Raw genomic sequence first — 56584 nt, 5'->3', positions numbered from 1 at the left:
CTTGGAAAGAGTGAGATAGGAGTGACGTAGAGAAGCTGCCCAAGCCTGTGGGCACTGGTGGTGGTGCTGCCTCTTTAAAAAGAGTTCTGGCTTCTGATCCAGGCTGCTCCAGTGCCTTTCCCAGTGTATTTTGAAATTGCACTGGCATCCCTGGATTCAGGGCTCCTCCCTCTGTGCTCAGAGAACAGACAGAGCTTAGAAGCCACTCTCCAAAATGATTGTTAGTGGAAAAAGGAGACAGGTAGGAGACTCGGGAGCTCTGGAAGAAGCTGCTTTAGGTGAATCACATCCAGCAAATCCTCCCGCAGGAGTGTTGTCAGAGAACAGGAACGCCAGTGTGCAGTGGCAGCGTTTGGCTTGCTGGGGGCTGGATGTGGGCAGGACGTGCTGGGGCTCGGTGCTGGTGAGGGATTAGGGAAGAATCTCACCAAGCTGCTGCTGCCGAGCCCCTGCAGCTCCAGCAGGTGAAACCGGGTCAGACCCACTCCTGGGAACGGGCTGTGAATTCCCTGCAGGAAAGGCAGTTGCTGGTGAGTCACAGCCCAGGCTATGATGGGAAATGGATAATAGGGTGAGTGATGGGTTTTCTCACACAACAGGACCCCAAGGAGTTTCTGACCTCATGGGGCAGCTGAAAGCTGGTTTTTGTCTGGGTTCTGAGTGGCCAAACCCTGCGTTCCTGTAGATGTGAGCACAGCAGGCTCTCCTTCCCAGGGTCTGCCTTGCACCCCTGGACTCGGAGTGCCCACTCTGCTGAGGCAAGTGGGGGCTGTGAAAGCAAGGAGAGGAGAAGGGACAGCTCTTGTCATGATGGGAAACCAGTAAGAGATTGAAAACACCTGTGAAAGCCTTGCCCTGTTCATCCTTGGGCATGGACACGTGGGTGGGGAGCTCCTCTGAAGGGTGGAGACTTGCACAAAGGTTATGTCTCTGGGAGGCTGGTGGTGTGCTCAGCACGAGGCTGGTGGCAGTGCCTTGTGAGGGGTATCGTGATGCTGGTGGACTCTGCTCTGTCTGAAGCTGATCTGATGTGACTCACTCCTTACCTCAGTGCTCCTGTTTTAACTTGCACGCTGCCTGATCTCTGCAGAGTGTCCTGTTGCTTGGCTCCCCAGAATGCACTGGGGTTGAGCCCTCACTTCTGCCCCTTTCAAGCTCTGCAGTTGTTACCTGAGCTCAAGAAGCAAAGGCAGAGAGGAGAGTGCCTTGTAGGCCTCCCCTGCCCACATCGTGCTGTGCTGGGAGACATCTCAGCCTGTCTATTTTCAAGGTTGTCCTCCCTGGCCAACCCAAGGCATCAGCGTGGCCGTACTTGCAGCAGACCTGGGTCTGTTAACCAGTCCTGTTGCACCCTGTAGGATATGTGTGTCCCTTCCACAGGAGGTAAATGTGAACCTCACTCTGCTGTGGCTTTTCCTTTGTGATCTGAAGCTGCCATATTCACACAGGTGTGGAAGGAGCAGATGGCTCCTGCTTCAGAGTGATGGTGGTGACTTTGACATTGAAATGGCACTGCTTTCTCCAAGGTGCCTCAGCAGAGATCTGTGTGTGACCAGAGCCTGCAAATCAGAGCAGGGGGGTGGCCTGAGGGAAGGAGGGGTGTTATTTGGCCCCCTCTCTCCCCTCCATGTGCTTTGTTTTGTGCTGGGGAGGTGGTGTCTTACTGTGGGGCTGGGGGCTCAACCCTAGCCTATGGATGCCTCAGGGGCTCTTGAAGTAGTCCAGGGAATGACAGCTTGGTGTGGATGTGGGGAAGAGAAGCCTCTCTTTGGGGCATCTCCCAAACTAGCTGCTCCAAGACTGCTTTGGGATGCAAGTGTCTTCTGTACACTTCTGTGTCCAGAATAGGGGAATAAATCACCGTGTGCACAAGACGTTCCTCCTGCACCCTGCACTGCAGCAGAGACCTCCTGGGGCAGGGACGGGGAATGGTGGAGCAGCCTGGGGCTCTGAGGACGTCAGCACTGGCCTTCCATGTCTGGCCCTGAAGGGCTCTAAAATACCCAGCACCAAATACCTTGGGGGAGGAGGGGGAGTTTTTCCCTTTCCCTGCTTTTTCTTTTTTTTGGCCATTTTTTTGCCTTTTTTTTTTTTTTTCTTAAATCTAAAGTGAAGTGCCCCTGCAGCACCACATGCCTCTGGCAGATCCCAGGGAAACTGGTTCAGCCAGCACCAGTCTGGGCAGGGAGGGCACTGTCAGCGCTGGGTGCTCTGCCTGGCAGCGAGGGTTCCACTGGGATATGAACTGGGAATAAAGAGCCACATCTGTCTGTGTGGGGGCCTGTGGGTTCCCCAGGACCATTGGCATAGGATGAGCCACTGGTTTGATAATCAAAATGTCACCTTTTAATTTATTTTCCCCCCCCCCCTCCCTTCCTATTAAAATGGCCTGGGAAGCCATGACACTGCACAGCCTGGGCTCCTGCCAAGGAGCCCTGGGGCTCGTGTTCCTGCTTGAGCTGCCAGGCTCCGGCTGCATCGCTGCTCCGTGAACTCCCCTTTCTTGGCTGGAAAAAGGATTAAGTTAGCAGGACAGGAAAATTAATTAGCTGCCATTTTAAGGATGTAGCTTTCATTGCAGTCTGAAGTGTTTTGAAATGACATTGTGTCACTGAGACCAACCTGGGGCTGATTAAAAGGCTTTTACCTGCCGGAATACCAGATTTATTTCCGCTGGGGTTCTGGCCCTGGTGATTATGGCTTCAAGGTGAACCTCAAGGCCAAATCCAAGGAGTGTTTTGCCTTTGCTGTTAGTGCCAGCCGTGGAAAGCTGGTACCAAAGTTTTTTCTGCTTGTTTAACATTCAAAATAGCCTTGCTTTGCCCTTCCCCTCCACAGGCAGGGTGCCAGCTCTGCACAGCAGTGCCTGGGACAGCAGGGAACTGCAGAGTGAGCTGCAGCTTCCCTGCCCAGCTGGGCGACTTCCCACAGGGAGCTCGGGGGCAGCGCTGTGGCCCCGGATGCTGCGGGATGAAGCTCAGCCTTCCTGAATCGTCTGGTGGGAAATGGCTGCCTTTTGGTGCAGGTGACCCCAAAAGGGAGCAGAAATAGTGCCACCCTTGGTGGGAAAGGGGGAGCTGTATCCAGATGGAGGATGTCCATACAGCTAATGTCCTCACTGAAGGTGTCAGAGACACTGAAGGGCAGCTCTGCTGCAGTGTGGTGACGGGCGAGGGAACCTGGAGCATGGGAACCGAGTGATAAGGAAGCCAAAAACAGTCAGAAAGTCATCACCATTCCCTGCTTTCTCCAGGGTGGGTGGGTGCTCCAGAGCAGTGGGAATGGGATGTTATCCAGTAGCTTTCTAGAGGAAAGCTTTGACCCAGCTCTGGGCAGCAGGGGGGAGAGGGCACGGGGGCAGGGCTGGGTCTCAGGGAGCAGCGGTGGCTCCAGCGCTCCATCTCTGCTGATGTGTGGAGGGGCTGCACGAAGCTCCTCCACAGCTGTCAGATGTGTGACCAGGAGTGATTTCCACACACAGTGCTGCAGTTCAGCCCTCACTGACTCTCTAGGAAAACAGCTTTCTGCCAGCTGCACTTCCAGCCTGGCCTCTCCGACACAAACCATGGGCCTTGTCCCCTTGTCTGCAAGGGCCTAAACAACTCCCTCCCTCCTCAGCTTTAAACAAACAAAAATGCTCCACTGAGATCTCGCTGGAGTAGTAGAAAAATCCAGCAAAATTAATGCAGATTAAACCTGCTACTTCAGCTACGAATGGAAATTACCAGCACATATTTTTTTTTAGTATTTAATGTAGTAGAAATATCATGGCCTGTAGCCAAAGCCATCACGTGGTGGCTGTAAGTGTGCTCTGGGTGAGGCTGAAACTCTTCTGTCTAATCCAAGAAGCTCTTGGCTGAACTTTTGCTTTGCTTTTGAAGAAGAGAAGCTCTTCTGTGAAGAACCACACACTGCAAGGTAAGCATGAGATGGCTTTGGGAGCTGGTTAAGGTGCCCCTTTTTGAAACATGGATTGTTGGTGTTTTACACCCTCATATTCTGTGCTGAATGTGGAGCTGCAGCAGTGTAGAAAGGAGATGAAGGGTGAGTCTGCTGCTCTCTCTGGTGCAATCCTGGTGGATGCTGTGGTTAAGCAAACTCCTCTAGTTCTTTGGTAACTTTTCAACCCCCTCCCTCCTCCTTCTCCCCTCCCCCCTCCAACGGAAAAGCAGAGCAAGGAGTGAAAAGTGATCTTGCTCATGTCCAGGATTTTAACTATCACCAACCCTGGGAGCAGCCTGAATGTTTCCCTCAGTGACTGTTGTAATACCAGACCTTGCAGGAGCCTGTCCTGTGGGCTGGCAGGGGATTAGCACATGGTGGAAAAGCCTTTACTGTGGTTAAATTGAAGACAGAAAATATGTCAGCTCTGCCAGTTAGGATGATGGGGAGCCTCCAAGGCAGGCAGATCCTCAGGCTGGTAGCATTTCCCTCCTAAATGTTTTACTCAGCTACTTGCAGCTATTTTGATCCCCCCTACTGATCCTATCTCCCAGTAATGAACACCAGGCCAGGCAGCACTTTCACACAGAGCTGCCGTAATTAAGGCAATCACTTCATGTCAGTGCTAGGCAGTTACTTTTAAATAGTCAGGCACCAGGGATTTGTGGCAGCAGGCTCCAGAATGCTCAGAAATAAACAAATAAACACTTTAAGGATATCAATTTTTATTTGACATTGTGAGATCAATAAGAAAAAATAATTTGTACAGCTTTGTGATGCAACCATTGCTGCTGCAGAGTGAGGCTACTCATCATGAGCAGGGCTCTGATGCAGCGCACAGGGCGTTCCCAGCAGGACCTGCTCCGAGCAGCAGGTGATGTTCTCCACCCCCTTGTCCCACAGCAGCACCTCCTGCCTCAGGCAGGTCCTCCTAGCCTTACAGCAGCAGAAATGGGGCTTCTTGGATGTTCTGGGTGAACAGCTCTGCTCTAAGACCCTCTGCGAACCCTCACTGCCAACCACGGCTGCAGGACCCATCTGGCACAGTGGTTACTGACCTCCTGCTGTGCTTCTCCCTCCCTCTGCTAATTCTGTCTCTCCTCTGCCCCACAAGGTCACCTAGCCAATGTTCAGCTCTTCCCTCTGTGCAAGCAGCTGCTGCACAGCAGCCCTGTTCCCCAAGGAAAGAGCTCTGTCCACAATGGAGAGATGACCTGACACCTATTATTTCTGAGGCCTTTGGTGACGGCAGCTGGCAGGAGCTGATTTGTGACACCAGCCAGGGGGGAATCAGGACACTTTAGGAAGTAATCCTGCAGCTCAGACACTTTCAGCTGGCAGAGTAACCCTTTGCAACCACACCCAGATGCTTAGGAGTGATTGTAGAGCAGCAGCTATGGGTATTGCTCGAGCACTGGGGCACCCACTCCATAGGACGGGCAGAGCTAGAAAAAGAGGCTTCGGTTTACACAGTACTTTTGCCAAGCTTTTTGCCTTTGACAGTTCTTAGCAGTTTAAAAAAAAAACCAACCCCCCCCCCCAAAAAAAAACCAAAACAAAAAACAACAAAAACCACCAAACAAAGAACCTAACAGATGCCAAGATAAAAGGCTGAGTTTCCACTGTGGCAGTGAGACATCCTCAGACCAGGCAAAATTCTTGTTGGCCCCACCAGTATCTCAACCCACCCTCCCTTCGCTACATCAGGGAGGAGAAATGCCAGACCAAGATACATTTTAGCATTGATTCAGCCCCTGAGGGGAGATGAGAATTTAGATGTGAGTAAGAGTTAAGGACTGTATAATCTGTTCTAATACATGAAATCAAGACAGTAATCTTAAATCAAGGGCTCAGCTGGAGAAATCAAAGTGAAAGGCTCTGTTGGCAGAGAAAGGGGGAGTTGTCCCATGACCTGGACTAGTGCCAGCAAACAGAGCAAAGTGCTGGACCACTGACAGAAGGGATAGTTCTTACTGATACTTAAGCACTTCTCAGAGAAGATGACTTGGATCTTGTTCCTGGTGCCAACACACAGTCCAGCATGTTCACAATGTTCAACATTTCCGTGTTCACAACCGGGGAACACGGATAAAGTGGGTGAAGACAGAGTGTGGTGGATTATCTATGTGAGCTGCCTCCCCAGCACAGGCACCAAAGCCCAGCCACAGCCCAGGCACCTGGGGACATCATCAGACACTTACATAAAACAAAGGAGGGCAACAAGGAAATTACGTGATAATGAAAAACCAAGGGAAAAAAAAACCCAATCTTCACACAACTGTGTTTTAGCATTGTAAAAAATATAAAACCAAAAGCAATCTTTCTGACTTCCCCTGCCACACCGTGCAGGTCTCCCACAGGCATTCTAGGGACAGGAGATGCTGCCCCTTTTCCTGCTGTTCAGTGAAGCAGTGCACACAGCATTTCCGAGGGGCTCCACAGACTGTAGCGCAAGCAAACCGAGAAAATAAATACACTCAAACATTCCCTCCTGTCAAAGGACACCAACTGCAGGAAAAACTAGCTTGCTTTTTGTTTTAACTGAAGTTAAGTCAGCTGCAACTCATTTTAATATCTGAAACTTTTGGAGATGTGTTTCACAGCATAACTGTAGAATTTACACTGCATTGCCAATCCATAATTCGGTCATTCTCATTAACAGTGTACAAAGAAGGTCATTAGTTTATATATATATATTTATATATATATATACTTTATAAAGTCTGGAAGATCAATATAAATACTGCTCCAGAAATTAAAAAAGTGTTTACATCCCCGACTTGAATATTACATCTCAGTGTCCTGGGTTATTGGTAGGATCTGTAAAAGTCTTAGCGGCGCAGAGGTTCAAGTTTTCGAAATTTCAGTGCCGAGCTGGATGACAAAGCATCTTGGTTTGAAGAAGAATTCACTGTGTCTGGGGACTGGAACAATACTCTACCACGATGATTAAATACATAAAAAGACGGATGGTTCCTTAATGTGTCAAATGTCCTTCAAAATAAATGTAAAAAGCCAAGGTTAGTACTCTTTTGGAGCAGGGAGTTTATAAGAGTCAGTCTGGGGTTTATTGACTTGAGACACAGAAATACAAGCTTTCAACCCAATTCTCCTGCTTGTTTTCTAAGTTTCCTAAACTAAAACAGAGGAAATACAAAGCCAATTGTGAAAAATACCACAAAATGTCCACATCACACTTTCCCTTCCTTTCCTCAAGCTCAGGGGCAGCCTGTGGAGTGCTGCATGTGCACACCCCATACCAGCCTTTGTTCAGTTGTCACTTGTGTTAACACCTTGTCAGCTTTCCATCCCTTTGGGTGCCTCAAGCTGAAGTCATTCACCTCAAGGTGAATGCTGTGAAATACACCCATGTCAACTTGTTTACTTTCCACACACTCCTGTGTCTTTGGAAACAGCCAGAGAGGCCACATCTGCCCATCCAATTTCATATCCTTTTCAAAATCTCTTATTCTCTCAAAGCCTTTCAGATGTTTTGCCTTGAATAGTTCAGGCTCTTGTGAAGGAACAGACACAAACAGAGGGTGGGCCGGGCCCTGCAGTCTGTGAGACCATGTCACGACAGCAGTTTGTGATTCCTCAGCTCTACTTCCCATGTACACATTTCATTCCTCCACCAACTCTGCACAGCAGGATTTTGGATTAGGAAAAGCACAAAGTTTCTTTAATTTGTTCCTGTTAGCTAACTCTCTCACTGTTGGCTTTCCCAGCTGTTCCTCTCAGTGCTCCTGACTACAACATACATTCAAAAACTGAGCTAAACCCAAGCTATTTCAGTGTGCAGTTTGTACAGTGAGTAGCAGACACCAGTGTTTACAAAACGGAGATATAAAACATACTTATTTTTTAGTTCTGAAGTGGCATCCATGTCTTTGAACTCTCCTGCAATATGTGCTATCCCATAGCAGGTGACTGCAAAGGCCAGCAGGGTCTGCAGGACTATCTGCAACAGAGGGAGCACAGAGCAGCACACACATCACTGGGGGCTCTTCACGTTCACCCAAACATCTCAGCTCCCACACACTGTGTCTCTCGTGCTTTTCACCCCATGACAGCACATGCAGGGGTGGGCAACCCAGCAGTGGGGAAACTGAGGCACAGGAGGATTAAACACTCCCCTGTGAGCACAGCAAAGCCCTGGCAGAGCCCCAGCTGCCCAAGCTTGGGTCCGAGCTGCACCAGCTGAATCGACCCACACGGCTCCTCGGTAACGTCCCGAGCCCAAACACCCTGTTTCTGTGCCAGGATCCCAACTCCCCCGAGGAACGTGCCAGCTGCACAGGCTGTGCCAGGCTGCCCCAGGCACCTGATCTCCCTGCCCTTCTGATTAAGCAAAAAGGGAACAGATAACTGAAGTGGAATTAAAAAACTGAGCAAATAAAGTAACTAAGAACCCCCCTTCTTGAAGGAGGCTGTGCTGGGATCAAACAGGCACATGGTCACAATGGCTAAACACAAGCCAGAGGGAGGAGGGCATTTGTGCTACAAAGGAGGAGATGGATGCAAAAGCTCCCTGAGCTACGTTCAGGGAATCCTGGACAAGGTGCCCCAGGGTAATTCTGAAGAAAGAGAGGGAGGTTTGAACCTTGGGCTTCTTCTCTCTGATAGGTAAAACACACCCAGGGAGCTGGGATGGAAAATGTGGTTCTTTTTGAGAGAGGGAGCTTGAATGAAAGTGCAATTTAAAAACTATTTTGATCTTGTCTACCACACTAAAAAAAAAAAAAAGAGAGAGAGACCAAACCATCCCCACAGCTACACCTTTCAAACACTACAAAAACTTACATCTATGGGCAACGTTTCATCTTCCTTCTCTGTCAACCTCATGTACGAACGATCTACAAAACAGAAACACACACATGCACCAATCACTCTGTACGCGCAAACACACAGCCCAGCAGCACAAACCCCCTCAGGAGAACCGGCCGTGGCTCTGAGACACGTGTCAGCCCGATCTGGGCTGCCCCCGGCCCCGCTGTGACCCCGCTGCTCCGGAGCACGACTGGCCCCGGCCCCGGGCAGGCAGCAGGGAGGCGGGCTGTGGGGCCGGGAGGCAGCCACCCCTTCCCTCCCTCTTCCCCTCTCCCATTCCCTCCTCGGCTGCCGTGACGCCCGCAGGGGACGATCCCCGCGCTGCCCCCGGTGAGTCCGTAGCCCCGCTCTCCCCGCAGCCCGTCCCGCACGGGCAGAGCCGCCCCTGCCGCCGGGGCTGAGGATGATCATGATGAGAATGAGGATGATCATGGTGAGGATGAGCATGATGGTGCTGCCGGGCCTGGCCACCGCCCCGGGAGCTCCCCGGCGGCCGTGTGGCGGTGCGGGTGCCCCGGTTGCCCCCGCCCCGCGGCCCCGGCGGTGACTCACGCTGCGCCGCCGAGAAGGCCGCGTGTGCGAGCGCGAACAGGCCGAGCCCCACCAGCCCCTTCCACACCGACCCCGCCGCCATCGCCGCCGACAGCGCGCCCCCGGCGCGCACTGATGGCGTCACCGAGGGCGGGGCCGTGTGAAAGGGGGCGTGGTTTCCTCCAGGAAAGGGCGTGGCCACCCCGCTCCTTTCCCACGCGTGTCCATTGCGAAAATCCGAGGGGTTGCGATGGACCCCGGGGCGGTCCCAGGGGGCGGTGGAGGGAGAAGGGAACTGTAGGGCCCGGGACCGGGCCCGCTCCCTCCACCGGATCCCTTCCGGGGCCATGGAGGTCTGGGGGAATTCCCGTTTTCCGCGTTTGACCTCAAAGCTTGAGGAACCGGTGCAAGGAAAAAAACGGTGTCAAGGGATGCACAGCGCGAGCAGGGACACGCTCCTGGCAGAGCCAGGCTTGGGGCAAAGCAAGGAAGTCCGAGGGTCCCACGCAGCCAAGCATCCTGGTTCCTCCATGCCCCCAAGGCACAAAGATAAGAGACACAGAAGCAATTCTTTGAGGGCGATTCCTAGAAATCACCTTTAAGCTGACCACTGTGGCATTTATTGCAGCCTTTGCCCCACCGGCTGCACGAATACTCTCTATTTCTTGGTAAACAAAGTGGGAAGTTTACCCTGATCCCACCTGGAGGCTGATGGCGGTTCCTGGCACCATCCACATGCCTCGGCACTGTGTGAATGCACCATCACCCTCCAGCGTCCCCCGGGGTCCCGTCGGCCCGGGCCGGGGGTATCCCCCAAGACACCCCTCGAGCATCCCACACAACACCCTCGAGCAGCCACACAACAGTTTGGCTGCGCAAAACTTCCTTCTTGCACGGTCTCGGGGATTTTTTTTTTTTCCCTCTTGGAAACCTCCTTGAGCCCCCAGCACCTCTCCTCTTCCTGCACCCTCGTCCCAGCCTCCCCTCGCAGCCCCAGTCACACCCAGGCGCCCCTTCCCTTCCCGAACCTCTCCTTGTCCCCGCTTCCCCCTCTCTCCCCTCAGCCCCGCTCGCTCCCGGCCCGTCCCTATCCGGGCTCCCCGCGCTGTTCCCGCCCCCGGCGCCTGCGCCCAGCGCCGCTTCCTGGTGTCGGCGGGGCCGGGCCGGTGCCGGGGCGATGGCGGGGCCGGGGCCGGGGCTGGCGGCGGCCGCGGGGCTGTGGGCGCTGGGAGCGGCGGCCGCCGAGGTGCCGGCGCGCCCCGGGGCGCTGGAGGAGGAGATCGTGTCGGAGAAGGCGGCGGAGGAGAGCCACCGGCAGGACAGCGCCAACCTGCTCGTCTTCATCCTGCTGCTCACCCTCACCATCCTCACCATATGGCTCTTCAAGCACCGCCGCGCCCGCTTCCTGCACGAGACCGGGCTGGCCATGATCTACGGTGAGCGCCTCCCCGCGGACCCCCGTCCCTGGGAACCCCCGGCAGCTGCCCGAGCACTGGGAGCCCCGTCCGGACCAGTCCCGGCTCCGCGCTGGGCCAGCTGGAGGGGCTGGGTGGGCGCCCGGCCGCCCCCTCCCATGGCACCGCCCGTGCGGACCGGCAGCTCGCCCTTCCCTTCAGTTCCCTTCAGTTCCCTTCAGTTCCCTTCAGCCGAGGGGCTGCGGCACGGCGGGTTTGGTGGGCGAAGGGGTGCAGGGGTCCAGGGTGGTCCCGGGGGACACATCCCGGGTGCCGCTGGGTGCTGCCGTGTCGCCGGGACCAGCCGGGCTGTCGTGCTCAGCCGTATCTGGGTGTTGCTGGAGGGGAGGGTTGGTTGTTTTCCAAACCCGAGATACCAGAGGGCTCTCGAGGGCAGAGTTACTCCCAAGTCTCCAGGACAGTGAGGAGCTGGTTGGGTTTCCACAGGTGGCCTCAAAACCTCATCACTGAGCACTGGCAAGTCCCACTTACCTGCTCCAGGACTTGAGGCAGCACAGACCAATTCTTGCACTGGTCAGAGGCTTTGCACTGGTCGAGTGTCTTCCATCCCAGGTTGGATGGGGTTCTGAGCAACATGGTCTAGTTGAAGGTGTCCCTGCCTGTGGCAGGGGGCTTGGAAGTAGATGATCTTCAAGGTCCCCTTCCAGTTGAAAACCACTCTGTGATCCTGCTTGCTGGGGCCAGAGGCTTTGTTTCCACCCTGTGTTTAGGGCATCCAAATTTCCAGAAGCTGTCCAAGAAGAGTGGAGAGGCCATTTGGGGGATGCTTCTACCCTTTGTCACACAGAGCCAGCAGCCTTGCATTCTGCTTCTTGGGGACCTGTGTACACCAGCTTTTACTTTTGGGTTTCCTCTTCCTGCTGTGACAGGACCTCTTGGTGAGGAAGCCTATGTGTGTTCTCACAAGAAGTGGAGCAAGGCTGTGGGTCAGGGGAGTGGGTCTGTAGCCATTTGGGTTTTAACAGTGGCCTGTGATTTAGTGAGGTGACATGGCCTCGTGAAGTGGCCTGAATCACTGTATGGAGGTGCCATATGTGGCTCTGCCTGGGTTATCTGGAGTTCAACCAAAGTAGGACTGGGACTTGTGGGGAAGTGATTAACATGGTCAGGGATCCTTATCTAGACAAGATTTGTTGAGTCCAGGATTGAGAAGGTGTGTTTTATTGCATGCTGTGCTTAGTGTCTCTCCTTTGTGCTGCTGCCCTTGCCCTTGCTGGTTGTGGGTGATGTGTGACCACACTTGGTCAGAGCAGAATCTCCCGCCCAGCAGAAAGCTTTGTTCTGAAGGCTGTAACTTAACCTATTCTGGCTGTTGGCTTTTGGCTTTTGTGATCCTGAATTTCAGTTAATTTGAAGTGTCCTTCCAGATGAAGGGGTGGAGACATTTGCATCAGCCTAGAGGCACAAAATCCTGCTCAGCCTTTTCAGATTCCTGTGAGCCACGGCTGAGGTGGGTGCAGGTGTTGATGGCCTCCTGCCCAGGGCAGGGGTGGTCACCTCCCAGGACAGGAGCTGTGCTGTGGGGAAGGTCTTCCTTCTGCTGCCCCAGAGCTCCTGACATGCAACTTTCTATTCCTTTCATGCTTTCAAACTTGCCCTTAACCTTGTTCTTCTTCTCCTGGAGTTTTCTTCCTCTTGATCCTCCATTCTCTCTGACCTACCTGAGTGCTCTCCGTGTTCTCAGAGCACAATCCGGGTTGTTTCAGTCTCCTGCTGATCCATGAAATGCATCTTTTCTGTCTGCTGTTCTGCAGACTGTGCTCAGAGAATTGCTGGCAAAATCAGTAATGTCACCTGTCTGATCATGCAGAAAATCCCAAGTTTTTCCCTGGTATCAAGGCTTTTGGCTTCTCAAGTAGTGGCAGCTGCCATGGAAAAAGGGATGTGTAATTTCCCAAGGAGTGGTGAGATGCTGTTGTTTTACAATGACAACTTAAAATCTGCAGGGAAGAAGGCAGGTATTGCTGTCCTGGCTCCCTGTGTTGCTTTCAGCCCCAGGGAAGTTCACTGAAAACGTGGAAGGGCTGCAAAACAGACTCTGAAATCTGGGCAAGAGAAGCAATTTGCAAAAGCTTGTCTTTTTCTGTTTAAGAAAACTGACAGCAACTAAGTCAAATTAAACTCTTGCATACAACTCTTCTGGTGAAACACATCAGTTTCCTTGGTGTCTGTGTTTTTACTCAAAGTTATAATCTCTTGCTCTGGGTGGACTTCTGTTTCACAAATCACACTGTCAGTTCAAAGTTGATGTTCAAGAGCCGGACACAGGCTGGAGTCATTTCACAGTGATAGAAAACAGTTTAGTACCCTTCAGCTTCATTCCAGTGTTTAAAATGAGGTTCCTACATCTGAGGTGCTCAGCGTTTAGGATGATTAATTGAATAATTTCGTTTCAGTTCTTCTCAGGGTCTGATGAGGCAGGATCTTCTCTAGAAGTTTAGTTTCCTTGTGCTTGTTTCCACTTGGCAGCTGGACTGTGTGTGTCTAAACTGCTTGTTGTCAGGATGCCTTCAGTTGCTCGCTGCATTTTTCTTTCCTTTCGGTGTCCAGACTAATGCTCGCCTGGGGATCCTGTCTGCTTCCATTGTTGTTAAGTGCTGGGTTGGTAATATATTAGTCTTCATTTAAAACCTTACTTCGGAAATGTTCAACAGCACCTTAAAAAAAAAAGCCCATGGGCTTTTGTTCTTTTTAATGAAGTTGGGAGAAATGCAATGAAAATAATCTCTTGCACTTCTCATAAAAGAACTCAATTAATTTACCGGTTTTGCCTTCAGCTTCTCTACTCCTTGCAGGTTTTGGCTGGCAGCTTCCTTGGTGTCAAGTTCCCTTTGCTCAGCTCCCTCTCAGGGCTCAGTTTTGTAAAGCTTTTGGCTGCAAAAGCATGTTGATACTGGTGGACTGGCTTACGGGCTGTTGCTTGGGCAGCCCTGTGAATGCCAGGAGAGTCTGAGCCTTTTCCTAAGAGGCTGTCAGAGCCAGGAGCACCTACACAGGCCCCTGGGCTTGGTCCAGGTACCCTGAGCTTAGGGCTGGGTTCAGTGTCAGAAAAACCTTGGCAGGTTTGTCCCAAGTGCCACCAGCGAGCATCGTTAGTTGGGGAGGGTTGTTTTGAGATCCACTGTTGGGCAGGAGGGGCTGCTGGTGGGTCATTTGATGTTGATAGAATGCTTGGTTTTCAGTGGAGCAGCAGGATGCTTTCCCTGCAGGGAACTCCGGTGGTGTCTCTGAGTCAGGAGCTGCTGGGCAGTGCTGGGTCACACTCGGTGCCTGGGAGATATTTGTGCACATGTGTGTTTGCACATGCTGTCCTTTCCCGCCCGGTCTGGAGAGCCCTGGGAGCCTCCCAGGCAGCCTGTTACTGGGCAAGATAAAATCCTGATTTTGGGAGCCTCAAGCACAGTGGTCTTGGCAGGTATTGTAGGTTTATCTGTCCCTTTTCCCTTGCCCCATTCCTGGCCAGAGTGGGAATTTGGCTGTGTCTGGAGCATGGCTGGCACGCAGGGCCAGAACAGCTGCCTGGATAAGTGAGACAGTGAGGAGGAGCAGGGATGCTATCAGATGTAGGGCTGCTTTGGGACAGGGATTAAGAGTGGAGAGGTGGGTGAGTCAGGATCCCTTCTGAATTTCCAGCAGCAATGTCCTTCTGTCTGTCCCTCCTTCCTCCTATATGACCTCTCCTGTCACAGTGCTGAGCCCAGGCATTGAAGAGGTTGCTAGATGGGTTTCTGTCTCAGCAAGTGCAGGCAACTGCTGCTGCAGGGTTCTGATTCCTGCATGAAGCTCTAAAATCAACTATTTTTTTCAAGGAAAGACTTTTTAAAGGCCATTTCAGGAGGACTACAAAACATGGTGTATTCTAACAGCCATAAGCAGATGTAACTAACCCTTTGAAGCTCTTTATCCCGTTGAAGAGTTTTGGTTGTTTCCCATGGTACCTCGGGGATCATCATCTGGGTGAAAGGAGGACAGGGTGTTTTGTGTTGCTGCTGTGGTGCCGTGCACCCCCCTGCCACATGCTCGTGTAAATACTGTGCTGTCCTGATGTGCTCGACATCCTTGCCTGCATTCTATACTTTTATTTCTGGATCACAGGAAGATCACAGGAACAAAGAGGATAGCAGAAAAGTAAGCAATAGAATTCCTCTTTGGTGTCCCTGTAAGTGATGCTGATTCAAAAGCAGTTCTCACAGTGTGATGTGCCCTGAAGCAGCTCTCCTTGCTGGAGCTGACCATGCCTGGTGTGCTGAGAGGGACCTGTTCTGCTGCTGTTGGAGTGATTCAGTGCAGGATAAAGCATGTGTTGAGCACCTGGTTCATGGTGCATGGCTTAAAAGCATCGGTAGCCTTTTAGCTCACCTGTGCTGCAGAAGTGCTGTGTTAGAGCAGGGGTTTGGGTGAAGCTCCCCAGTCTCAGTGCAGTCCCTGGGCAGAGCTGACTGTGTCACTGGGGTGGTGGGTCAGCAGTGGTGAGTCTTGTCTGCAGACAGCTCCTCTGCCCCTGCTCATGGCCTGGATGTGTGCTCAGGTGGCCCTGGAGTGTGTGGCATCCCTTGGGATGGGAGGCGGGGGCTTTTCTTCTGGCAAAGGAAAAGGAGCAAATCTTGTCCTGGAAAACTTCTGTCAAGGGAAGAGAAAGCAAAAAGTGGGTGTCAGATCAGGAACTGGCTGCAGGAGATGCTGAATGCCCTGGGACCCCATGGTGTCCTGCCCGGCCACAACTCCTTCCCAGGCTCTGCTCCCGTGAGATGGTGGCACAGAAAGAGTTGGGTGTTCCTTTCAGTCAGGGTTGTGCCCTGCCTGTAGGAAAGCACAGAGCAAGGTCTTAATTAAGGCAACAGCAAGGAAGCGAGAACGTCCTTGGAGGCAAATGGAGAAGCCTTCAGAGTGTTGCGGTCTCTGTTTACTTCTCACGTGTCTGAAAGCTTTTCATAAATGTGTGGTTCAGAAATGGGGTTAAGATCCAGGATTTCTGTGGCGGCTTGGGGCTGCCTTAATCAAGGAGTTTCCAAACCCCTTTGTGCTGAAGGCTATACAGAAAGGTGTCTTGTGGGACACTTCTCCTCAGCCTGCAGATGTCAAAAATCTCTGCCAGAAGAGCACTCAACACACTGTGGGTGAGAATCTGGATGTGAGACCTCAGAGCACAAAAGAAAAATGCTGTATAAATTGCTGACTTGCAGATTAACCCCATGATGCTCCTTTGAAGCAGCTGAGCCTGGAGGCAGAGTTGGCTCTTGGGGCTGCCCTGGGGCTGCTGCTCGTGGTGCAGAACTGAAGGTTGCAGAAGTGAGGAGTGAGGGTGGTCAGCCTGGATTGGAAAACTCTCATGGTTTTATAAAAAAGGGGAGAGCTGGTGTGGGAGGAGGCTGTATGGTGCTGCAGCACCAGAGAAGGGATTTTTGCCACCCTCAAAGTGTTGTTGGCAGTTGCTGGGTATCATTTTTAATCCCCTACCAAAATGAAGAGTTTAATGTATTAGTGTCAGGTTTTGGGGTGCAATGTGCATAGTTTGGGCACACATGAGCAGCACCTGGCCCAGGTGCCCAGCCATGTGCTCACCCCAAGAGACCCAGTGTGCCCTCAATGTCAGCTGTTTGCTGCACTGGAGTGAGGGTCTGACTGATTGCTGGGTAATTAAAAGCCTCCAGGACCCATCCATGGCTGTGTTAGGAAGTCCACATGAGCATGGAATGTTTGCATGGCTGACGGGGGATGAAGATGGTTTGATTTCACATGGGCAATTATTTGGGTGGTGGTTGTGCTCAGGAGCAGAACAGAGTGTCAGGATCCCAGCATACCTGATGCTGCATCCACGCCCAAAGAGATCATCCCAGGAGTTTGCTGTGGCTTGTCTCACCAACCTGTGTCCCTGCCCAGGTGTCCTGGTCGGAGTGGTCCTGCGCTATGGCATCCACGTCCCCAGCGACGTCAACAACGTGACACTGAGCTGCCAAGTGCAGACCAGCCCTGCCACCCTGCTGGTCAATGTCAGTGGGAAGTACTACGAGTACACCCTGAAAGGGGAAATCAGTGCCCAGGAGCTCAACAACGTCCAGGATAATGAGATGCTGAGAAAGGTAAGGGAGTTGGTGAGCGGTGCTTCCCACTCGCTCCATGGGGTCGGTCTTGGCTCTGCTGGATTAAGTGATTTTATTTTTGTTTTTTAAACTTGTGATTGTGATCAGCTATAAATTATAAGTTGAACACAATCTAATGAAACTCTAGTTTCAGCTGATCTTAATTTAAGCTGTATAGACTCTGGGATGTGTTGACCCAACAGCATTTCACCTGAGGGGGGTTCAGGGTTTCCTCCATTTATTACTTTCTTATTTGTGTTTTGTCTTGCAAAATTTTAACAAATCATTTTACTGGTTTCTTTTTTTCATCTTTCTTAACAGGTGACTTTTGATCCTGAAGTATTTTTCAACATTTTGCTTCCTCCAATTATATTTTATGCAGGCTACAGCTTGAAAAGGGTACGTGCCTTTACAGTGCCGATGTTTTTAGTTCCTCTGCCTCCAGAGAATTTTTAATACTTGCAAGTGCTTTAATGCTTGCTCAGCAGGCCAGGGTGGTGGAGGTGGGTATGGTTTTCCCAAGCACATGCAGGATTGAGGGAAGCAGAACTGAGTGCCCCAGTCATTCTCATCTGTCCCTTTGCCCTGGAAGGGGTCAGTTACTTCAACGGTTTCCAGCATGGGTTTGCACAGGGATTTTTGAGGTCAGCCAGGCCATTTCAACCATCTCTGCTTTCCAAACACATAGGAGTGTGGGAAGCTTTTAGAAAGCAGCAGCTCTTTGAAATGCTGACTTGGAATGAGAGGAAAATGATGCTGTTTAGCTTGCGGGAGAAGGAAGGAGGAATGCTGCTGGGTTAGGAAGTCAGTTCCCAGGACTTGAAACAGCATCTTATTAAATACACAGGTGCAAGAAAATGGTATATTCATGTTTATTAATGCTGCTTTAACTGCTGGTCTGGCAGTGTGCTGTGCTGGTCACCTCCTGCATGTCCAGCTCATGATGCCTGAGCTGGGTCCAAGTTGCTGCTGACACTGTAGGTGCCTGTGCAGGCTTGAAATAAATTGTTAGCAAAATATAATTCAGTTTTGGTGGTTTTTTTCTACTTCTAGAGGCACTTCTTCAGAAACTTGGGATCCATCCTGGCATACGCCTTTCTCGGCACTGCCATTTCATGCCTGGTGATCGGGTGAGTAAAAGGAGCTTGTCAGGTTCTTCCACAGGGGTTTGAGCTGTGCTTGGAGGCAGTGCCTGAGCCTGGTGCTGCAGATGCTAATCCCAGCCCTGAAAGGTCTCACAGGCTCTGCTACTACTGCTCTGCAGCAGCAAATAATACTATTTACTGTCCAGACTGCTGCTGTGTGGACAGAGTGGTTGCTGTCTAATTGCAGAGTGCTCTCTCAGCATCCCATGGTAATAGTCATTCATGGCAAGGAAGGTTTCACAGTTCTCTGAAGATTATCTTGAAAAACCAGCAGCTTCACATTCTTGAAAGCATAGCCCTAATGAGCTTGAGACACAAGAGTAGAAAGGCAGGATCATAAACACAGGTGCCTGGTGAGCACAGATGTGTTTCAAATTATTTATCCCTCTGTGCAGAGGGAGCTTGATGATTCCTGCTCTGAGTGCACAGGCTGGGAAAACATAGCGTGTTTGCTGTTGGAGTTCAGTGGATTCAGGCAAGCTCAGCATCTGCATTATCTGTTCCTTGCTGAAAGTTTTGGCCATTTCGAAGTCAGGCCGAGGTCATCCCATGGAATGGTGTTCATGTGAGCACTGCAAAGTGATGGTGGGATCCCACAAGCCTGGCTCCTGCTTTTCTTTAGCTGTGTTATGCTCATTGAGGAGTTCTGGTCCCAGTTCCTCTCTGGCACTGTGTGGTCGAGTGCAGCAGGTGCTTTGGTGTGTATGGTCCTGCACTCACCTCCAAGATCATGGCTCTGGGGTTTCACCAGGCTCAGCTGATCCTGTTCCTTGATCTTCTGGCATTTGGATAACTTTTGAGGTTATCTGGCAAATTCAGGGGAATTGAGCCCATTTTAATGTTGTTTTAATGCACTGCAGAGATGAGTAATTGCCTCTTCTAATCACCAGTTCTGTTGTGTATGGCTGTGTGGCGCTGATGAAAGTCACTGGGCAGCTCGGGGGAGACTTCTACTTCACTGACTGCCTCCTGTTCGGTGCCATTGTGTCAGCCACTGACCCAGGTATGTTAAATTGTTATGTTTCCCCTCATATTACCTGTATTTTGATCTGGTTTGAGTTGTGGTAAAGAGGAGAAGAAAGTCTGAAACTTCTGCAAGTTCCCTCCTTCTGAATTTTGGAGTTTAATTTATTTGTGGGATTCTTAGAGATCCAGTTTGTCTCTGTGCTTTTTTATTTCCTTCCAGTTTTGTGTAACATAGCTTTCAAACCTCTGATTTCCTGAATCCTTGTTTGCAGTGAAATCTCTCTTGACTTTGCTGGGTTTTGGGACAGGTCCACCATGTTGCTGCCATCGTGTCCCAGCAGCTGATGCAGAACAAGATGTCTAATGTGGGGAGGGTTCAGTTTGTAGTTTTAGTTAGTTGAGCTATTTTCTCCTGCTTCCATTGTGATGGGATTTTGGCAGGGTCTAAACTAATTGAGATTAGATTAATGAAACACCTTAATGAGCAGTACTGAGGACAGTAGTAACATCTTGGTCTACTGATGCACTTTATAAATCAAAGCTATGAAAAACATGCCTTATCTAAGTGAATTGTACTTAGTTCATGATTGCTTTTGTGTGGCAGCTGTTTATTTGTATGCTCCGACTTCATGTAAAAATACAAGATCGCAAAAAGGCCTCTCTTTGCTCCTGCCCTTTGATGATCAGGGCTTGAATTCCTTCCTTTGGCTATTACTTTGAGAGCAGCATGGGGTGGCAGCATCACCCCCTTCCTAATGCTACAGCAGTTTTGTTGGATATTTTTAAATGCAGATATTGGTCAGTTTTACTTGGAACGGAGAGATTACACACCTGGATAAGCCAAGTCTTCTGCCCTTTTGAAACAAGTGTCATTTCCAGATGAATTGGGACTTTTACCTGTTCATTTTGACAATCAGTCATTTTTATTTTCAAAAGCAAATTGAGGAGCACCGTATGTATAAGCATATATGCAAGAATAACACTGCAGAGCACAACCCACAGCACAACGTGGCAGTAGCCATGTCTGTCTGCCAGGAGGAGGTGTGAGATGTGCATTCCCCATGAGCTTGTAATAATTTATTTTTTATGTTTCCCTAAGATTTGGCAGGTATTGGTGTGTGACTATTACTGCTGCTATTTTTATTTTTTAAAAAGTGATTTCCCAGCTTTTTCAAACATGCCTGTGTTGGGTGTTCAGTTGTTCAGGTTGGATCAGGCTTTCATTTCCCTGAGCAGGGAGCTGTTCCCATGTGGCTGCAAGATGGATTTTCGTCCCTGGAACTTAGCTGGGGAGTCAACACTGAAATGGGGGCACATTCCTAAAGTGGGGATCACCCCACAGAAGTGGTGGTGTAGAAGGTCTGATGGCAAGTGGGCAGAGGCCAGGACTGTAGGTAGAAGTAATGCTTAGAAATGCTGCAGGCGAACTGTCAGCATCGTGTCCCTCCTTCAGGCTTTGAAATAGGAGCAAGAAGATTTCACAGGTTAAAATGGAGCATCTCCCAGGGCATAAAGGGGTTAAACCCTCCCAGTGTGCCCCAGTGAGTCTCTGAGTGCTGTTTGAAAGGACTTTCACAGAAGTTGATTGGAATTATCTCAGCCCTCCGCAGCAGCCTGGCCTGTGCCTGATTGATGACCATCTCTGTCTTGCTTTAGATGGTTTTGCAAGGCTCATACACAAAGCCTTCTGCTTTTCATTATCTTCATGGAGCCTCTGGATCACGGAAGGGCTTGAGGGTACTCCAATATCTGCCATGTGGCCGTAAATCACAGAAACTCCCACATGGGGTCTGAGCCAATGCCTGATTTTTTTCCAGTCATGTCTGAAATGTTACACATCTGTGCTGGCACTTCCAGTGTGTCACCCTGTGTTGAATCTGCGGATTTATCTCGAAGTATTAGGAATGGAAGGAAAAGGCAGTCATTGTTCTGGACAAGCCTGATCCTCCTGGTCTTCTGCAGGTGGAGGAAGACTCTCCCTGATGCTCCGAGCTAACGGCATCCCAACAGCTGGATGGCCCTTGCCAGCATGGTACTGGGGTACTGGCACCATGAGCTCAGACCCCCAGGAAGGTCAGAGCAGAGCTTTTATGTCTGCCTGCAAAAGATTCAATAGACCAGGATGTGTTTTAGTAAAAGGAGGAGGAGGGAAATGATGAAGCAAATCCAAATGTGAACTAGCAGGAGGAGGACTGTCAAAGGGAGCACGGGGGGCAGCTGGCACCGTCACAGCAGAGTGGCACAGATGTGCAGCGAGGCAGCTTTCTAATAAGGGACGTTTTGTCTTTGATTACACCAAAATAACAGCACCTTTTGAACATCTCTCTATTTTTCTATTTGTCAGTGACTGTCCTTGCCATATTCCATGAGCTCCAGGTTGATGTTGAGCTGTATGCCCTTCTCTTTGGCGAAAGCGTCCTCAATGATGCCGTTGCCATAGTGCTGTCTTCGTAAGTGTCTTCTGGTCTTATTTTTAATTGTTATGTATGTTACATGTCAGGTGTTGAGGGGGGAGCCACCTGGGCTTGCTCCTGTAAAATAGGAGCAAGGGTGTTTGCAGGAGCATATTAAGTGTCCCAAAAAGCTGTAGTGACCTTCTGATGCATGTCCTCACTGCAGACTTGGGATTACAGGTTGTCCTTACAACTCCCCCCTGCATGATGGACAGTTCTGTTTTGCTTTTATGGCCAGTTGACCCATCCATAAGAAAGTTTTTATGTCCCTCTGAAACAGGAAAAGCACCATGTCTGCATTTCAGCCACAGGACCCCACTGAAACCCCTTGCCGATGGCTTCTCTCTTGCCTGCCTTCATTCCCATCCACAAATATCTGCTTTTGTTTAGGTGGAAATAGCTGGTAAAGCAGCTGTTTCCTTTCTCTCCCCACTTTCTGTGCATTGAGAAGGTGGTGCTTCTTTCAGCTGGAGTTAATGCCCTGGACTAAACACAGGGGAAACTCACTGCCTTTCTAAAGGATGTTTTATATTCTTTAATATTTTATGTCCTCTGCATGCAGGACGTATTTTATCTGCTTCTTCACTGTGTTGTCATTGCGGGCATTTGTTTGGAAATATATAATATCTGCAATGGTGACAGCTTAACATATAGCTCAGACTAATGCAGAAAATATTTCTGGAATACTTGTCACTCCAGCGTGCTGGTTGTGTGGGTTTTACTGGAGGCAGCAAGTAACTTACTGTGAGCTGTGAATTGCCACCCGCGTAAGCTGTGTTTACTGAAGTGAGTGTTTCTGTTGGGGTTTCTGGAACTGTTTGTATTGCTCACTCTGGCTCTTGTGCTGGATGTGTCACCACTGGTGCGAGGGGAAACGCTGCACAGCCACATCGTGTTCCAGAAGTGATCCTGAGCGAGGAAGGGATGGGGTCTCACAGCCTGTGCTGGGAGGTTCTGGGTGGGAGTGGGTGGATTCAGCATCAGAGTAATGGAATTTGTGGTGGATCACACGTAGGTGATGGCACCATGTGCAGTGATTGATCTGTTGCACTGTTTTAGTACCAGCTTTGTAGCTGTTGCTCTGATTTCCTGCCTTCCTCTCTCCACAAGCTGAGCTCAGTCCACCCCCTCTACAAAACAGGATAATTTGCACCAAGGCAGCAGCTCTGAGCTCAGTCAGCAGTTATTTAATTTTGCTGCAGAGTTTTTGGGCAGAGGGGCCTGGCAGCATGAGATGCTTCTCAAGGGGATCTCAGCAGTTGTCCTCTCTCTGATTTAAAGCTTGCCCTGGTCTGTCTTCACTGTCAACCATAAGCAGTGTAAGGCAGCCCCAGGCTGCACCACAGGTATCTCACATTCAGTGCAGGTAGTTCAAGTCACCTGCACATAACCATGTCTTGGATGCAAGGAGGAGGTGAGGGTCTCTTGTGCCAAGGAGGAAAGCTCCTCCAGGAGCAGTCCATAGCTCCTACTTATGGTTCCCCATTTTTAAATTTAGTTTGGCATTTGCCTGTTTCACAGCAGTGGCGTAAGTGGGTGAACCACACGGGGATGGTTCTGCTCCCACAAGCACAGCAGGACCTGCTCCCCAGTTAGGAGCTGTTGGGAAGGTGAGGAAGTTGGTGGTTTCTGGGCAGGTGGGCTGTGCTGTTGTAGGAGCTGCCACCTGGGTGACAGATGGTGGTGGATCCCACGCTGTTCCAGGGGGAAGGGGAGCTCCAGCCACAGCTGGATGAGTGCGTGGGATTGGTGATTGCCCCAGGGAGTGTTGTCAGCTCCTTGCACGGGGTTTCTGCCAGGAGTTGGGTGCTCCAAGGCCCCTCTTCTCCCTGCTTTCAGCCCCAGACAAATGTCTGTTCCCGTGCTTAGAGAGCAGGATCCATGCCTTTCTGTTGCTGCCTTGTGCTGCCTTGGCCTGGCTTGGCTTGCAGCAGCAGGGAACTTGTTGCAGGATGAAGAGGAATTGAACCCAGAACTGAAAGCCAGTGGGCAGTGAGGTGCTGGGGCTGCGGTTTGGGAGCAGTAGGGTAAATGTACCCACAGGGTCTCTACCTGCTTCTTCCAAAGGGAGGTTTCACAGAGACTAAACACCATGGGGATCCCCATGGGCATATGGGGAATAAAGGGCAGCTGGCAATAATGTCTTATTAAAAACAAAGCCAGAAGGAGAACTGTAAGAGATTAAAACACGAAGCCAACACCCAAAGTGTTGGTTGTGGAGGGGAAATGAAACCAGTCTGGATTTAAAAAGAAAAGCCATGAAACCCCAAACCCCAGAACAAGAGCACATTGGCGAATGAGAAGTAAAAAATGGAGTTGATGAAAGGAATTAAATCACAGGGAGAAATCTGCAGCTTGCAGTGTAGAAGGCAATGCAGAAAAATGAGACGTATTAAAAGCAGGGAAGTTTAGCAAAGGAAGTGACCCATGATATGTTGGAAAGGGGGGGACTGTCATTCTTGTTGCAGGAAAATGTTAGTGTGTAGTTAGGAGAGAAAGATGCAGGATGTGTGTGCAAGGCAGTAAGTGCCTGTTCCAGCATAACTCAGCAGGTTAAACAGTGTTTAAAGTTCACATACAGGGGTTTTAAGAGAGCCAGCCAAGGAATTGTTAACTAGGAAGTTAATGTTTTTGGTAAGTTTATATCAAAGAAAGCAATGTAAGGAGTCTGTGAATGGGATTTAGGAGCTGGATAAGGCCCTCTGGTATCTCAGCCTTTCCAGGTAAAGCAGTGGAATTGCTCATGGGAGGCAAGGCTCATCAGGACTTGGCAGGGAGCAGATTCAGTAATGGGATCAGCATGGCAGACCTGTTTGCCATCTCATCACAAAGGTCTGCTGAGGTTTGGTGGGTGCAGAGAATAGTGTTCTGTTGTGAATGGCACGGTGCCATCTGCCTTGCTACCCTGTGATATTGCACTTCAGAACTCAGAGCAGTGCAAACTAAATGCAGTGCATGTTAAATGTGGCAAAGCAGCAGAACTTACAGTTCTCCAGGGGATATTCACATGAGCTGCCTCGGTGGAGTCGGTGGAGAAATTTAGGCTTCCCACTTGAATGGTTTGTGGTCCCACAGCGCTTGGCTTTTACAGAGAGCTGGTGCCAAACCCCAGAAATACCATCATAAATGACAGATCATGTGAGGGACAGGCTTTGGTCTGATGCTCTCTAGGAGTAAATGCAGAGCCATGCCTGAGAGGGGTGGCTGAAATGCAGACGGCTGGTGGTAGGGAAGGGGATCCCAAACTCCCCGGGACAGGGTGGGTGTGCTGCGATCCCAGGGGATTGCAGTGTCTCCCCAGTTCCTTAGGCTCAGTGGCTTCAGCAGTTGTGGCACTTTGCAAGGCTCGTGTAGCACTGTGAGGTGCCTCTGCCTCCAGTCTAAGGAGTGTTCTGTGTGTGCTTTCCCTCCCTCTTCCAGTTCAATAGTTGCATATCAGCCAGCGGGCGACAACAGCCACACGTTTGATGTCACAGCGATGTTCAAGTCAATCGGGATCTTCCTGGGGATATTCAGTGGATCTTTTGCAATGGGAGCAGCTACTGGAGTTGTGACAGCTTTAATATCCTTTTTGTTGGTTTTTTTCCCCCAAATGTTTGCATGAGAGCTTCTTCTTTTGCTGTGCTGCATCTCACCCAGATGTTTCATGGTTTTTTTTCCCCTAAATTAACGAAGGGCAGTGTTTTTAAGGGCAGACTGTGTAGTGTTGATGGGATGCACGATTAGATTTGATATGCTCTTAGCCTGCAGTGTCCCTCCAAATTGTCCTTAACCATCTTCAACGTCACCAAGTTCACGAAACTTCGGGAGTTCCCGTTGCTGGAGACTGGCTTGTTCTTTCTGATGTCCTGGAGCACATTCCTGCTGGCTGAAGCCTGCGGCTTTACAGGCAAGCTCCAGCACAGCCCTGCCTCTGGGATGGAGATCTGCAGGGATGATGGGGCCACTGAGTTTTGCTTCTTCCAGTATCAGTTGCAGCCGGGGTTCTCCCTCTGCTTGAAGAAGTTTAATTTCTCTGGGTTCTGGGGTTACTGCGTTAAGTCCTCTACACTAGTGGGGTGTTGCTCAGCTCCCTTTTCATGACCAGGAGTCTAACACGATGCTCTGCTCCTCAGGTGTGGTGGCTGTGCTCTTCTGCGGGATCACACAGGCCCATTATACCTATAACAACTTATCTACAGAGTCCCAGCACAGAACTAAGCAGGTGAGAACTCCTCAGCCCCCTTCAGCCTCTCTGAATTTCAAGTTGAATATTTTTTCCTTCCCTCTAGCCAGAATTAGGTGCATCTGTCTTCCTATAGCTGGATTTTACTAGGGTTGCTTCTGCAGAAGTATTTATTGGGTGATGGATGGGCTGACGTGCTTTTCTTGTTATATCTATATTATGTCTAACTCGCTTTTAATTTGTTTTTCTCTTTCAGTTGTTTGAGCTTCTGAATTTCTTGGCAGAAAACTTCATCTTCTCCTACATGGGACTTGCACTGTTCACCTTCCAGAACCATGTCTTTAACCCTACTTTTGTGGTGGGGGCTTTCGTATCCTTTGGAGCCCATTTTATAAGACAAAGAAAGAAAGGGAGAGGTGCCTCATTCCCTCTCATGTGTTTTTCATTCAGAAGAGTGGGTTTGGTTTTCTCCAGTGCAGTTTAGCTTTATTTTTAAAAGGGGATTTCTGCCACGTAGTGATGCCTTTGCTGGTTATTTTAAGAAGATAAGGAGATTCTTTTCCCAGTTCTTCTGGTTTTTTTTTTTTTTCCTTCCCCCCATCTTCTCTCCTCTCGTGGGCATTTCAATCAGCTGCTGCAGGGACTCGTCATTCAGTGTGACAGTGATGCCAAATGCCAGGCTGTCACGTGCCAGCGTGGCACCATGAGGGGCTGGTTTAGCCGTTTATTTCCTCTTTTCTCTCTTAGTCCACTTTGTTAACCCTGAAAAAAGCCTTTTTTTTGGTCAAACAGCACAATTAAAGCTACAGTAGATGCCTCTTAATGATGCAACGAGAAAGGATTTCCACTTCTGCAGGCTGATGCTGGCGGGGACAAGAGATTGGCCCTGGTGTGTCTCAAAAAAATAAGGATTTTGAAGGAATTTTTTTTCATATCACAGGGAAGCCAGTTAAATGTCCAGAATTATTTTCACCCTTTGCATTCACTTGACACAGGTTTATACTGATAAATAAAACATTGTTACTTGTCAGTGTGGCCTGTGGGTTTGCAGCAGGCTCAGCTGGATTTCTGCAATGAGCTTTTGTGGGGTTGCAGTGGGGTAAGGGAGGTGTAGAGCAGGGAAATGCCATTTGGGTGGTTTATATTGGAATTTTGTGCTGTGGCTCTTCAGTGGGAACTGGCTAACTCGCTGATGAAATAGCTCATTCATGAGAGAGATCATGAAATACGTCTCTTATGCAAATTCATGGTGTTCAGGAAAGAACATAAAAGCTGGAAGCATTTTCCACATTATTCGAGGCTGCACTGAATACTGGCTCCAAGATTATTTTTGCCATCTGGGTGCTGGTATTAAAAGACTCGGCTTCAAAGATAAAAAGCAATATGAAGGGGCTGGTGATTCTTGTATCTCCCAGGCTATGAAAACAGAAAGAGTATTACTTTTTTTTTTTCTTTCTGAACTGCTGCTGCTTTCATTTTGCTGAATAATCTTTGGGAATGGGACTTGGCTTAAAGCTTCAAACCCAGCTGTGAAGTGTGGCATGCCAGGGAATGTCAGAGGGGTTGTTGTAGCTGTGATAACTCGAGCTTCACAGAAGACAAATAATTCTTGGGGTGGAAAACGGACCTGGCAGGGGAAAACATACAGTGGAAATGGTGGTTTTTCTCTCTTCTCACTTGTCTAACACATCCTTTCATCATTTCCCTTGTTTATTTGTGCTTGTGTCTGTATGATACTCCTGAATTGCAGTGTGTGCTTTGCTTCAGTGAGGCAGTAGCCTGCTCTCCCCACACTGCTGTAGCACTTGGAGCTGGTTTATTGTCCTTGCAGCCTGACAACTGGCATTTCTGTGGCTCCCCAGCGTTTCCGTCAGGCAGCAGAAATTGGCTCTCCATGCAGGTGGGATGTGGTGGGAGACACAGGAAGAGCAATTTCCTTAACACGTGCAAATACAGCTTGCTATCTTCCTAGGAAGAGCTGCCAATATTTACCCACTGTCATTTTTACTGAATTTGGGGAGAAGAAATAAGATCGGAACAAACTTGCAGCACATGATGATGTTTGCTGGTATGTTACTGCATCCTTGCCTCCAACCTGTGTGGCCCATTTGCACCTCCTTGCCCCTGAGAACCTGGGAATATTCCTTATTCAACTTTAAATCTCTTATGGGCAACATCTGGAGAGGAGGCTGGGCAGGAAAGGGCTCCCTTAGGCTGGGTGGTGTGAATACCTTGGTTTGGGGGTGTAGGAATGAGCTCCTCCTGCCCTGCTTTGAGTGCATGGCGTGGGACAGGAGCGATGATAAAATCATCACTGTTCTTGTCTGGCTGTGGATGTGCCATCCGAGGGGCAGGACCAGATGTGGGGCAGCAAGGTGCAAACCCCACTGGCAGTGGGGGTGGGCTGTTCTGACCTGGCTGCTGCAGTGTCCCTTCCCCGGCAGGGCTGCGAGGAGCCATGGCCTTCGCCCTGGCCATCCGCGACACGGCCACGTACGCCCGGCAGATGATGTTCAGCACGACGCTCCTCATCGTCTTCTTCACGGTGTGGGTGTTCGGCGGGGGCACCACGGCCATGCTGTCCTGCCTCAACATCCGGTGAGTGCGCAGGGCTCTCCTGCCACAGCACGTCCCCTCCCTCCTCCTGCTCTTCGGTTAAGCTGCTTGGTTTAAAGAGACAAGAGGAAGATCACATCCTTCCCCCCCAGAGCCCGGCATGGACCCTTCTGGCATTGTGTGTGTAACCCTGTGCTTGCTTTCCCCTCCACAGGGTCGGTGTGGATGCGGATCAGGAGAATGTGGTGAGTGAATTTCACTCTGCAGAGGGATCTGCACTGCACCCATTGGGGCAGGGGTTACATCGAGACCCTGTGAATGCCCATCTGTGCTCCGCTTCCTTCCAGCTGTAGGAGAGTTTTTAGCTCCGCCGGTGAAAGAGTTTGCAGTCAGTGGGAGTCACAGCTTTTCTGTGCTGTCTGGGGTTAGAATGAGCCTTGCTTTGACTCATCTGGAAAGAAGAGCACAGAAGTAATGCTGGACTGTTTAGTCAGTCCACGTTGCTGCTGCAATAGACTGATCTCTCCATTGCTGGATTTGAAATAAATCCCAAAATGAGCATGACATGGAGGCTCTCTACCTCATCCAAGTACAGAAACACCATTTACTGACTGCTTTTATGTAGCATCCTCTGTCCCACTTTTACCCATGGATACTCTCAACCCCTCCTTTGCTCCCTGTTTCCTGTGGGGAGTTATGTGGCAGGCCCAGAACCACTGACCACACTGAGCTAAATGCTGGAGCCTCGGGAGTTTTCCTGCCTGTTAGCTCTGAGCTGTCTCACTCATGAATCTGCAGCCTGGTCGTGCCGTGACTGTGGCTCTCCTTGATTTCAGTGTGGGTTCTGCACCTTGGAGGTTCATTTTATTCAGAGCCATTTACTGGGCTTTTCACCTCCTGGAGAGAAAGCATCAAATGCTATAGGCAGCCCAGAGCCATAAACCTGTAAGCCAGATTTCTCTGAAATACATAATTGTATTCATAGTCCCCTCCAAACGTTTTTTTTTTGTTGTTTTTTTTTTTCTCTGACTAAAAGGAAGCCTGGAGTGCCCATAACACACAATTATTTGCATGCAGAAATCTCAGGCGAGATCTGATGGAGGTTGAGCCTGTCAGTCACTATTAAATATGATGTCTGGATGGAGCCGCTGGCTCTGAGGCACTTTAAACCTTGGGGCCGGATACTGGAAGACTCTAACAGAAAAATGGTCACTCTGTGCTTTGATATCACCTCCCTAAGGCTGCTAAATGCTGCTAAATGCAGAGTGTGAGCTGGAAGCACCTTCAGGCTGTTGTGGTGTGAATGTCCTTGTACTCACGGAAACCCAAAGGTTTCTTCTGAAGGGACAGTGGGAAGGTGTGTCTTCTTATGTCCCCTGGGGATAATCCAGTGTCCTGTGGGGTCTGCTAGCCCTGATCCAGGTCATTGCACGTAGCCCTGCCCCTGTTTAATGTTTTGCTCTTCCACAGGGTGTCCCAGAGAGCGAGAGGAGGAGTACAAAGGCCGAGAGCGCTTGGCTCTTCCGCATGTGGTACAACTTCGATCACAAGTATCCTTGGATGGCGGTCGGTGCATGCCTTGTCAAATCCCACTGCCCCAAGCAGCCCTTGTTGACTTGGAGCATGGCTTCCTCCCTGCTTAGCAGAGGAGCTTTCCTGTTACACTGCTGGATTTTGGTTTGCACCTACTCATGTCTGTGAGAAACGACCATTTCCACCTGCCATCAGTGGGAACGCAGAGGCAGCTCCATTCAAAGCTGGGCTCTCCAAGGCTGCAGTCCCAGGGGGTCCTTGATCCCAGTGGCAGGAAGGGCAGTGGGGCTTCTCATTTGCAGCCTCTTGCTAAATCTGTGCCCCTCCTCCCTTTCAGATGCTGGGCTATGAGTTAGGGGAGGAGTGGTGTCCATCTGAGAGCCACAGGCTGATGGGACAAGTGATGCTGCTGAGCATCTTACCAGGGCTGTGTCCTGATTGACTCATGTTCTGCTCTGTTTGGTTGCATTCATGTTTCTCATCCCTATAATTTTCGAGCTTCCAGGCACTTGTGTTTCTTTCTTTCCTGTGATTTCCTTGAGACACTGATTCCCTCGCTGCTGCCATCCCACCCCTTGACTTACCGCCATCACCCTGTTCCTGTTCCTTCCTTAACCCTCTCCATAGCTATCTAAAGCCTCTCCTGACACACAGTGGTCCCCCACTGACCACCACGCTCCCGGGGTGCTGTGGGCCCGTTGCCCGGTGCCTGACGAGTCCGCAGGCGTATGAGGTGAGTCCATCAGTGTCCTCTCTGTCACAGGGTTGGTGGGTTTGACGTGTTTATCTTTCTGTGTTACTTTTGGACACTGCTCTGCAGCATCGAGCTGGGAGCCAGAGGGGAGATCAGATATTGGGGCTGATGGTCGAGCTAATTCCCATGAGCGTTTTGCTTTTCCAGCCCACTGTTTGGTCATGAAGGGATTTGTGTCCCTTCCCAGGCCCAGCTGGGAGGACACACAATTTATCATCTCCTGCTTTTTTCTGACCTTGCAGCTGAGCTATTTCTGCAGCCCCTCCAGCTGCAGCACTCACAACCAGAAAGATTGCCAGCATTGCCCTGCTCAGGAGCCCCTTGCAGCAGCAGCTCTCCATGGCAGGAGTTTTCTTGCCCTGTCTGCAAAGTATCAGCATCTGATTCCCTGACAAACCAGAGGTGTCTGTGGGGGGGTCAGTGATGGGGTTTCTGTGCTCATAGGTATTTTGGTCCTGTCAAAGCCACTCAAAACAGCATTCCCCATGTCAAAGCCACTCAAAACTGCATTCCCCATATATCTGGGTATGGCACCAGAAAGAGGAGAGCTGGGAGAGCCCTTTTAGTCAGTGTGCAGAGAAATCAGTGTGTGGTGCTCGTCCCCTGGGCTCAGAGATGTGTCTGTGGTGTGTATTGTTATGGTCACGGTGCAGCAGAGTCTGTGCTTTGGTGCCTCAATCTGCTCCTTCACCATCACCGTGCGATTGCAAACAGCTGTTCCAGAGGAGTTCAACAGCACTTCCCTCCCGTTTGTTCCCCAGAATCAGGAGCAGCTGAAGGACGATGACTCTGACCTCATTTTGAACGACGGGGACATCAGTCTGACCTACGGGGACTCCACTGTCAACACCGACTCCGTGGTGTCCAGCGGAACGTCGCGGCGGTTCGTGGGGAACAGCTCGGAGGACGCGCTGGATCGGGAGCTTGCTTTTGGGGACCATGAACTCGTAATCCGGGGAACGCGCCTGGTCCTGCCCATGGACGATTCAGAGCCCCCATCAAACGTCCTGGATAACGCAAGACATGGTCCAGCATAAGGTTGCTCGGTTTAATTGACAGTAATATTTGCATATATGATCAAGAAGTATGTACTACCTAAAGTCTAATGCATGTCTCAAAATGTCTAAGCTGTATAAATATTATTTATATGGTGTCAGAAGAATATAAATATTCTCTGCCAAGCACTTGTAAAGAACAAGCTGCAAATTTAAGTTAAAAACTGTGTTGACTGCACTACGTAGGGTGGAACTGTTTTAGCGTAAGAGTCTTTTGCACACAGTGAGCTTTGTTAATGTGTGATTTGATGAAGGGTTTAGTTCCCAGCGGGTAGGTAAAGGAGCTGACTCCCTGTTCATCCTTTGAACTTGGGAGAGGAGGGTAGGGAGGTGCTGGCGAGCAGTGGAAATCGCTTTCTAGTCAGATGAGGATTGTTGGGTTTTTTTTTTGGTCTCTGATTTTTGGATAGTCACATTTGAAATATCAGTAAAAAATCTGCCCACAGACCCTCTTGCCAGGCAGTGGATGGTGATAAACTTGTTCACTTTGTGGGAACCTGGAGACTTTCTGCTTTTTAGTGACCCTCTGCCCAAGCCCTGCTTTAGTAAGCTCATGGCAGACCCCGGCCAAAACTGACAGCAAGGCCTGGGGGTGTCTGGCTGCTCAGATGGGAGCAGGAGAGAGGGATGGTTGCTGTCTGTAATCTGTTTAGGAGAAGGAGGTGATCCCACAGAACCAGGCGTGCACAGATTTTAGGGCTGAGTCCATCCTTCAGTTGTGGCTCAAGCAGCTTTCTAGAACCAGCCATCAAATCCTTAATTGGCAATTAAATTTCACATTCAGGAAGCGACCGTGTCCTTGTGCGAGCGAATCCCTTCTCCTGCAGCCACAGGTGTAGCCAGGGTGTGCAGAGCTACTGCAGCTGCACGTGGGGCCATGGAGCCCAGGCAGCCTCAAACACGAGCTTTATGGCTGCAGATGGACACGGTGCCTCTGGGGCTCTCCAGAGGCACTGGGCATCCGGGTGGCACTGAAGGGGAGCCGTCCGTCCGTCCGTCCGTCCGTCCTCCCACAGAGTCGAAAACCATTGCACTTTGTTTGGTAACTCCTCAGCATGCTGTGTGTCTGCAGAACCCACCCCACCTTTCTCGTGTCTCTTTTACCATTTAATGAGAAATGTTTGCGAGTTGATTTTTTTTTTTTTATTTTAATTTAAACTTCTGTTTTCCAGGAAAGAGCACAGAACAATTTGCGATTTCACGCTAGTGTTAAAGGATTTATTCTGTAGTTATAGGAATGGCTAAAGGTGCAGTGAAACTGTTAACCCTGACATCCTTTTTCTCCTGAAAAGGGGGAATCACAGAAATTTACTGTATGTAATTTTATTGTCTATTTTATCTACGGTTTTGCTATACAAACCTTTCAGGGTTACTAGTGCACTACAGGCCTGTTCTGGAGTTAACCCTCTCCAGAGGGCTTAAACAGAGGTGTTTAAAATAAAAATATATGAAAAAGAGCCAGGTGAGTTCAGGCACTCACAGCTCACATTAGCTGTCCTTGGAACAAACTCTGCATCGCTCAGGATCTGACCCTGAGACCTCAGAGCAGTGTCCCCATGCCTGTTTTCCCCAGCACCACCTGAGAGTTGGAGGAGACAGGAAATCCTGAAATTTTGAGTATATATGTATAGTTGAGAAAATAAATTTACTTGGTTTTTTTTTGGTTTTTCATTTTCTCAGGTCTAAGTAACATTGCCTTAAAATTATGGATGTGAAACCAATTATTTTGGCAGTTTATCCCCAAGAAAATGCTTTCTTTTTCCTTCAGAACAAAATGTATAAGTGTTGCCATAGGAATCCCCTGGAAGGGGGGTAATGCTCTGTTTATATTTGGATAGGGCATCTTCCTTGCACCTGTAAATGGCATCCCGCTGTTAACATTGCTGTTGGATTAGCGCTGGCCTTTGTTTCCTACTATGCAGGAATTCCATAAAGTGAGTGTGCATTTTATATGATGTCTGTGACTTAACTTCATGTGTTTAAAAAAAATCAAAAAAAAAAGAAGAAAAAAAAAAAAGTAGGAACCTGTTGATTTTAGGTTTACTGCATCACTTCTACATCCTGTTTTTTGTTCGTTCTGCCTTTTCGAAGAGGTATGATAAATAACTACCTCTTGTTTTTTCCTGTATCGCCTGACTATGAATTCAATTTACAGAGTTGGTGCAGCTGGAGGTGCAGAGCAGTTCTGCTCCCCCTGACAGCCCGTGGTCCCATCAGCAGGGCCCCAGCAATGGCAGCACTGGGCTCCCTCCGAGGCATCCCCAGCTGAGGTGCAAATTCCCACCTGAGGTGCCCCAGGGTGATGTTTTACCATGGCTGTGGTAGCATTCCTCTCTTTCTCTGACCTTTCAACTTCAGTAATTTACCCACTCACTGTAAGCTTGCCAACACATTACCATAAGCCTCAACTTTTGACTGCAGTAGCAGCTCAGTTACTACATTAAAGAAAAAAGAAAGTTACAAATTATAATTTTATGGGTTACCTGTGAACTCTTATGATCCATACATAATACAACCAGGACTGTTTTGAAAAGCCTTGGTGAATGAATGGATCTAAGCTCCAGTTCAGGAGACATTTAATAAATGACTTGGATTTGTCCTCAGCTGATTATTTTCCTTGCTCTGCTGCAGCAGAGCATCCACAAATGCGTGGCTTGCAGATGTAGAGCCCTGATGTTTGTGTGCTGCAGATGGAGTTAAAGGTACCTTGGAGAACTGGGGCCTGAGACCTATTGCCAAATAGATAAGACAGCCCCGAGGAGGCAGTTTACAGCACCCACGGAGATTTAGAGATGGTGCCCTTCTTCTGTAAATTGAATTTTCATGGTTTTTGCACATGAAAAAGCATTGTAGGTAAAGTTATAATTTGTACTGGTACTGTCAATTTGTGTGGTAATGGCATTAACCCCGTAGCTGTGGTGTTTGTGCAGCTGATCTGTGATAGCTGATGATCACTATTGGACCTTCTGTTTACACTGACTAAATCCTTTACTGTTGCGTTGTACTGTGAAAGAAGGATTATGGGCCTATAAAAGATTATTTTTTTTTGGTTTTTTTTGGAATTGTGTGTACCGTTTCATTAATTCACACGGAAATAAATCTGTAGCAAAGTGACGACGTGCCACTCGACCTTCTCAGACCGGTTTGTTCATGGCCCTTGGCCAGTGGGTGAGGAGGGCAGCAGCCACGGATGAGGATGCTGGACCCCAAGGTGGGCTGGGCTGCACACTCCTGCCTTCCCAGCTCCTGGGACACAGCCCAGTCCTGGGGCCATCCTCCCTCCCAGGAACAGAGAGATGGACAGATGCTGTTTGCTAAAAGCTGCTGCAGCTCCCAGGTTCCTCCAGGAGCAGCAAACCCAGCTGGGGTAGCAGTGCTCACTCTCACCTGCCCTGAGGCAACGGGTGGACCTGTGTGAGAGGCATCACTATGGGGTGTTTGCAAAATCGAGGCTCCTGAGCTTTCACAGGCTTTTGTATCCCATGGGTCTGTGGAATTTGCAGTTGGGCTCATGGCTGGTGATTCTGCCCTGTGTCCCGCCCCTACCATTTTTTTGGCACCCTGCTGTTGGAGCAGCTGAAGAGGCAAGTTGTTCAAATGCTTTACAATCCTTCAGTACAGAGGGCACCTCAGAAACTTCAGGAATCTCTTTTTGAGGGCTTTGATTCACAAAGGACAACCTTTATGTCTTGAATGGTGCAAACCCACATTGTGCATAGCTCTGTGTCGCTGTGGGAGAGGATAGCTCTGAACCCTACCTAAACACTTGTCTCCCACCCATAGCAGTGAACAGGTGAGGGGATGTCTGTGCTGCTTTCCAAAGGGACTGTGGTCCTTGTGGGGAGTGGCACACCCTGAACTCTCCTGCTGGGCTTTGCCAAAGCCATCCCTGCAGCTCACAAAAGCACTGGGAGTTCTGTGAGCGAGAGGGGCTTGTCCAGCATTGCTCTGGTCGTGGGTGGCCTGTGCTGGAAGGCACAGGAGTGGGACAGGAGACAATGGTGTTTATTTTCTTCCTATGAAATGATGCTAATTCCACTGTACACTATCACACTTAAAAATCCTGACAGTTGGAACAAACTTCACTAATTCTACTGCATCCATGCTGTCCAGCCCAGGCTTGGGTCAGACTCGTTCATGTAACTAAAACAAACAAGGACATAATTGAGCAATTGAAAAAGTGTCTTTTAGCAGCTCTTCACCTTCAAAAACCCTCAAAAGAAGTGCAGTATCTCGCTTCAAATGGATTGTTTCCTTGAAATGAGGTAAGATTCAGGCCCTGGACCTCAGCATTGGTGAACAGTATCTCCAGTGCCCAAAATGTAGCCGAGACCATCTGGTGTGCATCCCCCATCCCCAGTGCAGGCAGCTGCAGACAGGAACCCTCTGGGATGGGCTTGATGTGCCATAAGCTGCCATGGCATATCAGCCATGCAAAAATATTTTGGATAGTTGCTGTTCAGGGGCACTGGAAGCAGGGACAAGGCAGATCCCTGCTTGGGGAGGGGGACTTGCACTGCAGGCAGGTGTGTAGAGCTGCCATTTGCTGATTAGTCCTTGTTTTATTAGTTCATTCAGTTTGAGCTGATGAGGGGCAGCTTTCAGTCAGGCTATCATACCATCTGTCCACCTTCATGTGGGGATCAGTAAAATGCTGGGAAATGGGCCAATGCTGGGTATCTACATCCTCAAAAAAATCACAGGGCTGTTTTTAGAGCAATCCCATATTCCCATGCCCAAGGCACAGACAGTCCTATGCACTTGGCTCTCTGTCTACGTGTAATTCTGAAGGAGCATTTACGTGAAGTAATATTAAAAAAAACCCAAAAAAGCGAGGGTTTGACTCTTCTTCCTTATCTCATTGTGGCCTGCAAGGAGCCCTCTGGTCCTTGCTGGGTCCTCTAGATGGCAATGTTGGAAAGGACAGTAACTGTCCATCACCCTGTGTCCCTGCAGGTCCAGGCAGTGCAGAGCCCAGCAGCCCACCCTGGCTCCAGAGACCCTCTCCATCCCCCCCATGCCTCATGGATCATCCAGCTGAGTCTTTATTAGCAGAAAGGAGAGGAGACCCTGTTGTGACACTACTGCTCTGAGCCCCTCTGCAGAAGCCATCACTTCAAACATCCAGGAGTCTGGATGTGTCAAGGCAATCTTGGGCTCACAGACTGTACATCTCCTCTACACCTTGTTTTCCCCTTTAAACTCAGCTGATTGTTGGCAGTTTTTTTCCCTATTAGGCTTTCAGAATGAGAAGTTTAAGGCCAGTGGTCACAAGCTGACTGCAGGATCAGTTTTGGTCAGAGATGAGCTACAGCCCTTGCTGGAGCTGCTGACAAATGTTAAAGCTGGTTCAAACCTCCCTCACAGCAATGAACCTGCAAGGGCACCTTCCTCCACATGCTCCCCATGTCTCACAGGTAGGGCATCACCTGGACACCAAACCATTCCCAGTACTAGGTGTTGCTGACATCTGCAGCCCATTTGAGGTCACCATGGCTGCTTGCACTCTTCCAAGAGGACTTTCTCTCTGCTTGGCTCTCACTTGTTACAGCGCTAAAATAGTGTATGTCACCAGATGTGGGGAGTTTTCTGGAGGAAATGTCTTGGCGAGATTAAAAGAGGACAGGGGGTTGGAAGTGCCCATGGGATGCTAATAGGCCCAAATATATTCTTATAATGCTAAATTGCAAAAAAAATCTTTCAGTCACACATGTCTGTGGTTGGAGAATAATTGGAAGATGAGGCAAGTAAAATGGAAACAGAGAAACGGTGTCTTTGCTGACAACCATAACAAAATCTGCCAAGCTGGTGAGGGAACCCAGAGGCTGGGAGTATTTGTGTACTCTCTGTGTCCTGTGTGAGCGTAGCAACACTGCCTGGCACAAACACTGCATGTGCCCTCTGCTTCCCATCTCCCCTGCATCCTGCTCAGCTGGGAGCCGAGTAGGTGTCTCTTATCATGAAGGCATTTACAACTCAACTGGGGCCTTCGACCACGTTACCATCAGAAGCCGCCTTGCACCTTGCTGGCAGGGGCAGCTTTGGGGACAGTTTGGCTCCCAGTTGCTCCCTGATCCCTGCCATGGCTGAGAAGAGGGTGGCACAGCAGCACAGTGGGTCTGATGTCCCTGAAGGCTCCTGGCCCTCAGACAAGCCAGATCAGAAGGAAAGCAAAGTCTCGGTGTGTTGGCTGCTGCAGAGGTGAGGTGTCAGGGTGAGGCTGTGACTGGAGAGCCCAGAGCCAGGGAAAGCAGAATTCCAGCCTGTCACCACTCAGTGTTGCAGAAGATCTGCTCTCAGAACAGCATTTGGGAAACAGAGGCTCTGGAGCATGTTACTTTTGGACTTTCAGCCCTCACACAACCCATCTTGCTGCTTTTCCTTACTCCAGCCCTTGCAGTTCATGCACTTAAGAGCTTGAGTCAGAGGTTACAAGATCCATTAATGAATATAGGAGACTCTGTAAGGTTCAGGACTCTGGGGTAGCAAAGCCTTGAATCTGTTGTCCAATATTTAGACATGCATATATACAAAAGGATTTGGTCTTTATTAATTGGCCTTTCATAGGAAATTCCATCAGCTGTCCTCCTCCCAGGGGTGCCAGCCATGCTCCAGCCCCAAGGAGCCCATATATGGTTGCAATCTCCTGAGGCTGCATGTGCCACAATAGTATAGTCATGGCTACTTTTAAGGATATGTGTGAACATTGCTCCCTTTCCTGTATGTATAAGCTCCCAGGAATGCGGACAAAGATAAAAAAAGTGCACAAATGAAAGCTGTCAGCTCTGTGCAGCGTGTCAGCCCTTCCACCTGCAGCAGCAAGGTGAGTTATTCCAGCCTGCCTGCATGGGCACTGAGCTGGGCGGGCACCGCGGTGCAAAGGATGCTTTGGGAATAGGAAAATACCAACTGGCTGAGCACTGAAGCATTTGGCAATGTAAACGTGCCTAGGCTGAGACAGCAGCAGAGATTTTCCCTTGTCCTGCCTCCTGCTTCTGTTCTAGACTGTGGCCAACAGCTGCAGCTACCCCTGAGCCCTTTCTGTCCGTGAGGGACTTCTGTAGCCTGAATTCTGCTTGATTCTTCTGACCAGGACATCTTCCCCTTCCTCCTCCCTCTGTGGCCCAATGTCCACAGCCCATGGCTAACTTATGCTATGTTTATCCTCCAAACACAGCAGTGGAGCTATTTTCCCCTTCAGGGTTAGTAGCAGTCAATGTCCTGCAACTCATTGCCCACCTCCTGCTCTCCCCCATGTTAGCTGAAGGCCCTTTGGCTGATACAGGCACAAGGTAATCAGAAAATCCGAGGAGGGGTTACAGTGGGCATGTTCTGCATCTGTGTGCCACCTACAGCATTTCCCTTGCCCCTCCTTAGGCATTGGTCTGGACTAAAATCACCTTTTCTGGTTAGTGTGGCTCCAAGGGCATAGCCTTAAAGATATCTAAGGACAGTATGTCTCCACCTCCCTGCAGCATCCTCGTCCTCTGCAGTGCCTTGAAGTATCTCCTCTGCACACTTCGATGACAGATGGCTAAATCTGTTCTTCTGTGGTACGACTCACTCTTAGAATTCCCAGAGATACAAGAGGAGGGAGAACAAGAGATGCAGCATTGCTTGCTTTTCCCCTTTCCCAGGCAGTTAATATTAATCACTGGTGCTTTTGGATGTGTTGTGTGAATTCTCCCGGCCTCTGAAGTTTTTGAGATCTGTAATAAGAGAGAATTGGAAATGCCTCTATATCTCCATGACAAATGGGCCAGGTTTAATACAAATTTATTCCCTTCTCCAGGTACCATTGCCATTATGTTTTGGCTTTGGAATAGCCATGAACATCCTAAAGCTATTTAGCTAAATGATGATCTGAGTAGTCTGAGGTCACCATTTGCGTTGGTGTCCGTTTCTCAAAGTGCAAAATCAAGGACTTCCCTGACAAGACAGGTCAAGTGACAGTTCTGCAATGGTACAAGGTATGTCTGGATTATGTTTTTCACCCTGGGACTCCAGAGCTGTGTCCGCTGCTCACACAAGAATGTCCAAATTCTTACAAAAGGCAAACAAATTTCCCTTGTGACTTAGTTTCTGCCCTGCATGGGCTGTTTCACCAGCTGGAGCTTTGTTGCTGAGATATTTGTCGATAAAATACCTCAGCTTGGGTCAGATGCCTTAAAGGGCTCAAAGCTATTGTGCTGCCAGAGTGAAGTCAGTGCCATTTGGCACAGTGACATGATTAAACTCAGCTCCATCAGAGATTTGTTGCTTCAGCTGCAATCTCTGCTCCGATGACAGAGCTGATAATAGACTGATGATGCTCGTGACAAGGGTGCAGGAGTTGAGTAAAAAATCCCCTGGAAAAAATGGATCATCCTGGCTTTACAGATATTTAATCTGAAATTCCATAGCTAGCATTGGGCCTCAGTAATGCTTACAAGACTAAATTCTATTGCTCTAGGGAGGAGAGCCCAGCTGGGGGTCAGGCAGTCACTCCAGGATGGCACTGGAGCAGTTGTGTTCACAGCAGCACAGAGCTGGCTGGGCTGTGAGGCTTCACTGGTGCGGGGTGTGATGGGCAGATGTGATGCTGATACACCAACATCAGAGCAGCATGCACTGGCTCCTCAGGCTGGGAAAAGGAGCATCCATTGGCCTCCTCAGGAGTGGATCCGACTCAGGACACGGAGACAGTGAGGATTATGGTCCGTCTGAACGCCCTGGAGTGCAACAAGCAGGACAGTTAATACCTGGACTTCTGATGCAGCAGAATGAGTAAAGCTGAGGCACAGTGTGTAAATATTTATAGCCCAGTTACCAGGTTTCATGTTTGGCCAATCCCTCTGTCCCTCCTGGCTCCTACCACTTGATGTTTGTGGCTCTGAGTTGCCAAGGACACTGGCAGGGGCAGAATCCTCTCTGCAGGGAGCTGGGGGCATTGCTGCAGCGCTTCTCCGAGGCAGCGGGGCCATCTGGCAGCATTAGGGCACTGTGAACCACCACAGCAGCACCCATCAGAACTTGCAAGCCAGCCAGCAGCTCTGGGAAAAGGGACACGAGGCACTGACAGTCCACAAAAGTCGGTCTGGCAGCATTTTTGCACTGACCAGCTTAGGTTTGCATGAAGGAGGTGGAAAGGGAATGCACAGCACACAGAGTCTTTTTCTCTTGGGAGACAGGTCTGTCACCCCTCGCTGTAGTGAGTCGTTCTCCTGAGGGGCTCCTTCATCAAAATCTAAGCAGTCTCTGCACAACTCATGTTCTTTTTCAGATCCAAAATATTAAATGCCAAATATTTTTCTTCTGTTTTTTTCTTCTGTTCCCAACACTCACTTGAGCTGCTGAGGGGAAAAAAATCCCAATCCGCTTTACTGAAGAGATTTATTTCAGTTTGGAAGTGGCAGGAAGACAGCTTCTCTGTATCCATGCATATGTCTGAGATTTTTCTCTTGGGTCTCTCAGCTTTGACTTCAAACCATCTTTAAATCACTTTTCTTCAGCAGAATTCAGCAAAGAAGTGAACTCTGCCATTTTCGCGTAAGAGATGATTCCCAGAAAATTTGGTTTAAACCAAAGGAAACACATCCATGCTCCCTTCGTGCCAGCTGAACTAAGTAATTTGAAAATCCCATTTGACTGGAAGGAGAGCAAAAGTCCAGCACAGACAAATCTTCTTCACAGCCGGGTATCAAGTCTAAAATCTTTTGTTCGAGAGAGCTGCCTGACAGCTATTTACTGCAGCTCCTTCAGCACACTGAGCTCAGGAAATTGCATTCATAATTTCCTTAATGCCAAATGGTTTATAATTTTCCCATGACTATTCCTTTTTTTGTTTGTGAAACAAAGCCTTTGGAAACCTTACACAAATTTACTTTTTGCCTAACTATGAAGCTAAAATGAAGCATGTATTTTATAGACTACATAGTATATTGAAGGGAATACTGTTCACTTGATTTGTTTGGCAGAGGGAATAAAAACTTAGCCTTATTTGTGACTAAGCCTTCCATCAATAGTCTTTAAATTTTAATACAATCTTTATTTTAGCAAGGGAAAAATTGATCTGACAGAGAAATTGAAAATGCTTATACAGGCAATGCTGTTGGACACAAGGAGCAAGCAGAAAAGGTGGAAAGGTGTAATCTTGATTTCTCCACATTACCATCAGTGTAGGTCTGAGCAGCAAGTATGATTCCCAGTGCATTTGTATGGAAGAAAAAGAGTTTAATTTATTCAGGGGCACTTGGTTCTGGTGATCTGGGCTGGAGTTCAGTTCCAGCCCATGGGAGAGATCATATCCATGGCCTTGGACAAGTGGCTGCTTTCTCCACTTTGCCCCTGGTGTAGCCCTGGGGACCACATGAGCAGTTTAGGTTGATACCTTGGAGCACACCTAATTTAAGCCTCTTCATAGCTTCAGCTGCCATTAATTATCTCACTAAATACAGCTTTCACTGGCATTAATTGTGTCACACAAAATCACTATGCAAAGAGTCAGCAGAGCGTTTATTAAGACTCCTCAGCTCTAGTTTTTGCATCTGGAGAGACAAGGACACACAGGCAGCAGGTGCCAGATTGGCCTGAGGTGAGACTCTTGTGTCCCATCCCGTGTCAGAGCAGAGAGAACTGGAAGATGCTATGGCAGCAGAGGAGGTTTGTGTATCTCTTGCAGCTGAGCTTTGTCTCCAGCTCTGCTTTTGAACCTGAATCTTCTCCACGGGGTGCCTTTGAATCTGAAAGCTTGTCCTCTTTGTACCTGTCTGTTGTTGCAAAGTCTGCATTTAAAACAGAAGCCAAGCTGCTCACGTGCCTTTGCCTCCCTGGGACACGTGTAGGGAGCAAAAAGCTCTCTCTTGTCTTTCTGTACGCACAGGAACCCGACGCACACGGAGCGAGTCGCTCCAGCTCGATGATACAGACCGGGCAAAGGCAGCCTCAGACAGCTGAACAGGGACTGCAGGCACTGCTCCTTCCTGGAGCATGACCATAGCGCTTCCAGCAGCCCTGGAGCCAGGTAGGTAGTGCCTGAGGGACTGATGTTGTGACTCAGCCTAAGTCAAACAAGAAGTTTGTACCAGGATGAGGAATTTAATTGTGGTTCCCTGAGCTGCAGGCAAACACTGTGAGCCTCAGCCCAGGCTGTGCCTGTCACCTCTCATGTCCATGGCAATGATCTAATCCAGTTGTATGTGTTTCTTCATGGTCCTCAGCTTTCTAATTGATTTGATTTTAACTGCAGACTAAAGCAAAATGAAATTTGTCATGCTCTGAAAACCTCTTCTGCTATTAAAACATGTATTTTACTTATGTTAGCCTGTGGGTACCTTGAATTAATTTTTTTCCTAGACTAAAATCTAAAGCTAAAATTATTAGAGATGCTTAATTTTGGTCTGATTGCCTGGAAGCCATCTTTTCAAATCTGAAACATGAAACTCCCAGTGAGCCTCACACCAAGGAAAAAGACCAATGTTAGGGTAATTATGTATAGTAAGATAAAGATATACATGTTTTAAGTTTTCATAACACATACCATCACAAATCCCTTTGCTCTGTTTGAAGAAAAACCTTATATTATATTGCTATTTCTTTACCTTATTGCTATTAGAAGCCTTTGTTAAATCTCTCTGGATGTGCAGAGGAACTGTTAACTGATGAAGACCAAGAACCAAACCTTGTCTCAAATTTTATCGGTTTGGCTTATGCAAATAACTCAAATATTCGATGGATTCCTGTTGCTGAATGTCTGGCCAAGGTGTTTGCTGGAAGGGCCAAAATCTGGAAACACTTAAGCAAACTGTGACCCAGCAGTTGTTGAAGTCAATGGAAATTTACTTGACTTCAGCAGACGGCAGATGAAAAATTCATGGCAGAAGTTCTGCAGGAGCAAAGTTATTTGTTTGCCCAGACCATTCTCCGTGTTTCAGTTTGTGGGCTCTGCTCAGGGTTAGACAGGGTTTACACAGACCACGGGGCTGGACAAGGCTGGTGTGTGGGGCTGCAGAGGCAGAGCTGTGCACCCTCACAGGGCTGCCACATCCCATGGGTGTGTGCCCAGGTGTGGTGATGCTCGTGGCCACAAGCTGCCTGCTGCTCCCACATCCCTGCCTGTGATCCGGCAGGAAACATCACCAGCACCCAGTGCATGAATGTCGATGGAAATGCTGAGGTTCAAAGGACTGTAGAGCAGAAAACCTCAAGCCCTGTCCTTGGCAGAAAACCTGGTGTGTTTGAGTAGCCCCCTGCGGGCTGCAGATAAATAGCTGCAACTGCTGCCAACATTCCTTGAAAACTTAAATTGTTACTGGAAAGACTGTTGGAAACCTTAGTTTCTGTTGCCTTTTCCAAATGTAGCCTTGCTACGGACATGGAGTCAACAGATGGGTCCATTTCTGTAGGGCCCTGGTGCATCATCTTTTATAAATGGGAGTCACCTTTGTAATTTTCCATGCACAGAAGGAGCAACTTGTACTGGGAGAAGCATTTTGACTTCTGCCAAAGGATGCCAAGTGGGCTGACATGACTGCTTCTCTTAATCTGATAGCTGAGTCATTCCTGCAGTTGCTTTTTAAAGGTGGGAAAAATCTCTAGCTAGATCCCCTCTCAGTGTGCAGATTCTGGTGTCACTCAGGAAAATCTGAGTACTGGTGATGCCATGAATAACACAGCCACTGTAACTGGCCTATTCAATAGCAGGCTCTCAGCAGGTGATAGTCAGGCTTTTGGAAATCTCTTTTGATCTCTTGATCTGGGTTTGCTGATGGTATCAGAGGGTTACACTACAGACACATTTTGACACTAAACAGTGGAAAGCTGAGTAGTTTCGTGCATATCACCTAATACAATCACAATCCTTTTTTGTGTCTTACTGTTTTGCCCACTAAATTAATAGAATCATGGAATCATTAAGGTTAGAAAAGACCTCTAAGATCATCGAGTCCAACCATTTAATGCAGCACTGCCAAGTCCACCACTAAACCACATCTCTTAGCACCACATCTACATGTTTTTTGAACTCTCCCAGGACCAGCGATTCCACCACTTCCCTGGGCAACCTATTCCTATGTTTGACCACCCTTTGAGTGAAGACATTTTTCCTGATAGCCAATCTAAACCTTCTCTGGTGCAACTTGAGGCCAGGACAACTTTGTCCTTTGCTGGTTTGCACAAGCACTGATGAAGAGGAATCCACTGGTGCCTCTCAGCAGCAATTTAACCGCTCGCTCCCATGCATGTGTGTGATTCCAGACTACACTGATAGGAAGACTTACAGACTTACAGACAGATCCACAGACAGAGCTGACAGATGCCTGTTTTTTGGCAGCCTGGCTTCTCCACACTGAGGATCACAGTCCATGGTATTTGGCCAACAGGTTGCAATGCCCTCCTTTGCATCAACTTGGAAAGCAGTATGTTATGTATTTAAACTCCATGAAAAGGGATTTGCATCACTGATGTTTTAACAACACTGTTTAAAACCTTCCACAACCCCTCCCTTACTTACTCCCAGAGAGGAATGACTCCGAAATGTTTCAGTTTTTCCATTACTTTTCCTGCCTGGAGACCTTTCACTAATGGCTGTGAGGTAATTAGCCCATGTCAGGTGAGTTCCAGCTGCCTGCAGGGCTGGGGCTCCATCTGGCTACCAGTTATCCCCCAGGGCAGCAGAATGGTGGGATGGGTCAGGGCGTGGAGACTGATGATCTCTTTCCCTATTTTTTTTTTGTCTTTTTTCTTTCTCTCAGATCTCTTGAGAAGACTCACTGCAGGGTACTGTTACCTGTGCACCTGGGGCTGAAAACAGCCTTTGGAAAAGGCAGAGGACAGACTGGAGAGAGAGCCATCACTGGGGCCTCAAGGGATCATCTTTCCAATGTGACACTTCTCCCTTCAGCTGGGATGCCCTTTGTGGGACACAGATGCTTCATATTCCGGTGGGAAAACAGCCCATCCAAAACAGGGTACAAGTGACTTTTACCCAGTCAGGGGCACAGATGTCCCAGGAGGAGCCAGCGTGTGTGGCTGCCTCTGCTGGGAAGGTTTCCTGCCCGTGGAGGCTGGTGAAAGCAAGTGGCTGTGTGGTGAAAGGGGGATGAAGTCAGGCAAATAACAAGGCAGTGACCCCGAGAAGTCAGTGTGGACAGGGAGTCAAGAAGGTTTGTGATGGCACCTTGCACCCAAAATAGCTGCATCTCTCAGGCTGGAACTTTGGAAGGGAGAAAGAGCCCTACCCAGCTGATGTTGACAAAGGGGCCAGGTGCCTGTGAGAAAGGAGGTCTGTTTGGAGAGGGCTAATGAGGGGGAGTGGTGATTACTTTCACCTGGAGCTGAGGGGAAGGGGTAAGGTGTTTACTGGGAGAGGAGGGCTTTGAAGGGCTTGTGTGTTGAGATCATTCCTGTAGGTGTGGAGAGCTGCTGTGGCTCTGTGTGGCTGTGGTGTCCTACAGAGAGAGGTGAGTGGGGCAACCCCATCTCCTTACACAGGGTAGCTGTCACCACTGTCAGCCCTGGCCAGGGGACACCATGGTTAAGTCATGTCACACCCAGCCCCAGCTTGGCATGTGGAAACCAGGACATCCAAAACCACCTCAGAGGCATAGGAATGGCATTCTGTAAGGATTCACCCCAAAATGCAATGGATTTCTTCCACAGAGCATCAGCTGACAAAGACAGGCCCCACTGTCTGGAAGACTTTTCCCCACTGTGGCTGCAGAGTGAAAACAGCCTGGAGACCCAAAGGATGAATCAAGGCACTTCTTTTTCTCCAGTGGTGAGGATGAGTCCCTGCTCTGAGGTGAGCCCTTGACTTTGTGGGGATATCCTGTTCTTGAGTTTCTTGCAGAGCACTCAGCTGCAGAACAACCTCCCCACATCCCCTGTGAGCTTTATTATATCCAAATAAAGTTTCATAGCAGTTTGATTTGAGTGAGTAATTCAACCGACTTGGTTTTAAGTGCTTCTGCTCATAGTTCATTTTGTTTGGATAACTAGTCAAGGATATATTGGATCACTGGAGTCCTTATTTTTAAAATTTATTTGCTGTGTTTGCCAAAAATCAATTTACAGGGTAACTGATTGTCTTCTTTAGCAAGCAATGGTGGTAACAGGAGGTTGACTCAGAGTTGTCTCAATCCTTTGCAATGAGTTGTGTCATTCTTGCAATTTATTCCTGTTTAATCCCATGCTTTGGCAGAGGTTTTTACAATGCACTATCATATCTGTAATATGGCAGTGCCCCAGTGCCTGTTCCTTGACTCTGGTTGCCTGCTGTCCTTGCTCTCTAAATCATCTTCTTTTCCAAACAGAATAAAGCTGCTGTTGTGATAAGTGCAAGCTTAAGAGTTCTTAAATTCTTCTTTGTCAGATATACTGGTCATTTTAAGTCTGCAGGTTTAATGTCTGATCCTGCACACACTCACTTGCTGTCAAGAGCAGCAATATTGAAGGTGGAGTAGAGCACTTGCTTTCTACCTTTGCAGGCTTTTATTCTGCTGCCTTTTTTCTGGATGTGGAATTGTACACATGGAACTGGATGGGGGAACCAATGGGGGATCTGGAGGATGCAGCAACTGCAGGGTCAGGCCTTGAGCTGTAATCCCATGAGAGTAATTAATTACTCAAATGACCTGTTTTGCTGTTAACAGTGAGAGGCATGTTAAATAGATCCATTTGTTATTTAGCTGCTAGTTTATTAGGCTGAGAGAGATGTTGCCTAAGAGTTGCTTCTAATGGTAGCTGGTGTTTGAGATTTGGCTATGAAGTCTCCAGCAAGTGGAAGGTATCTAATATCTTAAATAAGAGGCAGAGGATCCTGATAGAAGCCTGATGGCATTCCCTGCAGATATGGGATGCTTGTAATGCTGCTGGTGGGTTGCAGGTACCTGTTGTCAGGCTCTTTTGCTTACCAGACTACTTGTGCTTGTCTAAGATGCATCATGTGGTTGGGATCTTCCAAGGTGCAACTGCAAGGATGCAGTTAAGTCCCCAGATACTCCTGTGGAGGTGGGGCCATAGGAGGTAAAGGGGTTCCTTTCCTACTCTTATGTCCTCCTATTTCTGCTTGTGGCCAGAAGCAGAAAGGCTCCTTTCTTTGAAGGAGGAAACCCCACAGGAGCTGGCTGCAGGGTAATTTGCCCCTGCTGACATTTTACTACAGCTGTGCAACACCTTGTTAGTCTTTATATCCTCACATTCTACAACTCTGGTTTCTCCTGGAGCTCCTGTTTTGATTTATCTATTTGGGAATGTTCTGTATGAATATCCCATCATTGAGGGGTCTCAGTCTCTGATCTCTCAGCGGTCCCTGAGCTCTGCAGCTGCAACTGCGTAAGCAACATCACACCTCAGGGGCAGGGGGGTCTTGCCAATGTTCTTGTAGGTTACAGCCGTTAGAGAAAAGCTCTCTCTGATGGTAAGTAGGTTTTATGCTTGTTGGGAGAGCTGTTGGAAAAATGAGTTAGAAATGGGTATTTGGATTCCTTTGAAAATCAAATGTAAACTTCAGTCCATAATGATAGATGGTGTTGGTGTTCCACATCTGTGTTTTATGCATGCCTGAGGTTGTTCTTGGCAAGTGGTGGCAGCCTGAGCCTTGAAACTCAGGGCAACCCAGTGTTCCTCTCCCTGCTAGCTAGGGATGTTGTAATATGGATGATGCAGTGTTGGAAGAATCTGTGGGACTTATCTATTGAAAGAATAGACACAGAAAAATACAAATGCTTTTGTAAAGAGAATGTTTTTGCTCTCACTCAATGTTGGTTTTGTTTTACTAAACAAATCCCTTGGTCCAAGTATAATGGTCTGCTTTCCAGGGATACTGGTGGTGTGTCCAGCATACCTACCAGCCTCTGCTGCTATTAGTCAGGAGCTCTGTGGCTCTCCAAGGCACCACAAAAGCCTGTTTGTAAAGCAAGAGCTCCAACACAAGCACCTCCTTTTAAAAAACAAACTTAGTTACTTGCTTGACACTGTATCCAGTAGAAGAAAAAGGAAAGAAACTGGGACAAACTTGGAAGACACAGAGCAGAACAAAAAAATGGATAAGAGATGGAGAAAGGGAGAAAACTGATGTGATTGTCAGATTTGTCTGGTGTGTTGCAGCACAAACAGACAGATTTATTAAGAATAGGAATGACTTGCTACCTGGCAGTATTTTTTCTCATCTCTGTTTTGAAGAAAACGTTCCTCTTTTGGTATAATTTTTTATGCACTCTCTTCAGTTGAGTCCCTTCCCTCCCTGTAGACTGCTCACTTCAACTGCATCCCTCCTGTTTGTTTTCTGTCCTGGAAACTCTGTCTGTGAACCTAAAGGTGACCCATATTTTAACTAAGCTTCCAGGAAAAGCTTTAACTTTGAGAGAGGGTTGCTGGGACAGGGTGGGAGGCTGGGGACACATCCTCCTGCAAACAAAGTTTTTTGTGCCACATTTTCCACATGTGAAACAGCCTGGAGTGTGGCTGCTGGCACTTTAAGGGTAGGGGGCTTTGCCCAGCCAGGAGAGTCCCACGAGTCCGATAACAGTGCTGCACTGCTGAGGGGAAGCAGGGAACAGCTATGCTGGCCAAGTGCCATGGCTTGTTTGGGGTTTTCCCCCCATGGATGGTGCAGTAACCCTGGGAGGAGCAGGCTATTTCCCCCCTCCATCTTCTTCCCAAGCAAGATCGGTGCTATGGGCTGGACTAATTTTTTTTTTTTTTTTTGCCATGCACCTCCCAGCTATAAGTGGGAAAGCAGCGGCTGTCCCGCTGGACACCCCAGCCCAGCGAGGCTGGAGGCACAGCCTTGGACCAAAGCGCTCCCGTGTCCGTCCCACAGACGCTCGCAGAGCTCGGTCCATCCCTTCCCTCCTCCCGGCAGCAGCCGCCCCGCAGCAGCTCCCAGGCTCTCCGGCAGCCAGTAAGAACGTGCCTCCCCCTCTCCCTCTCGAGCATCGTCTCGCTGAGCCAGGCAGGGAGCGTCTCAGCATCCCACGCCTCGCAGATCTTGGAATTTCAGGGCTTGTGCTGGTCTTTTCTCTGCCTTGTGACTGTTCTGCTGGAGAAGGGTTTGTGAGAGCAGGGATGGGGAATGGGAAGCCTGTGGGTGTGTAACCTACTTCTGAAACGCTCTCTGGCAATCGGTTTCTTCTTGGATCACAGAATTAACCTTAGAAACTGCCTGTTTTATGAGGTGTTTTGGAAATGGGATTTATCTAAATTCTTGCTTCTGATTTCTCGTGCACCCTCCTTTTCTGATACGTGTATTCCCTCCTGGAAGGTGGTGGTTTTGAAAGTTCAGGCAGACACTGGGGTATAAATTCAACGTTTTCCTTTGCTTCTAAGCTGTTCAGGGAGAGTCTGCAGTGGTACCGAGCTGTGTAAGAGCTGTCAGCTGTGTGCTTTCCCGGGCAGGTGATCAGATGTGCCTGTTTGAAGCTTTTAACGACAGCTGGGGAGGAAACAGCTAAAGCAGCGGCTGTTTTGTGGGCTTTCAGGTGATGTAAGTAACAGTTCCAGGAGCAGGCTGGCAGTAACAGAGTTGGGGAATATGGAAATGAAAACTTTTACCTAATAATTATCACATTTTCCTCTTTCATTCTGTATTATGGAATATCAGGCAGTTGCTGAGTTTCTGCAGCAGTCCCCATGGGAATGCAAACACCTTTATCTTTATACAAATGCTGCACCCTTTTATCCATCTAGATTTGGGGAGTCACTTGCATGACTGAAACTGTGGTCACCTGTTCACATATTCATGCATTTGCAAGATGGGTGTTTCTATTATTAATCTTTTCTTCAGTAAGTGGAAATGATAAGTTAATGTGTGTGACTTCAACCCAGTTCATGTTGTGTAAGCAGGAACCAGTTTGTGGTTTAGAAAGGGATATGGCTGCTTTTTAAACCACTGAAATCTAGCACATTTTGGAATCGGGAAAGTTATTAAAACAACCACCTACGGATTAGTCTTTTACCCTGTTTTGAGAGGAAGAGTGTTTTTTAAAAATAACAACAAAAAACTTCCTAAAGGAAGCTGATTAAATTCTTAAGCCATGATGTACGAAGCAAATAGCTGATCCAGCAACCAAATATGGCTTTAAAACTTCAACTTTCTTTTGTAATGATAAAAGCACCCACATAGTTCACTTCAGTGACCAAACCCCCCTCCCCCCCCCCCCCCCCCAAGTACAGCATTCTTGAATGCAAACCAGTTCCTAATTTCTCAGTCTATAAAAATTCCTTCTTGACTAATACCTGCTAGAAAAATGTGGGTAGCTGTTTCAGAGCTAACACCACAAGAGCAAAAAAAAGCCCAGCCCAAACCCCTCGAGACCTCAGTGCAACAGAAAATTAGTGCTCAGATTTTTGACTGTGGCTCTGAGGAACAAGTCCAGGGCTGGTGTTCCACAGCTGGCTTCTGACTTGCACTGCTCTTAGGGAATTTTGGCTGGGGGAGGTTTTTAGGATGGGGCTCTTGAACTGTTTCTAACACAAATTATTCCCTGCTGTGAACGATGGCTTGTCTCTGTGTATGTTGGTATAATTCTCTGCCTAGATGTAAATAATGGCAGCTGTTCAAAAGGAGGCAGCGTTTAGGGTACTCAAACACTTGGAAATAAACACTCTTCAGCCCATCTTGGCTGGCCTTTATTTCGGAAGCAGCCTTTCTATTGAACTGTACCATGAATGGAAAATCCAGGCATATGGTACAAAGCAGCTGGTGGGAGTCCTGTCACATTCAAGAACAGGGGAATGATGCTGTAGGGTGCACTTTATCTGTAATCTAAATCCATATAACATGAATATGACTTTCAGTCCACACCCTTTGCACTAAGATATAAAAAAAAATCTTTAAGGAACTGCCCTCCTTGCCCCCAAGATACAACTTCCTTTTGTATCATAGAATAGTTTGGGTTGGAAGGGACCTTTAAAGACCATCTAGTTCACCCAACCTGCTATGAGCAGGAACATCTTCAACTAGATCAGGCCTTGAACAGTCCCAGGGATGGGGCATCTACCACCTGCCTGGGCAAGCAGTGCCAGTGTTTTACCAGTTTTGTCAGTATAAAAAACCTCCTCCTTTATATCTAGTCTAAATCTACCCTCCTTCAGTTCAAAACCTTTCCACCTTGTCCTATCACAACAGTCCATGCTAAAAAGCTTGTCTCCCTCTTTCTTATAAACCCACTTTAACTATTGAAAGGCTGCAAAAAGGTCTCCTCAGTGCTTTCTCTTTTCCAAGTGAGCAATCCTGACTCTCTCATCCTGTCTCCATAGGAGAGGTGCTCCAGCCCTTGGAGCATCTTCATGGCCTCCTCTGGGACACGGCTGAAATTTCTAGTGCTTCAGTGGAGACAACTAATGATGTGAGCCAGGAATAATATTGTGCCCTCAGCAGTAGCCTGCGTGAATTATGTTCTTTTAAGTTTACTCTTCATCCAGTGGCTGCACTGGGGGATTGAGGTGGAAAATTCCTCTGATCTTTGCTGGTGAGACAATCCAGTCCAGCCTGCGTTTAGCGTTTCCCTTGTTGTGGTGCTGCTTAGCCCTGAAGTCCCAGTGGCAATAAATGCGGCAAGAAAAGCCTCCCCACCAGCAATGTGCAGAGTTTGCTCAGGCTTTTGGTTAGTTTTGATTTGATTGCACCTAAATCAGAGCAGGTCCCTGGAGAGCAGTGGGCAAGTCCTGTCTGGCTGGTGCCAGGCTTCCTCAGGGGTCACGCTGAATGCAGATGTGAGGAGGGCTGAGCCAAGCAGCCGGTGCCTGCCTGTCACCCTCGTGGTCCCCAGCCACTGTCACCTTGTGCTCTGCATGGAGGAGTGCAAAGGTAGCAAAGCTGGGATTTCAGATTCTATTCTGTAACTTTAGCTGTGTGGACTCACTTTTGCTTGAAAAGATAACGGAAATCAGGTCTATACAATAAACCTTCCCGGAATGGACCTGTGGTTTTATAATAAAAAATACATTGTAAGTCAAAATACTTCAGTTTGATTCACTGGGATCTCTTTTTATTTCATTTCTCTATTATAGAATATGCAGACAGGGAAAGTTACAAAGCAGAAATATCTGAGATCAGTCGTGTCATGCCTGATTCTGGCAGAGGGAGTGTGGGAGGAAGAAAGAGACCTCATATTTCATTTAGATGCCCTGTTTGGAGAGGAGTTTTAAGCAGATGGCTCTTGAGACACTGGAACTCTAAAGAATTAAATCCTATTTAGATAAATGCATGCTTCCACTTCTGCAGTATGGTTTTAGAAGGACTGTGCCACACATTCTGGCTTCAGTTCTTTTATATTTGAGTCCAGTAAAAACCCTGTTTGCAACCACTTGGCTGGGTGTAGGACCAAAGGCACTAGGGCTTCCCTGGGTTTCAGAGACAGGATATAGCCCAGAATGTTCCACTCCCTGACATGCTTTGACTGGGTTTTTTTGTAGATGAGCAGCCCAGAGCCAGCTCTGGGGATATCCCTGCAATTGGCTTCTGTGGGAATGAATCAGAGCTGAGGGGCTGAGGCTGGTGTGTGATGAACATTTCTCTCTGCTAAGCCTCTGCCTGCGTCTGAAGTCCTGCAGACTCAGCAAAAATACAGTGTGTAAATTGGTGAAATAAAGTCCCTTAATGAAGGATTAGGACTTGCTCAGTGCAGGGAAGGGGTGTCTGGGGGCAGTCACAAAGTCAGGCTAATACAAGATCTGGATGCTGGTGGGGAGCCCACGGGTGGGTGCTGCTGAGCCCTGCAAAACTGGCAGGGTGCAAAGAGGGGAAGGATAGCAGGAAAACACAGGGCTGTCCCAGTCTCTTACCCTCATTCTCAGGGGATGCAGGTGCTCTGCATACATGTTCACCCTCCCCAAGCCTGTAGTCAAAAATCTTTGATCAGAAATTGGCTTATTTTGCTGCTTAAAGTATTTCCTGCAAAGGCTTTGCTCTGCTCCAAGCTGCTGTGTGGAAAGCTCTTGACAGGGCAGTGTTCACCCTCCTTGTGCATCCCTGCAGCAAGCACTGAAGCAGGATTTGGCCCTTGATACTTCCAGAGTGATTCAGGCATGTGTGGTGTCAAGATTGCTGACAGAGCAAATTCCCACTGTCAGAGCAAGAGATTGTGGTGTAGTCTGGGAAAAAAATGGCTAGCTGGGTGCTCTTATGCTTCTCCAGCTTTTTCATCTCCCTCTGAAGGGATGGGAAATAGGGTTTGTGTCCTATGGTAAGACAGGGCTAAAATTACATTTGGGGCTTTGGAGATAATCAAAAGTAGGGCAAGCATTGCATTATAGCCATGCTGGAATGGGTTAGACAGGGTCCTGAGGAAGTACTTTTTCAAAAAGGGCTGAGCTAAAGAGTATCCTGGAAGAATTTGGAGAGCTAGGGCAGGATTCCTGGCAGTGATGGAGCTGCATCTCAGGGTGGGAGGGCTGCTATTTTGCTGTGTGCCTGACTGGAAACCTTAAGGCAGAGTTACAATTTTGGTTTGGATGCTCTTACAGAATTGCATTATTTTTATAAACAGGAAATTCAAAACCACTTGACTTAGGACTGGTGTATTCAGGAGACCTACTTGTTCCGCAAATGTGCCTAATTTTTTTGGTTCCTTGAGGTGACCCCAGTAAGCAGGGTGGAAAAGAGGAGACTAAAATCTGCTTCACAATAGGCTGCCTAACAGGTACATCTTGAGATTTAATAATTTGGATCTAAATGTTTTAGAGCCAGTTTACTTGTTGAACTGCAGAGTTACAGTGAAATGAGCCTGTTCTCATGTCTCTACTGTGATGTAGATGGGGAGGAAGAATAGGAAAAACAGCTAAAAAAGACAAAGTAGAAAAGTTTTCCCTCCTGGAAAATCCTCCCAATTGTCTTCCAGACATCAGAGACCTTCATGCTTTATGATGCTTTGACATACGAGGGAGCTTCAAATCAAATAATGGCTGTGTGGTGTCTGTCTACTGAAACGATGGGTTTAAGAGATCCCTATTCACAAGCAATTGCATGTGCTTGATATGCCAAAAGACTCCTGCAGGGAGGCACAGCTGGAACAGGGATCTATAATTGACCTATTTTGCTTCAAACTACCTTTAGCATGGAAGCAGCTGCCTCAGTGTGTGAGGGTTCTTGTGTTACACCAGTGTCGTGGCTGCAGAGAAGTTCAGAGCTTCTGTCAGAGCAAGAATTGCTGTCCACTGTTTTGCTTGGAAAGAGTAAAAAAATCCAATCAGTCCTCCAAAACTCTGTCTTATGAACCAGGGTGCTGGACATGCCTTTCTTCCTGTGCTAGAAAAATAGAAATGGTTCATCTCAGTAAAGCCATGGCTGGCCCAGCCCACAGTGGTTGCTATTGACTTTCCTGTAGGGAATTGGCTCTCAGCTCTTCCCCAGAGCCTTCATTTGGGAATATTGAGTTTTCATGTGCTTCCAGTGGTCTCTGACCAAAGATCCCCTTAACTATGAAACTTCCCTGAATATAGCTCCCTAGCTCTCCCACTGCTCAGAGGATGCTGGGATGGGAGAAAACAATGTCCTTTCTTTTAAAGAAATGCCCCAAGTTGTGGGAACTATCTGGACTTGGCAGGCTGCTCCCAAGGCATTTGCTTTTTGTTTACCTTGGGCCTGGCTGCCCCTGGCAGTTATTACTATCAGCCGTCTTCCTTATCTGTTCTTTTCTATAATAAACACTGGAGCAAAGGTTCGGAATTAGTCACTTCTGAGGCACTGCCTGCCTCCCTTTCCAGCTTCTGTCTTATCGTCTCGTTTTTGGACCCTTGAGCCTTTTCCACTTTGTTCTGTGCCTCTTGGTTTTCCTGTCTTCTCATTGCACCGACACAGAAAAGAGCTCTTTCAAATTCCCTGTGGGTGTGTCATCCCCAGGGCTGCCAGCATCCCAGGAAACTGCTGTCCTGGGACAGCTGTGTACACTCACACTGCTGCTGTTGCTGTGTGCTACAGAGATTTTTTCTAGCATGACTTTCCTAATTCAGTGGATGTGTTTGATGAGTTTCTGGCTGATGCCTGTTCAGATGAAGAGCCCATGGGGGCACTGTTAGGATCCTGGGAGCATCCTGAGGGCCTGGTACCATGTCCTGCTCTTCTACACAGCTATAACCGCAGGGCAGTCAGTGGTTGGAGGGAATGCAAACACAGACATCACCTCCAGAAGGCGGGTGTGTGGTCCTCATTCAGAGACTGAGTTATTCCTACTGCTTTTTTTCCACTTAGAGATTCCCTGGTGATCTCTAAGCATTGTCCTGACATAGATCTTACTTCTGACAGTACCAGAGGAGAGGCAGCAATGAGCAGTCCAGGGCGCAAGAATTTCTTTCTGTCCCTGATCTCATCTCACTTTAAAAATGTACAGAGCTGTATATTTCATTCAACACACGCAAATACAGTTTCCTGTCTACCCTTGCTCTGCCCATTGAAAGCCAGTCTCTCTTCCCCATGGGACAGCCTGCCAGGTAAATTCCACTTGATGTATAACATATTTCAGTCCTGCCTCTGGAAACAGCCAGGATGGCAGAATGGGAGCAGGATGAGAGAGCAGCCCATGTTCACCTCACAGCAGCACAAAGGCACTCAGTGAGAATGCACATCTGTTAAATTCTGTCTGGATTTGCTTTGCTGGATGCTTGAGCATGTTGTCCAGCCCTTGCTGTATTATTCCCTTCTCTCTTATGCCATTATCTCCATAATGATTTAGAGCCGAAGGTGGAAACTCTGACTCTGGATCTGTCTCTGTGATGGGTTCTTGCAGTGGGTGGGGGGCAACCTGCCTGCTTTCCTTTCAGAAGGCTGGACTGGGAACTTAGTCACAGATTGTCTATCTTGACCAACGTTTCAATTTACTGGATTGAGCTGGTTGGGGCAGAATTCTTCTTTCTTGCAAAAACACACTCCGTAAAAAAAAAAAAAATAAAGTATCCAACCAAGCCCTTCATTAAATGTAAAACAGGATTTGGGCAATTTCTGGGCTGTATCTTGGCACAGGTGTGGGTGTGACAGGAAAATGGAGCCTGCTGATCTCTTCCAAGCATTCTACAGGCTGCATATCAGAGCAGGATAATACCTTGGGGTTAGTCCAGCTTCACTGGCTTCTCAGTGCCCTCTCTGCTGGTGTCTGTGGTGATGAACTGGAGGAAGTTCCTGCCC

At 48.6% G+C, this 56584-nt stretch overlaps 2 protein-coding genes across 2 annotated transcripts; one reads left to right on the top strand and one right to left on the bottom strand.

Annotated features, from left to right (window-relative positions):
- Positions 1 to 4650: 4650 nt before the first annotated feature.
- MMGT1 (membrane magnesium transporter 1) lies at positions 4651 to 9424 on the bottom strand. The gene is made up of 4 exons (XM_027645468.1): positions 9325 to 9424; positions 8746 to 8798; positions 7800 to 7903; positions 4651 to 6936 (listed from the first exon to the last, which is right to left on the bottom strand). Exons 1-4 carry the CDS (start codon positions 9404 to 9406, stop codon positions 6774 to 6776), a joined length of 402 nt encoding a protein of 133 aa, XP_027501269.1. The 5' UTR covers positions 9407 to 9424; the 3' UTR covers positions 4651 to 6773.
- A 1041-nt stretch (positions 9425 to 10465) lies between these two features.
- SLC9A6 (solute carrier family 9 member A6) lies at positions 10466 to 34607 on the top strand. The gene is made up of 16 exons (XM_027645420.1): positions 10466 to 10739; positions 16659 to 16858; positions 17180 to 17257; positions 17912 to 17988; positions 18894 to 19006; positions 21314 to 21419; positions 24843 to 24984; positions 25206 to 25311; positions 25538 to 25626; positions 25844 to 25957; positions 27544 to 27655; positions 28032 to 28185; positions 28358 to 28388; positions 29614 to 29693; positions 30304 to 30409; positions 31192 to 34607. Exons 1-16 carry the CDS (start codon positions 10481 to 10483, stop codon positions 31465 to 31467), a joined length of 2043 nt encoding a protein of 680 aa, XP_027501221.1. The 5' UTR covers positions 10466 to 10480; the 3' UTR covers positions 31468 to 34607.
- The last annotated feature ends 21977 nt before the right edge of the window (positions 34608 to 56584 follow it).

This window comes from Corapipo altera, unplaced genomic scaffold, assembly GCF_003945725.1.
Source record: "Corapipo altera isolate COAL_440 unplaced genomic scaffold, ASM394572v1 65, whole genome shotgun sequence".
In the NCBI taxonomy this organism is placed as follows: domain Eukaryota; kingdom Metazoa; phylum Chordata; class Aves; order Passeriformes; family Pipridae; genus Corapipo; species Corapipo altera.
This window is presented reverse-complemented; position numbering and strand designations above follow the sequence as displayed.

Bases quoted from the DNA above. Each gene is read 5' to 3' on its own strand.
- SLC9A6 (XM_027645420.1), top strand. From the start codon at position 10,481: ATGGCGGGGCCGGGGCCGGGGCTGGCGGCGGCCGCGGGGCTGTGGGCG. The intron at 17,258-17,911 runs GTACGTGCCTTT...TTCTACTTCTAG, and splicing joins CAGGCTACAGCTTGAAAAGG to AGGCACTTCTTCAGAAACTT. The intron at 25,627-25,843 runs GTGAGAACTCCT...TTTCTCTTTCAG, and splicing joins CCCAGCACAGAACTAAGCAG to TTGTTTGAGCTTCTGAATTT.
- MMGT1 (XM_027645468.1), bottom strand. From the start codon at position 9,406: ATGGCGGCGGGGTCGGTGTGGAAGGGGCTGGTGGGGCTCGGCCTGTTC. The intron at 7,904-8,745 runs GTAAGTTTTTGT...CCTCTGTTGCAG, and splicing joins ATGAAACGTTGCCCATAGAT to ATAGTCCTGCAGACCCTGCT. The intron at 6,937-7,799 runs GTATGTTTTATA...TTTATTTTGAAG, and splicing joins ACTTCAGAACTAAAAAATAA to GACATTTGACACATTAAGGA.